The sequence below is a fragment of the Lepus europaeus genome, chromosome 5 (genome assembly GCF_033115175.1).
Source record: "Lepus europaeus isolate LE1 chromosome 5, mLepTim1.pri, whole genome shotgun sequence".
Classification (NCBI taxonomy): domain Eukaryota; kingdom Metazoa; phylum Chordata; class Mammalia; order Lagomorpha; family Leporidae; genus Lepus; species Lepus europaeus.
In genome coordinates, this window is record NC_084831.1 from 84,126,549 (window position 1) to 84,198,637 (window position 72,089).

Here is a 72,089-nt window from a genome sequence, read left to right on the forward strand (position 1 = left end):
TAAAAAAAAAGTCTACTGATCTGACATCTTGCAACCTATTATAACCTGCTAGATTTTTTTGCCTTCTTCTCAAAGATAGGTTTTCTAACTACTCTTCTTTTCTAAGATTTAATTATTTATTTGAAAGAATGAGACAGAGAGAGAGAGAGAGAAAAAAAAATGAGAGATCTTCTATTCGTTGGTTCACATCTAGGACTGGCTCAGGCTGATGCCAAGAGCCAAGAGCTTCATCCAGGTCTCCCACGTGGGTGCTGGGGCCCATACTCCACTGCTTTCCCAGGAACATTAGCAGGGAGCTGGATTGAGAGTAGAGTGGCCAGGACTCCAACACCCACGTGTGATGCCAGTGTGGTGTCCAACCCACCATGCCACAATGCCAGTCCCCTGACTACTCTTTAAAGAAAGTTTTTATTCATTCCCATTCTCTACCACTAAATGTTTTTTTCCTTTATAGCACTCATCAGTTTTAATCATTTATTAACAATTAATAATTTATTTGTGTCTCCTCCACAGTGAAGAGGAGATAAACTCATGATCTGTAAGAATAAGAATTGTAATGTCCCTAATAATGCTTTTGGTAAGTTCTCAATTGAATGAATAAATGCATCCTGAAATGAATTAGTGAATGAATAATTCAAAAAGATACTTGGGCTTTAATCTCTGAGAGAATTTTTTTACTTAGTTTTTTTTGTGTCACTGGTATATGACCTCCAGGTTTATACTTCTTTTTAAAAATTAATTATTTATGTATTTTGATTTATTTGGAAGGAAGAGAGACAGATAAGGGCAGAGAGAGACAGAGAGAGGTCTCATCCACTGGTTCACTTTCCCACATGCCTGCAAGAGCCAGGGCTGGGATAGGCTGAATTCAGGAGTTCAGGACCCAAACCAGGTCTCTCAGGTTGGTGGCAGGGACCCAAATACTTGAGTAATCAAATGATGCCTTCAAGGGTGCACACTAATGAGAAACTAGAATCAGAGACACAGTTGGGACACAAACCCGGGCATTTTGGTATGGGATATAGACATCCAAGCAGCATCTTAACCATACACCAAATGTATAGCCCCAAGATTTACGTTTCTGACCTCAAATTTTCTTACTTATTTAGGCTTTTACTTGGATTGATTTAATTAAGTATACCTTGATGACGTACCGTGTAAGTACTCTGTACCTGTTATTTCAATATACCAAACAAGTTTTTAACATAGCTAAGTTCTTCGTGCCATTAATCTCAAGCCACACAATTAGTGAAGTTTACAATCTTCCATTACATATGACACTTAAAAAATCTCAAAATAAATGAGTTTTTGCCCTAAAACATTTTTTTTCCTGCAATTCATATTTCTATCCAAGTCATTGTCATTCTCACAGATGCAGAAGCAAGACTCTCAAATAATCCTCAGTCCTCCTATGGTGCAGTGGATTAAGCTGCTGACTGCAATGCTGACATCCCATATGGGCACTGGTTTGTGTCCTGGCTGCTCACTTCCAATCCAGCTTCCTGCTAATGTGCCTGGGAAAAGCAGTGGACAATGGCCCAAGTCTTTGGGCCCCTGCACCTGCATGGGAGACCTAAAAGAAGCTCCTGGCTCCTAACTTTGTCCTGGCCCAGCCCTGGCCAGCCATTTGCGGAGTGAACCACTTGATGGAAGATTCAGTCTCTCTCTCTCTCTCTGTAACTCTGACTTTCAAATAAATAAATAAATATTTTTTAAAAATCCTAACTGAGCCACTCATGCACTTGAAGAAGTTAGTATATTCATTAGAAATTTACCTATAAAATGGAGGTATTAAAATCCAATATGCATGGTTAATATAGGAACCCAATAAAATATGACATATATGAGAAAAATATTTTTGCTGAGTATGGCCAGATTAATAATAGCAAATATATTATGTCTCATGCAATTGGGTTAATGTGCAGATATTATTGGCAAACTCACCAGGAAGAGCTTAGTAGAGAAAATTCACAAGAATTTAGCAAGAGACTAGAGGGTTTGTGCTGTAGGGTTTATGCTTCCTTTTATCCTGTTCCTGCTCTGTGCACTTCCATGAGGACAGCCATGTATGCAGATAATTTACTATTGGGGCCTAGGTGCACCCCTGCTATGCTTCATGTCAACATGTCTGGGAACAACCAGCTGCTGATATCTGTCAACCTTGGGGGAAGCTGAATGAGGGCTTCCTGTGGGAAGATGAGTTTTCCCTGGCTTGATCACTTATCAGAGAACTCAAGCCTCCAATATCATTCACCAGACAGACTTGCTATTTGCATAATGCTACCTCCTGACACAATGTGAGACAGAAACCAACTGGATTTTTTAATGGCATCTCCAGCTTTTGTTGTAAATGACAGAACAGGACTCAACTAGTAGTAGGAAGCCAGTAATGAATACCTGTAGAGCCCTCAATAACCATCCAGTTGTGGATCCATTCTGAGCCTTATGAAAAATAAATTCTAAAACTTAAATGAAAATGTAGCCTGGAACCAGATTGTGTCCAGGAAAAAAAAAAAAAAAAAAAGCATGAGAGTATCTTTATCTGTCACTTAGAAAAACAGATCTGGGGATTACAAACATGGTCCTGCTTAGAGTCTATTGAAAGAAGGCCCTCTGCATCTATTTTGCATTGCCATCATCAACGTAAGAGGACAGGAGCTCAACTGTGCAAGACCAGCAAATAGGGATGGTGCCTGTTGCCAGGTGGGGACAACACAGTGTTTTGGAAGAGTACAGAAATGATTGTCTCTCATTCTCTCTAGAATGTATGGATTAAGGCATAACACCTAAAATCCTGCAAAATCTTATATATCAGTGATGTTTTGGGGAAATGAATTAATGGCCTATTTCCTGCCTAAAGGCGGGTGCAGGGTGATTTCAACCTGTCCATTTGGAATCCAGCTGTATCAGGTTTACATATGTAAAACACCTAACATGTTGTCCAGTACGTGGTGAGTGTTTAACTTGTCAGTCAACTAAATTTGTCTGGAGCACATCTAAGATATCTGTACTTTTCTTTTGATTTCCCCTGCCTTGAGGTCCTCTTTGGTCTCATGGACTTATTCTAAGAGTCCTCTGATAGGTCTAGGTTTTCTTTTCCTTCTTCCCTTCTTTTGTTTTTCCTCTCTTTTGGATTGAGATATTTTCTGCTCACTTAATTTTCCATTAGATTAGAAGTTACATATTTTATTGTTATTCTTTTAGTTATTACCCAAAACTTTAATATGCTTAACAAATGACAAACATCAGTCCAAGGCTTATCTTTGTCCAAAAAAGATAAAACATTTAGAACTACAATCATGGGGCTGGTATTGTGGTGTAGTGGGTTAAGCAGTTGCCTGAAGAGGCCAGTATCCCATAGCACAATGCTGGTCAAGTCCTGGCTGTTTTTCTTATGATTCAGCTCATTGATAATGTGCCTGGGAAGGCAGCAGATGATGGTCCAGGCACTGAGGCTCTTAAGACCCATGTGGGAGATCTGCATGGAGTTCCTGGCACCTGGCTCCTGGACGTTTTAGTTATTTGGAGGAGTGAATCACTGAATAGATCTCTTGATCTCTCCATCTCCCTCTCCTTTCTTTCACTCTGCCTTTCAAATAAATAAAATATATCCTTTTAAAAATTAACAAACTCGGGGCTGGCACTGTGATGTAGTGAGTTAAGCCGCTGTTTGCAGTGTTGGCATTGCATATGGGTGCCAATTTGAGTCACAGCTGCTCCACTTTCTGATTGAGCTCTCTGCTTATGTACCTGGGAAAGCAGCAGCAAATGGCCAAAATGTTTGGGCCCCTGCACCCACATAGGAGACCCAGAAGAAGCTCCTGGCTCCTATCTTCAGACTGGCCCAGTTCCAACCATTGTGGCCATTTTGGGAGTGGATAGAAGATCTCTCTCTCTCTCCCTCCCTCACTCTCTCTCCTTCTCTCTCTCTGTAACTGCCTTTCAAATATATGCATATATACATACATACGTACATACATAAATCTTAAGCAAATAAACTCCAATCATTTCTACCCCTATTTATATGGTACTGATTGATGTCTCTGTTTTTGTTCAGTCTCATTTCTGTAACTCCCAGATTAGACATTATTGTTATTATGTTATATATTGCTTACATTTCTAATATTTCCAATATTTTATCTTATATTTCCAACTTTCTCGAATCGGGTTCCTTCTTCCCAAAGCGTAGCTTTTGAACATTCCTGTAGTGAGAGCCTCTTGAGAGCACAGTAAGTTCCTGGTCTCCCACTCCTGAAACATTCATTGGATTCCCCGCACTGGGGAGGGAGTTTGATGAGAGAGGAAACTTGACAGCCCAAAGCCTTCTCCATTGCTACCAGGATGGCTGTTTGGAGAAGCCCTGGCTGGAGGCAGGAGGGCTTTGTTGTCCTCAAAGCAGTGACAAAGTCTTCTAGACAGAAAGATTTTTGTAGGATTGGCCAAAGACCTCTAAGGCAGGGTTTCTCAGCACTGTTAAAGAATAAATTTTGTCAGTATAGTCTGTCCTGAACATTATACGATGTCTAATGGCATCTTTGGTTCCATCCATTAGATACTCATCCTCCATGTGTGATAACCAAAAATGTCTCCAGACATTGGCAGGTGTCCTCTTGGGAGCAAATTTTCCATGGTTGAGAGTGACTTATTAAGAGCTGCATTAGGTGTACATGTTCAGGTAATAGACACTTTCTACTGCTGCTTGTGAAGTGGGCTTTAGGTGAGTTGATGGTCTGCACATTTTCTCTATTATAACACAAAGCCAACACCAACTGTATCAAAGAAGTTAAACCCATACTACACACACACAAAAACATGTGCACACAGAGTCATGTGTCTGTTAATGATGGGGATGCATTCTAAAAATGCGTTGTTAGATGATTTCAACCTTGTGCAAAGATCGAAGAGTTTACTTACCCAGACTAAGGTGGCTATGATGCCACTGTCACATAAGTTATCTGTCATTGACTGAAATGTCATTAGATAGTACATGACTGCCTCCCTTCCTCTCTCTCTCTCTCTCTTTCCATCTCTCTCTCTCTCTCTTTCATATGAATTTGGCTCCCACACTCATGCATATATTTAAATCTCAAAGTCATAAAATAATGGTACTAAGAACATGGCAACAATCCAGTCATAGTATTTAAATGTGGTGCTAGTGGGCGGTCCTTAGGCCGTTGGGGATGTGCCCTTCTCATGAAAGGGTTGCTTATAAAACCATCAGCTGGGCCCAGCTGCTCTCTGCTTCCTGGATTGCTACGTGATCCTTCCTCTGCCATGCTCCGTTCTCCACCATTGCTGCCTGCTACAGAGGCCAGACCAGTGTGGTTATCTGGTCCTGGATTTGAGCCTCCAGAACCATAAACCGAAAGAAATCTCTTGCCCTCACGAATACCTTATCTCAGATATTTCATTGTCACCATGTAAAACTGACTAATGTACTTACACATGCACAGACAACACAAACACACATATGTATGTGTGTAGATAGAAAGAGAGACATATTTTCAAAGGTTTACCAAAGTAAGGTAAATGAGAAACAAGGGGACTATGTGGAGTTTGTACGCACACGTATGTTGACTGCATGGTAAGCACTGAAATGAATCAAGAGCTTATGCCCTTCTAATGAGCGTGCTGCTCTGCTCCAATTTAATGCTGCCGTGGGGCAACATGAGTTCACTGTTGCTGAAAACTCTGTTAATTTTCCAGAGGTCATAAGATCCTTATGTGTGTTTGTGAATGTGTATATTGTATATATGAAATGGTATACTTTAAAATATAGGTATATGGCTTGTTAAAGCACAGTGAGAGCAAAGCAACACTTATGGGCCATCTGTGGGCACTAGGTCACAATGCTGTACGCTGGCTTTCACCAGAGGCATCACTGTTGCTCAGTAAATGCTGGTTCTCCACTCTATCTCCCCTACTCTGGAGGTACAAGGTCACTTTCCCTAGTTATCCTTGTATTCCTTAAGATGCCTAGGTGAATGAAGTCCAGTGTTGCTGGATTCCACCTGCATTACCATGGTCTCCTTTTATGTGGAGAAATAGTTCCTTTCTTGAAGCTCAGTCAGTGTTTAATTGATCTTTGGATCACTCAATACGCATACCCTTTAGGTACTGCCTAAGGAAAGATTAATTTTCAGCCCCAGGAAAGATTTAAAATAGGAAATTCCAGGTCATGCTAATGTAACTAAGGCTTTACCTCAGAAGTAGCAAATCTGAAGATTTAAAAATGAACCCCATTTTGGTAAAAGACACACAGTAGTGCTGTTTCTAAATAGGAGAAATTTTTAACCAAAGGAAGAAATCCAAGTGTATTATGTAAGACTGAACGACACAAATAGTAAGTTAGAGTAGAAAGTTGGGAGATGGTAGTGAAGAAGGATGTGAGCATTACAAAAAGGAACTGGGACTCCGAACAACAAAAGGAAGTCAGAGTTATGCTGGTTGGACTGTGATTAAAACAATGAGGAAGGAAAGGAAACAAAAATGTCTGAGCTTGCGCTCATTGCTGTATGACACATAGGGTGCCTGATGCTTTACTTACATTCACTTGTAATGCCAATGCTCTTAATGGGTTGCAAGTAGATGTCACAAGTATTATTTTTGTGTTTTTAAAGGAAATTAGAAAGGTTAAGCATTTTTTTTATGGTCACACAGCTAGCAGGTGGCAGAGCTGAGCAGATTAAAGAAAAGTATTCATAACAGGCCAAAATGAGACCCTACTGTAGGCCTGGGGGGTGGGTTGCAAGCCTGGAAGCAGCTCCCTGTGCTTCCTCTCACTACCTTGAAATTATAGACAAAATGTTTTCTTTATGACCTCCATGAGTGTTCTGGGGCAGTGTTCACAATGTCAATTGGAGTTTTCAAAAATAACAAAAGAAAAAGAAAACAAAATTGAGAAACTCTTCCCTAGAGATATGTGGAATCCTCATCCAAAACACTGTGTCTACAGTGCTCTATAGGAACAGAAAAAAAAAAACAAAAAAAAACACAGACTTGCCTGGGGATCCAAAAGGTAGTTGTTCACTCACAAGTGCTTTCAAAGTTGAAGTTGGGATAAGTTGATAGCAAATCATTTTTTTCCCACTATCTAGATACATGAAGTGAGAAGCTGCAGAGGCTGAACCCTCAAAAGCCCAAGACAAAATAGTGCAGTAGAATTTTAATGGTGAGTGCCTTTCCAAAGTGTCCGGCCAAAGCCACTTCATTTAAAAGAAGAGGAACAAAACCTAAGGGTCTGATCACTTTCCAGGACCACTGAGAACAAAGCTCAGATTTCCTAACCTGTGTGCAATGTTGTTCCATGGTACCAGGTTGTGTTCTAAGTCAGTATTGGAAAGATGATTAAGTAAAGCATAATCAACTCTCATTCATTCATGCCATCAGCCATTAAGATTCAAAATTTTAGGTGACTGGAGCTCTGGCATCTCAGGTAACTGAATGGAATTTAAGGCACCTACCCCGTGCTGAACTGTTCTAATTCAGATTTAGAAATCAGCTTCATGCCAATTGAGTTATTCAAAGTGAGCCACTACCCTTTAACTAACTCATAAGACATGCCTTTTTTACTTTTTGAGTATTTACCAAAAGCAGAGTGACAATAGGGAGGGGAGAAAGAGTAAAAACAATGAAAGCATAAGTCATTGTCTTTCCCCATATATAAAGTTAACCATGGAAAGAACTGTACACAGGGAAATACATTGTGTAGCTATATAACACAACCTAACCAAAACAGAGAACAGGCCAAACACTGTATTAGATCTTCTACACTGTTAGAAATCATCCTTGAAGTCAGATGCTAAGTTCTAGAAATGATGAACTCTAAAACAATCTTCTTGCATGTCTCGAGATGGAGTTTTAAGTAATTCATCCTTCCATCCCATTCTCCAAGTCCAGAGCACAGTAGAAAACACTGACCTTGTTGCTACCACCAAATTTAAGAACAAGACCCTACTGTGTACTTACTTCTCATGTGGGATCTGTCCTTAATGTGTTGTCCAATGTGAAGTAATGCTATAACTAGTACTGAAACAGTATTTTTACACTTTGTGTTTCTGTGTGGGTACAAACTGATGAAATCTTTACTTAGTATATACTGAATCGATCTTTGGTATATAAAGATAATTGAAAATGAAAAGAAAAAAAATTTGGTTTTAAATTGGACATTGCATAGAAAATTAATCAATTTTTAAAAAATATCATGTAGGATCTCTGTCCTTAATGTGCTGTACATTGTGATTTAACGCTATAACTAGTACTGAAACAGTATTTTTAACTTTGTGTTGCTATGTGGGTGCAAACTGTTGAAATCTTTACTTAATATATACTAAACTGATCTTCTGTATATAAAGAGAATTGAAAATGAATCTTGATGTGAATGGAAGGGGAGAGGGAGTGGGAAAGGGGAGGGTTGTGGGTGGGAGGGAAGTTATGGGAGGGGGGAAGCCATTGTAATCCATAAGTTGTACTTTGGAAATTTATATTCATTAAATAAAAGTTTTTTTTAAAAAAAGAACAAGACGGCCGGCGCCGCGGCTCACTAGGCTAATCCTCCGCCTTGCGGCGCCGGCACACCGGGTTCTAGTCCCGGTCGGGGCACCGATCCTGTCCCGGTTGCCCCTCTTCCAGGCCAGCTCTCTGCTGTGGCTAGGGAGTGCAGTGGAGGATGGCCCAAGTCCTTGGGCCCTGCACCCCATGGGAGACCAGGAGAAGCACCTGGCTCCTGCCATTGGAACAGCGCGGTGCGCCGGCCGCAGCGCGCTACCGCGGCAGCCATTGGAGGGTGAACCAACGGCAAAAGGAAGACCTTTCTCTCTGTCTCTCTCTCTCACTGTCCACTCTGCCTGTCAAAAAAAAAAAGAACAAGACCCTAGACCACAATGATCCAGCAGGATTGCCCATACTCAGCCTACACCCTTCAGACTTTTTCACACCCTTTATCTACTTGGAAGCCAGTCTGCTTCACTAGATTGTAAATTCCCTTGAGCAGGGACTCCATGTCACCCATCTTGGGATCCCTGGCATCTCACACAGGGCTTGGAACGTTGGGAAGTTCCCTACAGTTTTTTATTAGACTCAGCTAAATCATGAACGCTAAGAGAATAAGCAGAGTAAGGAGGGGGAAATCATCCCAAAGAGATAATGGCATTTTTCAAGTAGAGGAACTGAGGCTTAGAAAGATAAAATACTAACCAAAACTTTCTTGGTATCAGAACTGATAAAACATCAAGTATACAAAATGAATTGTGTACACTTGGACTGAAATGTTTCCAATCTACATTGAAAACTACCTGTGTGGTTTTAGGGTAAAAAGTCATATTTTGAATTGCTAAGTAGAAACTATAAATATACAATTCTTGATAAGAAAGAGAATGAGACAAAATAATTGATGTAAACAGCATACTAGAACAATAAACTATGTATCAATTTTAGAGCTTCCGATGACAGCCCAATCAATGGATCTGTCTCGGCAGATAATTACTTGCTGTATCTTTAGTCCATAAAATGATCAATAAAGTCAAATGTCCAGTTTAATATTTTACATTTAATGATTATACAATAATAGGCAGCAGAATATATGTTGAAGGAGATTAATGGAAGGATTAAAAATGGTGCCAATACTTTTCCCTTTAATTAATGAAACCCTAATGCAAAATTCAAACTATGCTGCATTGAAACCTTTCCTTTTTAGCACTTTGATATGCAGCTGAAATTATGTTCTGAGATTTGCTTATTGAATTACTAATTATCTAGCAATTCTAATGCTTCATGAAATGCTCTAAGAGTCTCTCCCATCCCTCTCCTGTGGAAGTGGCTTGGTGGGCCCAAGTGGCTATATTTTTCCAGTGGGAGATATTACATCCCACATTTTGGAAGGAAGTACATGGTGTACAATTTGGCTGTACTGTTAGCCAAGTGGTCATGTTCCTAGGGGAGTTGTGGACTAGCTGTTCTTGTGGTCAAGTTCCTCTGAGCCCTAGTGGCCATTTCTCACTTGCTATGAACTAGACTCCACTAAAACTTCACCACCAATCAATTTTGTCAGCTTCCATTATTTCATTGCTCATCAAGGAGTAGGCTAGGCAGATACTGAAGAACTCATGGTGGTGATCCTATATTCTGGATAAACAGATTTTAAAATTCCAGAAAGCCTCCTTCTGAATCAGTCCTCAGGCACTGGATTGCCAGCTTAGCACAGGCCACTGGGTAGAGTAGGTTCAAATTCCTGTGCTGCTAGGAAACCCACCTTTCCCAGTGGTCTCTGGGTGAGCCATTTGTGTATCAGTAAGTGTCAAAGAGGAGAGTTGCTAGATATCAACTTGATAAAACATGTAGAGACCTAGAAAGGTTAGATTACATGGTTAGAGTGTTAATTGGCATGATCTGAGCAAAATTAGTTTTAGAATCTATGTGTCAGGACGTAAGTGGAAAACAGACAGAAATAAAGAAATCTCTTGGTACATATGACATATGAATGTGAATGTGTTAGGCATAATGTTGGCTGCCAGGCAACCCAAAACAGAAAAGAATTATAACGGTGGCCAGGAATTCACAAATCGTGAATATGCAAGCCATGGACTCTGAGTTATGGTTTCCAAGGCAGACTTCTTTGTTGTCAGGATAAAGAGTGTAGGTTGCAGTGTTCCTCAGAGCCAGTCTTCTATGGTCTTGTCTCAGTTGAAGCTCAAAACCTGGCAGAGAATGACAGCCAGCAAGGCTGGCTGGCTTCAGAGTAAGCATGTGAGGGTGGCAGCGTAGGGGGAAGACACTGTCATCCATCCCAGCACTTGCCTGGTCATCTCAGGGCTCTGGGAGGCAGCACCTGCAAGGCGAGTTCCAGCTGTGCTCACAAGAGGCTGCTTCGTGAACCAGTGTGCCATGGTGTTCCTTTACTGTGAACCCACACGCCCAGTGGACCTGGACCATTCAGGTCTGCAGGCAGAGTCTCCTCCTCTGGGAAACTCACACCAGGGGCCTAGGAAAGTCAGAAAGCAGCTGCGCAGGGAGTGTGGATGGAGAGCAAAGCGGGTGGAAGCTTCTGAGAGGCAGTTCATGAAGGCCCTGGAAAAGGCTGATAAGGTCTCCTTGCTTTAGTTGAATAAATTCAAGTATATTTTTGCTACTATCTCTGGATAGCTCTGGATAAACACTTTAGTCCTCCCCAGACACACCAACTGTTAATTTCAATTTTTAAAAAAATTGTGGTAAAATACAGGTAACAAAGTTTACCCACCTGCCTTACTCAGTTCAGGCTACTGTAATAAAATATCAGAGACAGGATGGCTTACAGACAACTTAAATGTATGTAATCACAGTTCTGACAGCTGGAAATATGAAACCAGGATGCCAGGGTGGTTGGGCCACTCTCTGAGCTGTGCACCCACCCATGTTATGGTGGAAAGAGGGAGAGCACTCTGCAGTCCATTTCATTTTTTTCAAATTTTAATCTATTCATTTACATGAGAGACAGAAAGAGAGAGAGAGAGAGAGAGGCAGATATAGACAGAGAGCTTCTATCCCCTGGTTTCCTCCTCAAATTTCTGCAGCAGCCAGGACATGGGCCAGGTTGAAGCCAAGAGCCCAGAACTCAATCTAGGCCTCCAACAAAGGTAGTAGAGATCACCTGCTGCTTCCCAGTGCATTAGCAGGAAGCTGGAATAAAGAGCAGAGGTGGGATGCCATCCCAGGCACTCTGGTGTGGGCTATAGGCCTCGCAAGCAACGGCTTACCCTCTGTGCCAAATCCCTACCTCTGCAGACCCCTTTATAAGAGCATTAATCTCGTTTATGAGGACCCACCCTCATGATCTACTCACTTCCCAAAGACCCTCCCACCTCCTAGCACTATCTCATTGGTGATTAGATTTCTTTGCCTCTCAGTGGGAACTCTTCCTCATGGTTTGGATAGCACTTTTCTTAGGTCCTCTGATAATGACTCTCCTTTGTTGTAGACCCTGTGTATTTAATCTGCTTGTTGGATTCGTTTTCTCGAGACCTGCAACAGCGAAATTCTGGATGGCCATGCACGTGAAACCTCGGATGCAAGCAGTGTCTGCAAGCTGGTGTTGCATTGCCCTTAAGAGGTCACCTCCTGCTGGAGCCCTGTCTTGACTGCTGTTCCCTACTCTGCCCCTACTCAGCTTGAAGAAGCCAGAGCAGCCATAGTTCCACCCCCTCTTACAGAAGGTAGGGTCTTCTTCTCAGGGAGGGAATGTGAGAAGTCAGAAGGATTAATAGGCAGTCAGTTTGGTCCCAGTGGAAATTTAGGGTGCAAATGCTTGCTTTCCCAGAAAGCTACCTTTAGCAAGGTTAAGAGCCTGCCCTATTTCTTAAGATTTTCCAATTTCACCACGAGAATAGCAAGGGCATGGTGATTCCATCCTTCTGAACTCCCAATTTACTGTAAAACAAATGAGGTATCCCACCCTTCTGATGGCACTTTTGGTTCATCATGAGCAAGCCAGACAGGGTAAAAAGATTACAAGTCAAGTCTTTTGATGGGTTTATCGCCTGCATTGTACTGATGGACAGTTTCTTCCCCAAAATTGTGCTTAAAATCCACACTACCACTGGCCTCTTCAGGTTTTGCCTCTCTTGGAGCCCTGCTCCAGGCTGTGCTGGCTGGAGGTCTCTGATCTAAATAAGTCTTACTTTTAAATACAAAAAAAGAATGATTTCAACATGTGAATTTTGGAGGGATACAAATTCAGTTCTAACACTGCATGAACAATTTAAACATAACAGATTAGAAGTATTGCATACATTCATACTATTGGGAAACCAACACCATAATCCAGCTCCAGAACTCTTCTCATCTTGCAAAAGCATTTTGAGTTAATTTTTGGATAAAGTATGAGACTCAGTTTGAGGGTCTCTTCTTTTTCCTATGGATATTGAGATGATCCAGTACCAATATTTGAAGAGTACCATACCTCCTTTGAATTGTTTTGCATCTTTGTCAAATACCAGTGGGCATATTCTTATGGGTGAGTCTGTTTCAGCCTCCCTCTTCTATCCTTTTAGTCCACATCTATCCAAATCATGGATTTGAAAACTGTAACTACATAAGTCTTGGAGTCAAGTAGACTGATTGCTGTCACTGAATTCTTTTTAAAAAATAGTCTTAAATATCCTAATGTGGGTTTTTTTTTGCATTTTAATGTAAATTTTAGAATAATCTTGTCTGTGACTAGACAAAACTTGCTGGGATCTTGATAGGAATTGTTAAACTTATATGTTATTGGGGAAGAATCAATATCTTTACTATGGTGAATCTTTTATTTAATGAAAACAATACATTTCTGTTTATTTAGATTGCCCTTGCTCTCTTGCATCAGTATTTTATAGTGTTTAATATATAAATTTTGTGCATGCTAGATTCACATATAAGTATTTCAATCCTTTTTAGTAAACATAAACACTATTGTATTTTTAATTTTGTGGTCCACATGCCCATTGCTTCTATACATACAAGTGCAATTGAGTTCCATATGCTTATTTTGTACCCTATGACTTTGTTGAATTTACATATTAATTTTATGAGTTTTCTTTTTCTTTTGTGGGGGGAAGGAGAGAATACCCAAAATTTTCTAAATATTTCTTCTAAAAAAAGGGACAGTTTTATCTCCTCCTTTCTGACACATATGTCTTTCATTTCTTTTTCTTGATTTACTCTACTGGCTAGCTCTCCAGCACTGGATGGAGTGAGAGCAGTGAGGTAGATATTCATCCTGGGTTTTTGATCTTGGGGAGGAAAGTGTTAAGTGTCATGTGAGCTGTAAGTTTTTGGTAGATGTTCCTTGCAAGCTGAAAAGTTTCCATTTATTACTATTTTTCTGAGTGTTCTTTAAAATATGAAGTGTGGATTTTGGTCAAATGTTCTTTCTGCATCAGTTACAATTATGCAAATTACATGATTTTTATCTCTAAGCTATTAATATAGTAGATTACATTAATTGATTTTTAGATATTGAACCAGCCTTGAATCCTTGAAATAAATTCCATGATTTATAAGTATTTCTATACATAATTTTGCTAAATTTTGTTTGGTAATGTTCTTGCTAAGACTTTCTTAGTGTACATTCACAAGGGATGGTCTGTGGTTTTCTTTTCTTTTTCTTTTTGGTACTATTTTTCTCTGATTTTAGTATGAGGGTAATACTAGCTTTATAACATGATTTGGAAGTAGAAACTCTTTTATATTCTAGAAGAAATTATGTAGAATTAGTGTTCATCTTCATTTACATTTGTGGTAGAACTATCCAGTGAAATTATCAGGGCATGGTAATTACCTTTTGGGTTAGGCTTTTTTTTAAAGTATTGATTTATTTATTTGCAAAACAGAGTAACAGACAGAGAGGGCAGAAAGAGAGAGAGATATTAATATTCTGTCCATTGGTTCACTCCTCAGATGGCCACAACAGCTGGGATTAGGACAGGCCAATGCAAGAAGCCGGTAACTCTAATCTCCCATGCAGGTGACACAGACTCAAGAACTTGTGCCATCATCTGCTGCTTCCCAGGCACATTAGCAGGGAGCTGGGTCAGAAGTGGAGCAGCTGGTCCTTAATCCAGTACCCTGATATGGGGTGTGGGTATCCCAAACAGCAGCCTAACCCACTGTACCATGTTGATTGACCCTTATGAGGAGTGTTTAAATTATGAATTCAATTTTTCTTAATAGCTATGGAGTTAAAAGATTTTTCTTTTGAGTGTGTGTGTTTATTTTGGGTTGTTTATTGTACTCCTGTATTATCTTTGTGAAGTCTGCATGGTTTGTGTGATATCCTTTGTTTTCTTTCTGGTCTTGGTAATTTTTGTCTCTTCTCCATGTTTCTTCTTCTTTTTTTTTTTAAGTATTTTTTTTATTTGACAGGCAGAGTTATAGACAGAGAAAGAGAGACAGAGAAAGGTCTTCCTTCCATTGGTTCACCCCACAAGGCCGCCAAGGCTGGTGCTGCACCGATCAGAAGCCAGGAGCCAGGTGCTTCCTCCTGGTCTCCCATGAGGGTGCAGGGGCCCAAGCACTAGGGCCATCCTCCACTGCCCTCCCAGGCTACAACTGAGAGCTGGACTGGAAGAGGAGCAACCAGGACTAGAACCCAGCACCCATATGGGATGCCAGCACCACAGGTGGAGGATTAACCAAGTGAGTCAAGGCACCAGCCCCCTCTTCATGTTTCTTCAACCACCTTGCTTGCAGCTTGTCTATTTTACCAATCTTCAAAGAGCTGCTTCTCAGTTTCATTGACCTTATCATTTGCTTATTTTCACCTTTATTGATTTCTCATTGTATCTCTACTGTGTTGCCCTTTCACCTATTGTTTTTATTTTGTTTTTCTTTTTTTTAGATACATGAGTTTAGAGTGCTAATCTAAGACTTTGTCTTTCCCTAGTTTGTTTCACTGCTATAAATGTGCCTCTCACCACTACTTTACCTGTGTCTGATTTTAAAATGTCCTTTCATTTAATTCAGTTTAATGAATGAATGTTTGGTCTCTTGAGTTTATTTCTCTTGAGAATTTTGTCTTTGACTGATGAACTTTTTAGGAATATATTGTTTCATTTAAGAATGTTTGAAAATTTTCCCATTATCTCTGTTATGAATTTATAGTTTATTTCATTGTGTTGGAGAACATACTGTATGATTTCAATTCTCTCATATTTGTTGAAGGTTTTTTAAAGTCTAGTGTATGATCTATCATGTCATGTTTCTTGGGCACTTAAAAAGGGTATGTGTTCTCCTGTTTTCGGATAGAACATTCTATAAATGCAGATCATGTCTTATTGGTTGATGGTGGTGTTGATTTCTTTTGTAATATTACTGATTTTCTGTCTACTTGCCCTATCAATTGTTGGTAGAGGGGAGTTGAAGTATATTTGTCCATATATTCTTTCAGTTCTATCAATTCTTGCTCTATTTTATGACTCTGGACAGTTAGGATAGCTGTATCTTCTTGATGGATTGGCTCTTTGTGAATTATACATTGACCTTCTCTGTATGTTGTAACCTCCTTTGTTCTGAAGTCTGATTTTTCTGATGTTACTTAGTCACTCAGACTTTCTTTGGATTAATGGTTGCATGATACATTTTTTCCCAACTTCTGATTTTTAAACCTGCCTATAAACAGTTATACTTGAAGAAAGTTACTTATTGGCAGCCTATGTTAGTAAAATTGTGCCATCTTATCTGTGAAGACATCTATTCCCAGGATGCCATCTTAGGCTCTGGCCCCTGTGGCCACCTTGCACAGTAAGCTTCGGTCCTAAGCCCCATGGCCCAACCAAGGATCAGCTCCACTCCCACCCTAATGAGATTCGCTGTTCCTGCAATGGTATAAGACCTGCTTCCAGGAACATGTGCACTCTCTCCTGATTCCTCTCTTTCTTACTCTCTCCCCTCTCCCCCAGGCCCCTCAGGCTTCCCCCACCCGACCATAAACCTGTCCCTTAACGTGGTGTTTGGTGTGTTTTGTGGCAGTCTTGCAGCCTACAGTTCTTAGTTCAATCTGTCACTTGTTGTCTTTTAATTGGTATATTTAGATCATTGCATTTAATATAATTATTGCTATGTTAGGGTTTGAATATGGCATTTTATTTTTTTGTTGACTGTTTGTTTTGTTTTGTTTTTCCAGCTTTTTGTTGATTTTCTTGAATGGTTTTTTTTCCTGAATTCTTTTTGATTCATCAGTCGTGTTTTTGAGTGTATCTATTTGTATAGCTGTGTTAGTAGTTTCTCTAGATATCACATCATGGATACATAACTTATCACAGTCTATTTTTGTCATAGTTTTAATAGTCCAAGTATAGAAAGCTTACCTTCCCCTGTACCTTAACTTCTCCCCACATTAACTATATAATTGTCAAATATTTCTTCTTTAGTCATTTAGAATCACATCAGACATAATTATAATTTTTGCTTTAATTATCAAACATAATTTATAAAAACTCAAGATGAAAGGAAATATTCATGTATTTTTCTCATTTTTGCTTATTATCATCTTTTTTCCTTCCAGATGTCCCCAAATTTCTTCTTTTATCATTTCTCTTTTATTCAGAGAATTTACCCTATCCATTCTTTTTTTTTTTACTGTTTTTTAAAATTTTATTTAAGGTATACAAGTTTCATGTATTTCATATATACAGACTTAGGAACATAGCGATACTTCCTATCCTAAGTATATCTACTGGAAACAAATTCTCTAGTTTTCCTTCATTTCAGAATGTCTTTACTTCTCTCTAACTTCTGAAACATATTTTTCTGAATATTAGTTTCTGATGGTAGACTTTAGCCCTTGGAAAATGTTATGCCCCTTCCTTCTGGCCTCCATGGTTCCAAATGAGAATATATTTTTATTCTTTATTTTTCTCTTGTAGGCAAAGCATCATTTATTAGCACTGTCACAAGTTTTCTGTTTTTACTTTCCAGAAATTTGACTATATTGCTTTTGAAAGATTTCTTTGGGTTTTTCTTGATTTGGATATACCTTCTTGAATCGATAGGTTTACATCTTTTCAGATTTGGGAAATTTCCAGTCATTGGTTATTTGCTGACTTTGTTAGCTCTCTGGTCTTTCTCCTCTGCTTCCAGGATTTCAATGACACAAATGTGAGATCTTATGTTTTCTCACATGGACTGAAACTTGGTTCACTTGTTTTTGGTCTACTCCATCTCTGTTGTACAGACTAGGTTGTTTTCTTTGTTCTAATTTCCGATTCACTAATTCTTTCTATTATTCTATCCACTCTGCTGTTGAGCCCATCTATCTAACTTTTAATTCTATTTCTTACATTTGTTCTTCTCTATATAGTCTACCTCTAAGCTGAGATTCTATTTTTTTCCATTGTTTCAAGAATGTTCATAATTTTTCATTGAGGAATTTTATTATGTCTGCTTTAAAACATTTGTCAGATAATTCTTTTTTTATTATTTTTTTATTTGACAGAGAGAGTTAGACAGTGAGAGAGAGACAGAGAGAAAGGTCTTCCTTCCGTTGGTTCACTCCCCAAATGGCCGCTATGGCCAGAGCTATGCCAATCCAAAGCCAGGAGCCAGGTGCTTCTTCCTGGTCTCCCATGCAGGTGCAGGGCCCAAGCACTTGGGCCATCCTCCACTGCCCTCCCAGGCCACAGCAGAGAGCTGGACTGGAAGAGGAGCAACCAGGACTAGAACCCGGCACCCATATGGAGGATTAACCTAGTGAGCGCAGGCAGAGGATTAACCTGGTGAGCCATGGCGATGGCCCCAGATAATTCTTAACATCTCTTTCATGTTGGTGTTGGCACCTATGGATTGTCTTTTTCATTCAATCTAACGTCTTCCTAGTTCTTGGTATGACAAGTGATTTTTAACTGAAACTTGGACATTTTCTATTATGATATGAGATTCTGGATCTTATTTAAGCTTGTTTTTTCATTTGCTTCTTTTGACACCACTGTGGCAAAGTGAAAGTGTAATAATGCACACCCACCATGTGCCTAAAGTAATTGAAATTTAAAACTTGGCTTCATGGAAACCCAGAAGCTCATTACTGCCAGGGTGAGCCAGGTAGGTGTCTGGTTTCCTCACCTGGTCTCCATTGACACCTGAGGGATGGAGGGATTTCTGGCTGCCACTGGGAAGGAATGAGAGTTCTGGCTTCTCTCTAGGCCATTGCTCATGTCTCCCTATGGCTCCCCTTTGTCTGATCTCAATGCAGGTATTTTTCCTTCTGTTACAATATTTTTGCTTCACATGTATCAATACCATTGATTAAGCAAAATTTTCTATAATTCTTTGTTTTGCTGTTGTTAGACTTTGGGAATCTACAGTGCCTTCTTTAACCCAAAAATATTCTGTCCTCTGCATAGAGCAGTTCCTGACTATAACATTTGAATTATTGGATTTTTCTATTTCCTAACTCTAATAGAGTCATATTAACACTGGACATTCTGAAATGCATGTCAAATAAAGTCTTTTTCTTAGGGTACTATGTTGGTCTCTACTCTAAAAAAATCATTCACTAAAAATAAAATTAGGATCAACTACTCAGTTCCAAGGTGAAGTAACAGTCCTTCCATTCTAAAAGTCTCAGGGTATTCATGAGGTGTGCCTAGGAAAAGTAACAGTACAGATAAAATGTTTAGGGATGCAGTTCTATACCCTAGATATCAATGGAATCACCAAGACACGATCTTCATCTGCAAGAAATACCAAACCTGACTGGGCTGCATGTGGGACAGTCTCCTTCCCGCCACGTGCGCTGACAATCAAGGAGGGCCTACCTTGTCTCTGACTCCCTCATGCACAGCACATGGTCTAGTACACAGGAGCTCACTTAATAGTTGTCTGTGTCAACTGGGAACCACAACCATAAGAGGACACAATGGGGAGAGCAGTAGGGTGGGATGTTGGAGTGTATAATGGTTCTATTTATTAATTTCTTGTTTATTTCATTTATGCATTATTTTAGCAAATATTCATGAAATATTAATCATGTAGTAGAAACCATGCTAAGGTCTGAAGTGTCTGAAGTGGGCACACTTGGAAAATAGGCTTTGCGATGGAGGTTTGTGTTCAGGATCTATCAAGAATGACATCTGTGAGGCAGGGAGGGCAGCAGGGCTGGGAAGGGGTCAAATTCAGCTGTGGTGTTGTTGCAAATGAGGACTAAGCTGATGGCACAGAGATCCAGAGCTGGGATGGCCCCCCAGAGCTGAGGCAATGATGTAAGAACTTTACATCTTCACATTGGCGGATCTCAGGTTGAGGGCCAGTACCTGGGCAGAGCAGCTCCAGCTAGCTGCGTGCAGTGCCAGGAAAGAAACTTGCCTGTGAACTCACAGCAGGCAGCATCCTTGCACCTGGGGAACAGGAGCCTTGTCCTGCAAAGGCTGTGAATGGCACACAAAAGCCCCCACGACGTGGGATTACAAAGAGGATAGGATGGGGTTTCTGTTCTCCTGGATTAGATAGTAGGAATAGGAGAGACGGTCATGCAAACCGATGGTTATGATCAGTTATGATGAGTTTCAGGGAAGAGGTAAGTTAAAAATGCCTGTAGGAAGTCATTTGAGAGAGAAACGAGGCCTCTGGGTGGGTCAGGGAAGATTTCTCTTCAGTATTTGCTTTGCTCTGTTGAGTCTTGGAGAGGGAAAATTCCATGCCATCTTGTCTCACACAGTAGGTAATGAATTACAAAAGCTTGAATTTGCTTTGAAATATGGGGTCTGTGCTTTGCAAAGAGAAGTAAATCATGCATTAATGGAGCCGGTATTTTTAGTGAGTTAGTGCCACAGGCACCCTGAGCACAGATCCAGCAAAGAAATAGGAAAGGTGAGCATGTGGGTTACATGTAATGTGGAAAATAACCTTTTAAACTTTCATGCCCCTCTCTAGGGCAAAAATGCTATTCTTTAAAAGGTTAGTCTACTACCAAAAAAAGAAAAAAAAAAGAGGCTACTTCATGTCTCATTCCAGAATCAATTTTTCTATTAAAAATAAATTGCACTTTAAGTAACCTGTGATATGTTCAGCTAGAGCTAGTGGCTGGATGAAACTTTTATGTCTGCTGTCCTGGTGATTTGGAACGACTGTTGAACTCCTAAGAACAGAATGTGAATGTCTGATCTTATGAAACTTGAACTGCCCCACCTAACCTTAATCCTAGTGGAATTTCACTGTTGTTTGATGGATCTTGGGCTCCCAGTGGGTGCTTTGTACCCAATGTTGTGTGATCATTAGGAAAATCTGGGCTCTTCTCCTTTTCATCTCTATTGACAGAGATTCACAGCCCTTTAGGAGTTTAGAATTCCATTGGAGAGTCACAGAAACATGAAACAACAGGAGAACGACTCATGGGCAATATAAAAGCAAGGGAAGGTATACTACAGAGAATAAGAGAAAACAGGAAGCCTTCTAAGAGAGGCCAGCAGGGAACCAGATTTTGAAGGTGGTGATGGTTTGGTAGGGATAGGACTGTAAGCATTCAATAGGGCATGGGTAGCTGAACACAGATCCAGAGGAGGAAATAACTAAAGAGGTGTGCAGGGTTCCAGGACATACTTCCTTCTAGAGAGCAATTTTCTTTTCTTTTAAAGATGTATTTATTTATTTGAAAGGCAGAGTTACAGAGACGGGAGGGGAGACAGAGAGATCTTCCATCTGCTGCTTCACTCCCCAGATGGCTGCAATGGCCAGGCCAAAGCCAGGAGCCGGGAGCCAGGAGCTTCATCCAGGTCTCCGACATGGGCTCAGGGGCCCAGGGACTTGGGCCATCTTCTGATGCTTTCCCAGGCCATTAGCAGGGAGCTGGATTGGAATGGAGTAGCTGAGTCTCAAACTGGCGCCCATATGGGATGCCAGCATTGCAGGCAGCAGCCTAACCGACCCCAAATGAGAGAGTTAGATCCAGGGAAGCTTGGTACTCAAAATGGCATTACAAAACCCCTACATATTTAGAAGTTATAAAGAGACTAAACATGTGTTCTACTAAGAAGATTCCTGGCTCTATAAGGTGGCCAAATCACTAAAAAAAGATGCTTTGTGGTTGAAAGGGACCATAATGGCATCTGGTCCAAATATCCACCCGAGACTTCAGTCTCCTGAGCAAATGCTGACCGAATGCACACATGCACACCTCAAAATATTCATGCAAAAGTAGAATTAAAAGATAGGTCTATTTGGGTATACAAGTTGAAATCTATTTATAGTTTTTTGATAACACACATTTTTGAAGAGCTCTCATATGCATAGATTTCAAAAACTTTTGCATGAAGATAAGTTTATCTTTTAGCTCCACTTCCCATGAACTTGCTCTGTGCATTGGGCTCAGTGCATTGCAAGAACACTCTTATTTAATTTTCACGACAGTCATCTGAGACGAATATCAATTTTATACCCATTTTATAGATGTGTAAGTAGGAACTTTAAAGGCATTCAGTACCTGTGACCAGTTACTGTGATTGGACTGTGAGTTTCAACTGTACATTGCAAAGCCAGACACTAACTGGATTCCTGGTTTTGCTTATTCTGAGAAAATTCTGTTTCCTCCCCAGTCTAAACCACAAGAGAGTATCAGACACTTCAACCCCAGGACCAGGGTCTGCTGTGTCCCGCTATCCTTCTGCCTGATTTCCGAGGACCCGACCTAGAACAGGACATCTGTATAATTTGCCACAGCTTCCGTGTTTTATTCCTCCGTTCTTGAGAGCATTATTTCTAAAAATATTTGACACATTAAAAATGTATAATTTGCATTTAGGAAATTTGGGTCCTATTTCTGGCTCCTTCGTTAAGGAAGTGTGTGGCCTTAGGCAAATCAATGTCTAACCCTCAGTTTCTCAATTTCAAAACGACAACCGTGCAGGCTCCAGGCTCCCTTTCCAAGATACTTAGATTCTTTGATTTTGCTCTTGCAATCATGAACAGTTAGTTTTAGCATGTGAAATGACATAGAAATTTCTGAACCAAAGTATGCCTTCCAAGGAGCAAATGTAAATGTAGTGCTTTTTGTCTTTATTTACTATTACAAATGACTGTTGCCTTGTCACTGTCATTTTGGACATCATGTACCCTACCTGGGGTGACCATATAATCTGTTATCTATATCAGGACACTTGGGGAGGGAAGGGAAAAGCCACTAATAATTGCACAGAGACAGGAAGCAAAATTAGGACCATCACTTTTCCCACGGCTCCCTTTGTAGCTACTCTTCCTCCTCCTCTCTGTGCCCCTTCTCCTTCCTTGAGGCTCAACAAGAGTGAAAGGCGCCACAGACAGAGGTGTGACTTCCCTCAGCCGCTTAATGGAGTGTTAGGTTCAAAGCCAAGGTGTGACCATTTAAATGCTAACACTTAAGCAAGTTTGTCTGCAACAGAAACACCTTGTGTAAAGCTTTTTTCCTCCCTCTAGTTTTAAAAACCGTTTTGCATTGTTAATTTCCACTCCTTTCAATCAGTAACTTGCTTAGTATTTTCTTTTTTGCATGCTTTATTTTATACACGTCTTTGGTCTTTGGTCTTGTAACTGGCTTAGCGAGAAAACCAGGAGAATCCCAGCTTTGGACCCAAACAGAAGAGCACAGCCTTCAATAATTTCCTGAAGTCCTTTTCCCTATGTACTGCCCAGAGTTCCCCGGATGCTCTGGGAAATGCTGAGAACAGCAGATGGGTCGAAGTCAGTGAGCAAATAAATTTGAAGTGATTCTGTTTACACACATAGTTTATGTGCATATTTTTCCTTTCTTTTTCTCTCTCTCTTCTCTCTCTCCCCTTTTCCTTTCCTTTCCTTCCTCTCCTTCTCCCCTTCCCCACTCCCCCTCCCCTCCCTTCCCCCTTCCCTTCCCTCCCCCTCCCTTTCTTTCCCCTTCTCCTCCCCCCTTCCCTTCCCCTTCCCTCCCCCTTCCCTCCCTCTCCTCTCCCTTGCCTTTCCCTTCTCTTCCCTCCCTTTATCCTTCCACCCCTTCCCCATTCCCTTCCTTTCCTTTCCCTCCTCTCCCATTCCCTTCCCTTCCCCCCTCCCTCCCCTCCCTCCCCTCCCTTCCCTTCCCCTCCTTATCCCCCCCCCCCCCACTTTCTTGGAGGAATTGGTACTGAGCTTAGTGGCCTGTGCAAGCATCCATCTACTGACAATCAAATACTACCCCTTTCTGGGGCTAGCAGAATCCATGGCCCTGATTCTTACTCCAAAACTATTTAAAGAAATAGGTGGAGCCAGTTAAATTATTGGCCTAATAATAAATGCAGTAATTTAAGAAAAAAAAATAAGGAAGACAACATGACACCCCCAAAAGAACACAGCACTTCAATACTAGAATGTGAAGATGAAGAGATTGATGAAATACCAGAAACAGAATTCAAAAAATTGACCATAGGATTACTTAGAAGTGATCAGAAGCAAATTCATGAACTAAAGAAATCTATACATGACATGAATGAAAATTTTTCTCATTAAATTGAGATTTTAAAGAGAAATCAAAACAAAATATTGGAAATGAATAATTCAATAGAATAAAAAATACAATGAAAAGCCTTAAGAACAGACTCGGTGAGGCAGAAGAAAGAATATCCGAATTAGAAGACAAATCTCTGGAAATTTTATAGTCAGACCAAAAAAAGAAGAAGAAATTAGAAAACTGAAAAACATCATTGGAGATGTATGGGATACTCTCAGATGACCTGACAGATGGGTCTTAGGAGTTCCTGGGGTGTGGAAAGAGAGACTGGATTAGAAGGCCTTTTTTGTGAAATAATTACAAAGCTCTTCTCTAGTTTGGAGAGAGAAAGGCATGTCCAAGCAGAAGAAGCACATAGAACTCCTAATAGACATGACCAGAAAAGATCTTCACCACAACACTTAGAGTCAAACTCTCCACAGTAAGACAAAAGAAAGATTCTAAAATGTGCATGAGAGAAACGGCCAGATTACTTTCAGAGGATCTCTAAGTAGACTCATAGCTGACTTCTCATCAGAAACCCTACAGGCTTGGAGAGAATGGTGAGATATATTCCAAGTCTTCAGAGAAAAAAAACCTGTCAACCCAGAATACTGTACCCTGTAAAGCTCTCATTTATGAGTGAAGGTGAAATAAAGACCTTCTATGACAAACAGAAATTGAAAGAATTTGTCATCACTCATCCAGGGTTGCAAAAGATGCTCAAGGATGTGCTACACGCAGAAACACAGAATTGGAGTATCACTACGAGATCTGCGTAAGAGTTATCAGAACCCCCATATTTATTGTAGCTCAATTCACAATAGCTAAGATATAGAATCAACCCAAATGCCTCTCAACTGAAGAATGGATAAAGAAATTGAGGGATATGGTCTGTCTTGACTGTTGAAGAACAGTTTTTTTTTTTCTTCATATAATTTGTTGCACTCTTAGTATAGAGTTAATCATATGTGCATAGGGGCCAGTGCTGTGGCACAGCAGGTTAACACCCTGGCCTGAAGTGCCGGCATCCCATATGGGCACCGGTTCGAGACCTGGCTGCTCCACTTCCAATCTAGCTCTCTGCTATGGCCTGGGAAAGCAGTAGAAAATGGACCAAGTCCTTGGGCCCCTGCACCCACGTGGGAGACCCAGAAGAAGCTCCTGGCTCCTGGCTTCAGATCTGCACAGCTCCGGCCATTGCGGCCAATGGGGAGTGAACCAACAGATGGAAGACCTCTCTCTCTCTGCCTTTCCTCTCTCTGTGTAACTCTGACTTTCAAATAAATAAATCTTTTTTTAAAAAAGTCCTATGTGTATAATGTTAATTGAAAATAGATCTTAGTAAAAAATAAGAAGGAATAGAAAGGGAAGAGGAAGAGGGGTTGGAGTGTGGGTGGGAGGGTGAGTATGGTGGGAAGAATCACTCTATTTCTAAAGTACTTATGAAATGCATGAAGTAGGGCTGGCTCTGTGGCACAGTGGGTTAAAGCCCCAGCCTGAAGCTCCAGTATCCCTCTGAGCGCTGGTTCAAGACGTAGCTGATCCACTTCCAATCCAGCTCCCTGCTAATGTGCCTTGGAAAGCAACAGAGGATGGCCCAAGTCCCTGGGCCCCTGCAGCCACATGGGAGACCTGGAAGATGCTCCTGACTCCTGACTTTGGATCAGCTCAGCTTTGGCCATTGCAGCCATTTTGGGAGTGAACAAGTGGATGGAAGACCTCTCTCTATCTCTTTCTGTAACTCTGTCTTTCAAATAAATAAAATAAATCTTAAAAAAAAAAAAGAAATGCATTAAGTTTGTATTCCTTAAATAAAAGGTTCCTGGGGAAATAAAGAATGGTATTATCATCAAATATTATATCTAAGTGCTTTGTACTATTGTGACACACTTTGGTTGAATTAAATTACTCTTCAACTAATTTTGAATAGAACTTGACCTGTTTTCATTACCTAAAATAAAGTAATGAGAGCTTAAAATTTTGGCAAAGGAACAAAATGTATGACTTTCTCTATTAAAATAATTTAGTGAATTTTCTAAAAGAAAATCCTAAAGAACAATTTGTATTGCCCCAATAAAATCTTCTCATTTGATGAATAGTTCTGTCATTAAAAGCCTCTGTATGTAGTTACCATTTTTAAAAAGCATAAGGGCTCTGAACCTTTGTGCTGCCACATTCGAATCTTGCTACTCGGGCCTCTGGGGCAGGTTCCATCCTTTCATCCTGGGATCGGCACAGAGAAACAAAAATTATACTACATATTTTCTTGTCCTGGACATTTATTGAGATGAGCAAAGCAAACAAACAAGCAAAAAATTAAAATAAATTCTAACTACAAGGGAAATTGTGCACATGCAGGCCGGTCAGTGCAGCAACAAGATCAATGCCAAGTTCTGGGAGCTGATCAGTGATGAACATGGCATCAACCCCACCAGCACCTACTACAGGGGCAGCAACTTAATACTGGAACATATCTCCATGAACTACAATCAAGCCATAGGTGGAAGGTAAGTTCATTGTGCTGCATTAGTAGATCTAGAACCTAGGACCATGTACTCTGCTTGCTCAGGTCCTTTTAGCCAGATCTTCAGACTTGACCACTTTGTTTTTGGTCAGTCTGGGGCAGACAATACTGTGCCAAAGGCCACTCTACAGAGAAGGTCCTACAGTCCCACTCTGTTTGTCTATCAGTTGATAGAGACACTGATGAGACCAACAAAATTGACCATGAGGCCCTTTAGGACATCTGCTTCTGCACCCTCAAGCTGACCATGCCAACATACAGGGACCTGAATCACTTTGTCTCAACCACCCTGACTGGTGTCACCACCTGCCTCCACTTCCCTGGTCAACTCAATGCTGACCTCCACAACCTGGCAGTCAACATGGTGCCCTTCCTATGTCTCCACTTCTTCATGCTTGGCTTTATCCTTCTCACATGCCATGGAACCTAGCAGTGTTGGCCCTAACTGTGCCCAAGTTCTCCCAGCAGGTCTTTGATGCCAAAGATATGATAGCTGACTGTCACCCCAAGTGTGGCTGGTACCTCATGGTGGCTGCTGTCTTCCATAGATGGATATCTGTGAAGGAGGTTGATGAGCAGGTACTCAATGTGCAGAACAAAAGCAGCAGCTACTTCATGGACCAGATCTCCAACAATGTCAAGATGGCTGTCTACGACATCCTGCCTATGGCCTCAAGATGGCAGACACCTTCGTGGACAATAGTACAGCCACCAAGAAGCTGTTGAGTGCAGCTTGGAGCAGTTCATTACCATCTTCTGCCAAAAGAACTTCCTCCACTGGAACACAGGTGAGGGCAGGGATGAGAGCAGCAGGAATGACCTTGTCTCCAAGTATCAGCAGCTCCAAGATGCCACTGCAGAGGAGGAGAAGGATTCTGGTGGGGAGGCTGAAGAGGAAGCCGATGGTGGAACCCTCAACACCTGTGCTACCTCAGACATCCCTGTCCCCCCAGCCGCCTTCCTCAAGTGCCATTTCCTGTCCTGCAGAATGTGTGTTTGCTTCCTTGCTCTCATTTTTTCTTTTGCAGGGAGGGAATCTAAAACAGTGCAAGTGCAAAGTCGGAGCTCAATAAATCTTTCTTGAATGTCACCTTCCTCTTTCTAGACTAGGAAACCTAAATCCTGGTTTACACTCTGGGGTACCATGTATTTCCTTCTGGTGGCTCCTCCTCCCATCTGGCCAGTTAATATTTTCCTTGTTTCCAAAACAATTCTCCAACAAGTTGGGTCTCATCCATCTCCTGTTTAAAATCCATCATATGCTGAGAATCCAGATAAACCCAAGTAGAGGACAAGAGGAAAAGATGAAGTCATTGCAAGGAAGGGGATGGGATGCTCCATTCTAGAAAAGTTGTAGAGAAGAGAATTCAAGCTATTAAAGTCTTTACTTTCTGGTATTTCCATGATCCATCTCAGCTTCAGGGAAGGTGTTAGCAGTGTTATCTCCACTCCCAGTATCCCTCCAAGCTCGGTCCTGAGCGCTCATTTTCCTTTGGAAGGATCTTCGCTCTTCCACTTTCATCTTTCTCACACGTTCCATTCTTTACTTTCCCCTCATCAAAGGAAGGGCAATCAAAAGAAGAAAGAGGCCAGCCTTGCTCTCTAAGCCCCAGAAATGTCCCCCCTGCCTTTCCCCACCCCCCTTCCCTTAACATTCCTGACATGTGGAAAAGCATGTGCTGCCACTTAAGACTGAGTCATTCTCCAGAGCAGAGGGGACAGCACACCATCTATCTTTTTGCAACATCTCATCTCTTCCTTTTGCTATTCTTTTTCCTGTTCCTTTGGTTTTGCTGTATTCTACACATCAGCTTTCTATTTTATGTTGATCTTGGGTTTTTGTTTTTTTGTTTTTTTTTTTTTCATATTGAAAAGATGACATTGCCCCAGAGCCTAAAATAAACAGGAATTGAAAATAAAAATAAAATTAAAATGTGTAAAGATTTATTACCAGTGTTGTACTGAGCCATAAAACTGCCTTTGAGATACTTGATATGTCCATATCCTATTGTGAGTAGGAGATTATTTTCTGTAGTGTATGAGGGATCTTCAAAATGTTCATAGAAAAGACATTATTTTAATCCCATTTTCCATGAACTTCTTGAAGTCCCCTTGTATAAGCTGGTGGGTTTTTGTTTTAAAGTGTTTTCTTCTGCAGTTATGAGGAAATGTCTACTTGTAAAGCTGCAGTTTTGCAGGCCTGTGTTCTGACCTACTGGATAAAGCCACCCACCCCCTGCAACCCTGACATAAATTATGGGCCCTGGTTTGTGTTCTGGTGACTCCAGTTCCCATTCAGCTCCCTATTAACGGAATGGGAAAAGCAGCAGAAGATGGCACAAGTCTTTGGGCTGCTGCCAGCCACACGGGAGACCCAGATGATGCTCTTGACTCCTGACTTCAGCCTGACCCAGCCCTGGCCATTGCGGCTATCAGAGGATAGAAGATCTCTCTGTCTCTGTTTCTCGTGCACTCTCCGTAACTCTGACTTGCAAATAAATAAATCTTTAAAAAATTGCTGTTTTAACCAACTGCCACAGGAAAGATAGCTGATACAGTGAGCAAGTCTTATCATGAGAAAGGCTTGATGCTCTAATCTACCTTCCTCTACGTTAGTTCACACTCACTGTCGTCTCTTGCAGAGTGGTAGTTGGTGAGTGTGGTGGATGTTGTGCCAAGGGAGGATGAGCCTCTTCAGGGCCCACTATTTTTTTTTTTTTTTTGACAGGCAGAGTGGATAGTGAGAGAGAGAGACAGAGAAAAAGGTCTTCCTTTTGCCGTTGGTTCACCCTCCAATGGCCACTGCGGCCAGTGCATCTCGCTGATCCGAAGCCAGGAGCCAGGTGTGCTTCTCCTGGTCTCCCATGCAGGTGCAGGGCCCAAGGACTTGGGCCATCTTCCACTGCCTTCCCGGGCCATAGCAGAGAGCTGGCCTGGAAGAGGGGCAACCGGGATAGAATCCGGTGCCCCAACCGGGACTAGAACCCGGTGTGCCAGCGCCGCAAGGCAGAGGATTAGCCTGTTAAGCCACGGTGCCGGCCAAGGGCCCACTATTCTTAGGGCCTCTCAGTGGGTCAGGAGCCCTTGTCATGGCGCGGGGTGGCCTGACTCACTGCACTTGCTCTCTTCTCCTTGCCTGTTCCCCTGTAGGACATAGGACACTGCTCAGTCTCAGAAGAGACATATTTTGAAAAGTAATATATGGGAAGTTAGAGTTTTTTTTATTTTTATTTTTGACAGGCAGAGTGGATAGTGAGAGAGAGAGAGACAGAGAGAAAGGTCTTCCTTTGCCGTTGGTTCACCCTCCAATGGCCACCGTGGCCGGCGCGTTGCGTCCAGTGCACAGCGCTGATCTGAAGGCAGGAGCCAGGTGCCTCTCCTGGTCTCCCATGGGGTGCAGGGCCCAAGCACTTGGGCCATCCTCCACTGCCTTCCTGGGCCACAGCAGAGAGCTGGCCTGGAAGAGGGGCAACCGGGGCAGAATCCGGTACCCCGACCGGGACTAGAACCTGGGTTGCCGGCGCCACAAGGCGGAAGATTAGCCTGTTGAGCCATGGCGCCGGTCTGGAAGTTAGAGTTCTTAAAAGACTGTAGACTCCATTTTTTTTTTTTCAGCAGTTATGCTGATTTCAGAAGGAAAAGTGAGTGGTTTTCTCCCTGAGGGCTGACATTGGTTGACTGCCCATTCAATGAGAAGTGGCTGGGGTAAACTGACATTGAAAATTGATGTGTAGCATAGGTACAGAAATAACATTTCCTTAGGAGCCTGGGGGGGTTCTTAGGGGTAGGTAACTGGGGAGTGGGTCAGTCATGACCTCTGATCTTTAGCTTTGTGTGTCCAGAAATTCCTAAGCAACATTGTCCTTGGAGGTGAGTGGTTTCTTAGGGCGGCTTCTCACTGACCAGACCCTAGAGGTTGCTGTCCACATCACAATAGAAACTGAGGAGTTTGCACTGAGAATTATAACCTGATGAGTTGATTAATGATTGTGTGGGGAACATGCAAGGAAAGCGAGTGCTTAAGAGTTCCAGGTTGAAATTCTAACTCTGCCTATGCTAAGCAGTGTGACCTTGAGAAATGATTTGACCTCTGAACCCAAGTCCTTCCCTTAATAAAATAGGTAAACTCCTAGAGATAGAGTGAGAATTAAATGGAGATTTTTAAAAGAATGCCTAGACAATGGCTTCAATATAGTAGGTAGTTAATAAACTATCGACTGAAGGATTTGATTCAATAGGAGTCATTCTGGAGTTTTATTCAGGAGAGTGGCTTCAGGGAAAAATTAGTCTCTCCAGTCTGGTGCCATTAAATTTGGCCAATGCCAGTGCAACTCAGTACCATCACAAGAACCCAAGGCACTTACTGTGTACATTGATAAAAACCAAACCCAAGTTTTCTGGCTCTGGCCTCCCAGGCAGTGAGTATTTTGAAAGACAAAGAGCTAATACTTTTGAGAGCCAATGGAGAATTGCCTGATCCTGATGTTTCCTTCCAACCTTTTCTACTTTCCTAGCAGTTAGCCTCACAAATTAGATCCACGTAAGAAAGCCTTGGTTTCTTTTTCATGCTTGATTTCACACATGTTCACAAATATGCCCCAAGAGTGAGACTTTTTATTCATTGACTACAAGATTTCAGTGCTGGGCTCATTACCACGACATGCAAAGCCTGATATCATCCAGTTAGGACCAGGGGGGTTGGGTACAAGCAAAAATCATGGAATGAATGTTCATTGTCTGGGACCACTGATTATTTATACTTAAACCAAATTTGGCATCTGAAGGTCAGGCTTTTGAGAAGTGATTAGATTGGATTGAGGCGTTACATGGAGCCCTCATGATTAAATCATGGTGGCTTTATAGAGAGACACAGACACACACACACAATGCCGTTTGCCACATGTTGCCCTGGGCCACCCCAGGACTCCATCAGCAAGAGTACCATGGCCAGATGCTGAGTCATTAGGGCCTGCCCGATCTTAGAGTATAAACCTCTAAATCTATTGCAAAATAAACCTTTCCTTCACAAGCAGCTTGTCTCAAGCATTTTGTTGAAGCAATGAAAAGCTGGTAATATAACTGCATAAACCAACCAGTTGGTGCTGTTCCTGGGAGGCAAATGGGAGGGGAGAAATACAGTGGGGCTTTCTTAATAGCTCCACAATTACTCAGTGCAACTACAAATCTTGAGTTCTGGTTCATAAGTGCCCAGAGAATTACAGCATCAGGAATTCTCATTGTTAGAAGGGAACTTGTTGCTTCCACTCACTGAAGAAGCCTTTCAATGGAGAGACAGGGAGAGGAAAGCACACAGGCTCTGGAGTTGGACACCCTTTGTCTGTTTTCAGGACCTCCTTGGGCCTCAGTTTCCTCATCTACAAAATGATGATGCTAGTAGTGCCTCCTTCACAGAGGATCAACAGTACCGAGTATGTAGTAAGAATTTATATCTAATAATAATCCTATCAATATAAAGTTTTACCACCTTTATTATTACAGATACAATAGCCCTTGACTGGTGTCCATGTGGCTTCCTAGAGCTGAGACACTCTTAACTTCCCAAGGCTATTCCTTCCCAATGTCCAACAATTTAAAGTCTGTATCCCAGGGACTGCCATTCATGGAGTACAGTTCCCTCAATATCAGTTTAACCTCTTTCTTAATAAATAGCCATTTATACAGGTGAAGACAAAGGCCATGTCTCATTACATCATCTAGCAACACTAAGTACCTACTGGATAAACCAAACCCTGGGTTTCATGGGACCAAATAGTCTGTAGGTTTGCTCATCACTGCAAAACCAGCACATAGTGCACTACCTGCTGCACAGCATGTGCTCAGTTTAAATAATCAAAGTGCAAATGCTTTCTTTTCAAGTCCTGCTTGCAGTGTTCTCCAGTGGGATTATGGAGAAGAAAAGAGTATAGTTGTGGGCAGAGGGATTCCTGGCGGTGCTAATCCTGGGGCTGGACCCCAACTCAGATCCATAATTACAATATTAATACAAACTTCCTCAATATTAAGGCTGTGCCTTGGTATTGAAGGTTTCTGACAAGATAGGACTAAAGCAATGATTTGACTCAATTGAAACTTGTATTAAAAGCCTTCTATATGCTGGTTGTCAGACTGCATGATAAGGATACAAAGAAGAATTGGATATGGTTTCTCTGTTAGTGAACTATTAGCCCTGTTCACAAACAGATCTGCTTCAGGATGTTGTCCAAGGAAATGCCATACCTCAAAGGGGAGAACTTAGTCAAAGTCCAGAAATTGGACCAGAGGGAACTAGAGCTCAGAAATCTGCTCATAATGGAACAAAGCAGGAGAAAAGTGAGGGAGAAACAACTGAAGCTAGAAAGCAGGCAGGCAGGCAAGAGGTGGCTATGTTGAAATTGGGCTCTGCAATGAATTCAGTGAAGCCAGGATATCTATTAGGTTGTTCTTTGCAAATGTGGCTTTGCACTCTTTAATGGGTTATATCATTTAAATGATGATAACCTTGTCAGAGTATGTTTTGCAGATTTGTAGTTATGTGATCTAACCTCACCAGTCTGAAAGTTCAAATGAGGACAATGACACTGTGGAGGCACTTCACTGATTCTAGAGTGCATCTTCATAGTGGCCTGATTTTAACAGTCCAGATATTTTCCTCCCTAAGGAACGTGCCACATAGTGACTAGGAACGGATTCACTCAAGGTCTTCTACCTCTGTCCCCTTTGTAGGAATATTGGAGAAGCCGCTTCCACCATGGCTGCCAGTGTTTGCATAAACCTTGCTTCCCCAACTTTCTGCTGGACGTGGCTAGCCGTACTGCCACATGTCATTGCTCCAAAGTCTTCTCTCAAAATGTGTGAAAGTCCCTCCAATTCTGAGTAACCCTTTGTTATATGGCCTTGGAACCAACACTATGTCCCAAGTCTCACAAAGTCCCTCGGTCTTGGCCTGTTGAATCTCTCTAGGGAATCAAATCAAATTCTTTGGCCTGACAGTAGACACATCATTATGCTGTTCCTAAACCTAGCAAACCACTACACACAGCACACACACACATACACACACTTTTCTATCTCCCAAAAACCAGTGTACCAACACTGTTCTTCTTAGCTTATGCCAAATAACCAAAGGCCTCAGCACATTCCTCTTGGTGGAACTGTAGTCTGCACACGGTGGTCCTGAATGACTGCTGCCGCCTGTTGGTCACAGTATTGTGCATTCCTCTCCCACGTGGTACCAGGGTTGGTCTGTGTGACCAAGCACATACAGCAGAAATGATATGCTCTGCCTGTATTAGGTTATAAAGGACTCTACTCTTTCTGTCTTGGGCTCTCTGCCACTCTCTTTCTCTTAGATCACGTGATCTGGCAGAAGTTAGCTATCATGTCCTGAGCTTTGTGGAAAGTTCCACGTGACGTGCAATGAAGGCTTCCAGCCAACAATCAGTGAAGAACTGTAGACTCCAGTCCACAGCCTTGGAAGTGATCCTCCTTGGTAGCAGGTCCTTGAGTTCTAATCAAACTTTAGGTGATGCAGTCTCTTAAGAGACTAGGGCCAGGACCTCCCAGATAAGCCACTCAGATTCATGACATTCAAAAACTATGAGATAAATTCTTATTGTTTTAAGCTGTTAAGTTTTGGGGAAATTTATTACACAACAAAAGATAACTGATACAGAGCTGGAGGAGAGGCAATAGAGGAATAATTGTAGATCCCATTCACTTATTCCCTGAGTATGATAGAGTGGTATAAAGCATTCACAGTTACTTATTTTGTAGAAGATGGGTAATGTAATGGGGAAAAGCAAGGCGAGAGGGCTGAGATACATTGCTTTCTATAAGAATTCTTTTGCTGCACAACTATGCACATGGAGATAAGGAATCTGAATGGCCTGAGATAGGAGGGGCAACCGACATACATGTCCCACCATTTCTGAAAGTTAGGACAGAAATTCACAGTACGACATGAACGGTTGCCTCAAAGGATGCTGTAGAAATCGAGTGTGCTATTATTTTCCATTTTTAATGTGAATTGACAAGAGCCACTTTAGTCTGTTAGCACTTCCTTTCTGAAGAAAAACCCCGACATCTTTTAGTGCCCTCAGCAGCAAATGACTTATGCCAGAGCCTATTCTTCTTCTTTAGACAGAAACCCAACTGACACCTGTTATGTCATCCGCGGGATGAAGACGAGTTTACAGAATGTGGGTGAGATGGGAACTTGGCCAACCACACCAGTGCCGGCAAGAGCCCTACCACTTGGCAACCGCAGGAAAATTCCCGGTAGTCAGGCAAACGGTTCTGAGTGGCTGCTTTCTCATCAAGAAAAGGGTCTGTGCCAGCTGAGACACCAGCTTATTTGTTTCTTATTTTCAGCCCTGTAGGTACAACTTCATTAGTACTGAGGCCATTTTATGAAGACTTTTTATACCTGCAGGTTGTCATTTTGACTTAGTTACTAATCCTGGTCACACATTAAGGGCTTTGATTAAGCAATTTGCTTTTTTCCTCCTTCTCTTCCATCTCAATGAAAGATTACAGAGTTTGAGCATGAGGTTAAAGGATTACATCTGAATCCTGAGAGTACTGACACTGCTCCAGCTGCCTGTCATTTCCTGGAGTGGTTACTTATCTGTCAATATTTCTTTCCTTTCTTCCCAAGTCCCAGACCTACTTGATCTTGTCCGTTTGGCTCGACTGGTGGAGGAATAACAAGGGTCTTCCCATCATGCAACATTCTGGGATACATCATGACAGAGAAATCTCAAAGCCCAGGTCAATTATAACAGAAGATGTGCACCACCTCTTGCCCCCGAATGTCTTCTGGGGCCGCAGTTGTTTAAAACTAAGTCACCTGAAAAATGCAAGGAAATGTGTGCCTGGCTCCTGCCTGCCTTTCTGGTGGTTTAGCTGGATACAAATAGCAGAAGACCAATACTCTGTGTGTGCGGGTTGCGGCTGGGAAGAGGGAATAAAGTTGGCAGCTACCTCATGGTGCCATAATTACTTTTTAATTAGAATTCATTGAATACAGATGGATTCTTCCTGTTCTTTTGCCCAGTGATGTTGTTAATATTCCCACATCAGATATTATGAGGCAGTCGCCAGCAGTGTTTTACACAAAATAACCCTCTAGCCGGGAGTGACTTACAGAAAGTAACCAACTTAACCATTTGTCTTAGATGAAAAAATGATCTTACACCTTTCTGTGGATTCTATTGCTGGTTTGTTGATATAGTGTTTGTTTACTCTCACTCCTGCAGGAAAAGATATCGTAGTTCTGGTATCAAATTACTGTAACTGACTGGAACATTTTTATTTTAAATAATATACCATCATTATTTTGTTCACAGTGACACTGATAAATGTGCAGGATTTCTTGTTTTTCTTTTTTTTTCTCCCCCTCCTACCAATGAATCACTTGAGCCCAAATGTGAATGGAATATAGAATTTCATGCTGTTATAAAAAATCATTGCTCATCACATTCTAATTGTAACTAAGTTTGAACCTGAATAGCTATTTGCAGCATTTTGATAGAAATAAGAAGTAATTTCCATTTTTTTGCTCCAGGGTCTCTCTACATGAACTGACATATGATGCATTTTTGAAGTCACACTTAATAATTCTCTTTTCATTATAAACAACCGGACCCTGGTTGAACGGTGTATCCAACATTAGGCTTGCACATGCCTATGTAATATACCTAAGAAAGGTGATTTATTCTAATGTAATAATGGCATAGATTTATAAAGCTTGACTACTCCAATGCTCCTCGTTATGGCTGTAAAATATTTGTGGCCGCCGTGGGATTTTCTAGATCATTATTTTAAAAAAGGAAAAACCCATTTTGACAGATGAACTGGGGCCATTCTGAGCAAATCACAGATACTTCATATAACAAGGCCTCCAAAGAGAGGAGCATACACTTATTACTATGGCAACCCAGATCAAAACACTATTTTAGTGGAGAGTTTCCAGTTTTACAATGCAATGATGATTGTTTATAGGACCACTGAAACCAGATCCAGCAAAGGTTTAAGAAATGAGCTGACAAGAGGAAAATCATTAGAGATAAACTGGGGATACCTGAATGGATAGCATGGAATCTGCCATTATTTGATCAAATACTGAAATTTATTGCCCAGGACAATAGAAATAATGGAAGAGGATCCAAGTGATGAGAAACATCCTGAAGTTTCTTGTGTTGCCAAGTTTCGGGCAAAGATTAGTCTTTTTTTGAGTTACAGTTTTGAAGGCAGGGAGTTGTTTGTTTCTTCAGGACACATCTCTCAAATCTTATTTTTCTATCTGCAAAATGCTGGCTTGTAACTATAAAGCTGGGCCCAACGCTTCCTCTCCTAACATATTCCATTTGACAGAGTGTAGCACGGCGCAGCTCGAGAACTATGCCCATCACACAGGGCTTGGGCTTGCACATGTCTACATGAAGTGACAGCTGGTTGCAGCCCTGCTCAGTTATTTTTACACAGATGGAATTTGTACACAGAAAGAGAAAAATTGTCTGGATCATGAGTTGTCTGTTTTGCTGAATCTATCTTGAAGTATCGAAGGATACCACTGGGTGGACAAAGAGCGTAGAAGTGAGAGGTTGAATGATCCTTTATCATTCAGCAGTTGCTTATTGACCATCTGTCATGTGCTAATTGGTGTGTACAATGAGTGTGTACCCTGCTAGGTGTGCAGTGAGCACTTCAGATATGGTACTTGCCTCTGGAGCTTATAGTTGCATGGGGGGTACGATGGTGGAGACCAGAGAGAACTACTGATGAATCAGAAATAGAGAATAATGGGGGAGGGGTTGAGTTTAGGTTCCTCCCAGGGGTCATTAACATTGATGGGGGAGAGGAGAGCTGCATCTCTTGAATGTCCGTCTTGCACAAAATTCAGTAGGAGGAGCCTCACATGCAATGATCTCATTGAAACCCCAGAACAACCTTCAGAAGCTGCTGCTAGTCTGATACTGTGTCTGTGGAGAAGTACGCCGAGCCTCAGAAAGGTTAAGTTGCAAGCCCTCCCGGTGTTGAAGAAGTATGTACACAACACTGCCACTGTCTTCACAGGAGGAACTCACTGACTGCTCAGGGTAACCCCATAAAGCTGCTCGGCTGTGTTGTAATTTTACAGAAGAGGAAACTAAAGCACAGAGAGGTTGTATTTCTTGCTGTAGGTCACACAGCCAGTAAACGGCAGATGCAAGATGTGAGCCCAGGCCAACTGCACTGCTACCGCTAAGCAGTAGAGACTCTTGCAAGTAGTCAAGTCTGTAACCCAGAGCCTGCAAGCTATAAGTATCCAGCAGATGTAAGTGGTCGCTAAGCCCTCTGCATGTCTCCTTTGTTCTAAGCTGCTTTGCCTACATGGGCAGGCCTTTTACAACTACCAACTACCAAACATTTTAAGGATCAAACATGCCAGGGACTTCAAAAAGCTTGTGGAACCAAAATTTCAAAATTCACGTGTAGTTTTTTTGGTAATGCACTTTCCACAAACTTTTTGAAATACCATCGTACATTTATTTTATTTACAAAACAATTGCTCTTTGAAATCAGTTTGGCACATCATTTTATTCTATTTTCAGACATTTCACTTAGACTAACCAATAGTCTGCCAAATTCTATTTTGGTTCTGAGCTTGTAAGTAAATCCACACATAATTTCACAAAGTTGGAAAGTCTGTGGAAGCTTCAGTAGTCTGCTATTGAGTGAGGTACATGGTCTGGCTCTAAATTGTATCAGTTTTCATCAACTGAACATGTGTGTGTTTATAAATTAATCTGTGGTTTCAAAGAGAGAAGCATCTGTCCACACTGCCATGGCCTTATGGGAAACGCGTTGTGAATGACCAATACGTTTTGGCTGCCAGCATCTGCTCCCGTTGGCTTTGATAGGGCTGTCTTGAGTTTCCTGTTGGGGAAAGACGTTCATCTCCTGCCCAGCAACGCTTTTCATGCTGATCTAGGGCTGCGTGGAGTCTCCTGTGCAGAGAACCTGTCTTTGTTTCAGAGCTCATTGATAGGGAAACTACTGATGGTCACCTTGCACTCATGGGGGCCTGATAGGAAGCCCTTGTGGAGAGGAGTGGGGCCAAGAAGTGGGGAAAAGCAGGGTCCTGTGGCATGATTTGAGCCCCTAGATGGAGTAACATGTGAATTTAGATTTACCTCTTGGTTTTGTTGTTGAAAAATAAAATGCTTGTCCTTTGTTGCCTGAACAAATTTAAGTTAGAATTCATATCAGTTGCATCCTAGAGATTCTGATGAATACAGGATAACAAAACTATTCTAATAAAGTTTTTAAAAATCTTTTTTATAAATATTTATTTTTATTTATTTGAAAGGCAGAATTACAGAGTGAAAGAAGGAGAGACAGAGAGAGCTCTTCCATCTGCTGATTCACTCCCCAATTGACTGTAATGGCCAGGGCAGGGGCTATCCGAAGCCAGAAGCCAGGAGCCAGGAGCTTCTTCCGGGTCTTCTACATGGGTTCAGGGGCCCAAACACTTGGGTCATTCTTTGCTGCATTCCCAGGCACATTAGCAGGGAGCCGGATGGGAAGTGAAGTAGCTGGGACTCGAACCAGTGTCCATTTAGGATTCTGGTGCTTCAGGCTGCAGCTTAACCCACTGCACCACAATGCTGGCCCCAAGTTTGTTTCAATCTTTTATCCTAACCACTTGTTTCTCTCTCACAAAGTGTAATGCATCCTGATGCCTTACCTATTTTGTATGTCTTAAAATAGTTCTCAGATCCTTCCACTTCTCTCCATTGGCACCATCAAATAGATCCAAAAAGCCACCATCTCTTACCTAGACCATTTGAGGTCTAGGTCTCCATGCATCTAACCAACCTTCTTCTAACCCATTCCCTTCATTCCAGCCAGATCATTCAGATTGCAAATCGGACTGTGGCCCCTGCATCTCCCCAGCCCTACGTTCCCCTAAGATCACTGGGAACTTTTTCCTGATCACTCAAACACTTTGAAATCCTGAACACCACAGTACTCTCCTGCATGTCACTTTTTTTTGGAGTGGGGGCAGTTTTTGTCCATAGGAGCTTCCTCTTCAGAATTTCATACCCAAGAAGGTTTGGTTTCAATTCTCAGCTCTAAAAAAAATCCCCCTTCAGTTGCTAATTGCTTCCTCATATTTACATCATTTCTCTTATGCTTCTAGCTTTATTTTCTTGGATACCACACTCCATTTCCCCCTCCTCTTTTATTGATTTATTCACAACTTCTTATACAGCTCATATGCTAAGTTTTTGGCAGATTCTTTATCAACTTTGTAGAGTCATGGGAATGTACTTAGAAGTGTAATTATTATTTTTTTTTTTTGACAGGCAGAGTGGATAGTGAGAGAGAGAGATAGAGAGAAAGGTCTTCCTTTTTGCCATTGGTTCACCCTCCAATGACTGCTGCGGCTGGCGCATCTCGCTGATCCGAAGCCAGGAGCCAGGTGCTTCTCCTGGTCTCCCATGTGGGTACAGGGCCCAAGGACTTGGGCCATCCTCCACTGCCTTCCCGGGCCATAGCAGAGAGCTGGCCTGGAAGAGGGGCAACCAGGATAGAATCCGGCACCCTGACCGGGACTAGAACCCGGTGTGCCGGCGCCACAAGGCAGAGGATTAACCTGTTGAGCCACGGCGCAGGCCAAGAAGTGTAATTATTTCTTAAACTTTTCTTTATTTTCCTTTTTCTTTATTTGAAAGGCAGGGAAAGGTAAAGAGAGAGAGAGGAGACGAGAGGAGAAGAGAGGAGAGGAGAGGAGAGGAGAGGAGAGGAGAGGAGAGGAGAGGAGAGGAGAGGAGAGGAGAGGAGAGGAGAGGAGGAGGGAAAGATATCTTCCATCTGCTGGTTTAATCCCTAAATACCCACAATAGCCAGGGTGGGCCAGGCCAGAGTAAGGAGACAGGAAGTCCATCTAGGGTTCCCACATTGATGGGAGGGAGCCAAGTACTTGAGCCATCATCAGCTGCCTCCCAGGGTGTGCATTTGCAGGAAGCTGTATTGGAAGTGGAGAAGCCAGGTGCTGTGCCAACTGCAGAATTGCATCTGCAATTCTGAAAAGCACGTACTACCTTACACTTCCACCTGCTGATGTGTAATGGGAAATTAAACAGAGCTCTCAAGCACACTTGGAGTATCTATCAGCCTTCCCATAATCCTCTTTTCCACAGGGAAATTGCATTTCAAGGCAGCACAGCAATGGAATGATTTGGCATTGTCTTTTCTTTAGGGCTTCTATCTCTGGTGGTGAGTACCAAGTCCTGATGCCACTTTTCACCACTTTCATCTGCTCAGTTTTCCCCTTCCTTTTAGAACGTTCTTTGCCTTTGTTCAGCTCCTCCCTTGTTCCAGGATGTCCACATGTCACACTCATCTCCTTTGCTTATTTTGCTTACTGCTTGGATACTCTGTATTCAGTTGTAGTCTGTTGCTCTCCAAAAGAGAGGTTTATGTAGCTCACAAAGATCAGGCAGTGCCATCCGTTGGGCCTCCAGTGACAGCTTTATGCAAGACAGCATCTCAATAGCAGGAGTATGTTTGGGATGGACAGATCACATAGCGGGACTGGAAGCCAGAGCAATTCAACTTGCCCTTTTTGTAATGACCCACTCTCATGGTAACTAACTGGGCCCCACTAGAGCTGCATCAACCCTCTCCAACGATATCACCCAATTACCTTCCACTAGGCCCCACCTTTTAAAGGTCCCACTACCTCTTCAGATAGCCACATTAGGGAACACACTTTCAGAGTAAGAACCTTAGGGGACAAACTGCATCCAAACTATACCACCCTCTTCTGGCCATTTCTCCTCACATGGTTATGCTTGCCACATTCATCTGTCTTTTCCATTGGAGTTCTATTCCCCAACCTGCCCTTCTTGCTGGTTCTTCACAGCAAAACATTTTCTCAGGGAACATGTGGTCTCTCAGCATCTCTGCTGAAAATGTGGCCAAAGTAGAAAACTGAGCTTTTTGTGATGTTAAATTTTTATTATATTTGGCAGGATGTGGGAACGGTGAGTTTAGTTTCTATTTCAGAATTAACACCTTTGCAGCCAGCTCCTTACTCAAGAATATGAAATGTAGTCATGTTAATCAGGAGAATATTTGAACAGTTGAGGACTGATGACAGAAGATCAAAGTGTACTTTTGTACTATAAAAAATAATGAGGGCTGCATAATACATTTTTACACATAGGTAAATAATGAGGGTCCTTCTAGGCTTTTGCCTCAAGGGCTTGATGTAGCAGCATCATGTAGTAGGAAGAGGACTTGAGCAACACTTCAGCTTTGTGGCTTTGTTGCTTATTAAACGGGAGCTGTCAGAAATTTTAATATAGGGAGAGATCATGGGCTTGGGAGCCAGGCAGGTTTGGGTTCAAATCCCAGCTCTGCCAACATTAGCTACATAAATTAAGGAAAATGATATCTTCTTATAAGAAAGCACACTTTGCTTGGAAGATAGTAAGTGTTCATCAAGTGAAACGTCCATTTCCTTCTTTCTAAATTGCATAATTCATTTAATTTCTCTGAGCCTCGGTAGTTACATCTGTACAGTTTCAGTCATTTCTAAGACTTAATTATTCCAAGATTTTTCTCACAGTTCGGTAGCATAAGACAATGCATTCTCCTATCTTCCTAGGCTGTTTAAAGTTGAGTTTCCGTCGCAGTCAAATGAGAGATGCCCTTCAGGACATTGTTTGCCTTTGCTTCCCTCGCTGTGTGGGCTTTCTTCTCTCCAAGTGGAGTTTCCTGTAAGATGAGACATATGGCCACTGGCAGATCCTGTGCTATCTCTTCCAACTCTGGCACCAGGTAGAAAATGGCTCTTTTTCCTTACTTCTCTTGGATACCACCCTGGTGAAGAGCTCTGATTAGCCCATCTCTGGTCATGTGCACTTCGGTGGCCAGGGGATGCGTCTGTGTTGGACACCCCTAGAAACTTAAGATTGGCTGCAGGGAAAATTCCATAGCATATAAGAGAAAGACCATTTCCCCAAAGCATGTCAAGGCGTGCTGGGTAGACAACAGGATTGGTGTTGGCCATACCTCTACCTGTGTGTCCACTTTTGAGAGTCATTCCAAAATGCTGCCTGTATAGTTCTTGGCAAAATACAGAATTTTAACATCTTATTATAATTTAATTTGTTAGAAATTTAGGCCATATAAATTATAGGTACCCAAATATATCAATATAACATTTTTTCCTAAAAATATTTTTCAGACTAGAATATTGGCCCAAAAATTAAAAAAAAAAAAAATTCTTACTTCATTGTATCCAAAGGAAAGCTTTCTATTGAGCAGATGACTAGGAATTACTCCAAGACTTTTATCAACCAGGGAGCAATTCTTTTGCTAGCCACACATTGACTCTTCCTTTCCCATTTATTTCACTTTCTCCTGTCTCACCCATAAGGATACCAAGGTGATTCCAAGGATCCTGTTTCCCAGGCCAACAAGTAGTGTCCTTGACAACTCAAGAAGCACGGATGTCTCACTCTGGGTTGCGCAAAACACCCTGAACCCCATTCTGTTCAGCTGGAAGAAGGAGGCAGAGCTCACCTTCATTCGTTCAACAAATGCCCATGGAACATTCTTTCACTTAGATAAATACGGTAGTGCTCATAAAGAAAATATATAGTCCTTCACAGCTGGAGGATATTATTTTGAGTGAAATAAGCTGGATCCAGAAAGACAAATACTGCATATTCTCCCTTATATGTGAGAACTAATTTTTTTTTTAAAAAAGATGTATTTATTTATTTGAAAGTTAAAGTTACACAGAGAGAGGAAGAGACAGAGAGACAGAGATATCTTCCATCCCTGGTACATTCCCCAAATGGCTGCAATGATTGGGGCTGGACCAAGCTGAAGCCAGGAGCCAGGAGCTTCTTCCAGGTCTCCCAAGTGGGCGCAGGAGCCCAAGGATTGCGCCCATCTTATACTGCTTTCCTAGGCACATTAGCAGGGAGCTGAATAGAAAGTGGAGCAGCCAGGTTTCAAACCAGTGCTCATATGAAATGCCAGCATTGCAGGTAGTGGCTTTACTCACTACCAGCCCCAGTAGCTAAAATTTAAAAAATAAACAAAAAAGAAAAAAATGTCTGTATGTACCAGTATTACTGAAAAGCTTTGTTTTATGTCTTGGTCAAACCAATGGTTAAGAATCATATTACTGCCTGTGCAGTGGCGTAGCAGGTAAAGCTGCTGCCTGCAGTGCCAGCATCCCATATGGACACCAGTTTGGGTCCCTGGCTGCTCCACTTCCAATCCAGCTCCCTGCTATGAACTGGAAAAGCAGTAGAAAATGGCCAAAGTCCTTGGGCCCCTGCACCCATGTGGAACACCCAAAAGAAGCTCCTGGCTCCTGGCCTCAGATCGGCCCAGCTCCAGCCATTGCAGCCATCTGGGGAGTGAACCAGCAGATGGAAGACCTCTCTCTATCTATGCCTCTGTCTCTCTGTAACTCTGCCTTTCAAATAAATAACTCTTTTAAAAAAAAGAATGATATTACTATAGTTTTAATTATCTGAAAGTACTTTAAAATTTACTGTATATGGATGAAATAGTAATTTTTCCATTCAATTATTGTTTATATCCATTGTCTAGATTCCCACTAAATTAGAGTCTTTTTGCTTTTTTACTTATTAAGCTTCTTATTTGGTGAAGTATTAAGCCTTTTTACTGTAATATAATTTTAAAATATGTTATCTCAAAAACTAAATAAAAAAAAAAGAATGGGAAAGAGAGGGTGGAAGGGAGGGAATGAAGAAAGGAATAGGATTATATTCTTAGAATTGTATCTACAAATCACATTGAATCTGGTAAAAATTAATTAAAATTAAAATTTAAAAATTTTAGATATTTAAAAAAGAAAATATATCATCCTTGCCTCTTAAGTGGGTCAGTGTTTGGTGGGGAACATTGCCAAATAAGGACAAATTCTAATCCAATATACTGGGTTGCTAGCCTGGAGCAGTATGGCTACTGAGGAAGCTTCCAGAAGGGCATTATATTAATCTGCTCAGACTGGGCCGGCACCGTGGATCTCTTGGTTAATCCTTCTACTGCAGCATCAGCATCCCATATGGGTGCAGGGTTCTAGTCCCGGCTACTCCTCTTCCAGTCCAGCTCTCTGCTGTGGAGGGCAGTGGAGGATGGCCCAAGTGCTTGGGCCCCTGCACCCACGTGGAAGACCAGGAAGAAGCACCTGGTGTGGATTGGCACAGCACCAGCTGTATCGGCCATTTGGAGAGTGAACCAATGGAAGGAAGATCTTTCTCTGTCTCTCTCTCTCTCATACTGTCTATAACTCTACTTGTCAAATAAATTTAAAAAAAAAATCTGCTCAGACTGTCACAAAAACATAGACTGGATGGCATAAATAAAATTTCCACACAATTCTGAAGCTGAGCAGTCTACAATAAAGGTACAGGTTGACTTGGTTCCTGTGGAGGACTCTTCCTGGATTGCAGATGGTTGCATAGTGGTTTTATTCTCATATGGCAGGGAGAGGGAGAGGAAGAGCTAGGGAGAGGGAGAGAAGGAGAGAGATGCAGAGAGTAAGGGAGAGGGGGAAGAAGTTGGAATTAGGAAGAGAGAAATCTCCCAGTTCTCTTCTCGTAAGGCCACTAACCCCATCAGAGCACCCCACCTGAGGACCTGATACATCATAAAGGCCCCAGCCCCAGATGCTGTCATGTTAGGGGCTAGGACTTCAGTATACAAGGCAGAGTTCACAGTTCAGTCCCCAGCAGGCAGCAATTCCTGTTAAACATGTCTGCAGAAGATGCTTTAAGAGAGCAGCTAACAAGCATAATACAATAGAATCATAGGCCTACAAAGAATAACAGTGACTGTCAAGTGTCTATTGAGTGCTTACTATGTGCCACATGTTGTTAGAATTCTTTTACACACACATTACATCACTTAATCTTTACAAGAATTCAGAGAGGTGGATTATATTAACAACTCCATGCTAAAGAAAGAGAAGCTAAAATATACTATCTCAGAGGCTTATGTCTCATCTTAAAAGTCTACTATGTGGGGCTGGCATTGTAGTGTAGCGCGTATGCCTGCAGTGCCGGCATCCCATATGGGTGCCAGTTCGAGTCCTGGCTGCTCCACTTCCAGTCCAGCTCACTGTTATGGCCTGGGAAAGCAGTAGAAGATGGCTCAAGTCCTTGGGCCCCTGAACTCACATGGGAGATCTGGAAGAAGCTCCTGACTCCTGGTTCCAGGCTCCTGGGTCCTGGCTTCGGATCGGTGCAGCTCCAGCGTTTTTTGGCCATCTGGGGAGTGAACCAGAGGATGGAAGATCTTTCTCTCTTTCTCTTTCCTTCTCTCTCTCTCTCTATCTCCCTCTGCCTCTCTATAACTCTGCCTTTTAAATGAATAAATAAATCTTTAAAAAAAAGTCTACTATGGCTGGCGCCGTGGCTTAACAGGCTAATCCTCCGCCTTGCGGCGCCGGCACACTGGGTTCTAGTCCCGGTTGGGGCGCCGGATTCGATCCCGGTTGCCCCTCTTCCAGGCCAGCTCCCTGGTATGGCCCGGGAAGGCAGTGGAGGATGGCCCAAGTGCTTGGGCCCTGCACCCCATGGGAGACCAGGAGAGGCACCTGGCTCCTGCCTTCGGATCAGCACGGTGCGCTGGCCGCAGCACGCCTACCGCGGCGGCCATTGGAGGGTGAACCAATGGCAAAGGAAGACGTTTCTCTCTGTCTCTCTCTCTCTCTCTCTCTCTCTCACTATCCACTCTGCCTGTCAAAAAAAAAAAGTCTACTATGCATCTAGGTGACTCTTGGGGCAACTGTTTTCCACGTGGTGACTTAACCATCAATATCTTGAAGTGATACCATTGGGATCCAAGAATCTGGTTGCTTGTTGCATCAGGGAAAGGGAGAAAGTGAGGGTTCTCTCCTCAACAATAAATATTTTAGCCCAGAAGAGACATGTTGGTTTGCTCCTGAATCCAAGTCCATAACTGTACCCATGGCCTTGATCAGATGCAAGGGGGCTAGAAAGCACCATTCTCATGGTGCTCAAGACAGAAACAGCTCTGGGGACACACTAATAACGTGTCTACATCACCAAAGGCATTCACTTCCTAAGTGTTGGAGCCAGGAGTCACACATGGCAGCCTCTTCCCAGAGACCAAGGTCCTAGAGTTCATTGATTCTGGTCTTCTCATGTTACAGATAGGGTACTCAGCTGGCTTGCCCAAGGCTGGAAAGCCAGGTCCAAGCCTTCTCAAGTTCTGGTAGTATCATCGCCAGACCTCTTCCCAAACTCCCTGGTTGCTTGGAGAAAATAGTGTAACGCCACTTTCCAGAGACAGACAGTGAGCAGGGCAGTCCCTCAGCCAATCCGAGATTGCTAACACCAAAGGGAGTCAGACCCAGCCCACTCCTGACTCACTCCTCATCCTAGGCCTTGAGCCTTTGGGGAATGAGTATGAGCCCAGGGGAACAACCAAGAAGGATATTTCTGCGACTGGGACTAATGAGAGGATGACCCTGGTGCCGTCAGATGCTGCTGCACTCTGAAGTTTCCCCACTGGTCACGTGGATGATCTTTCTTTTCCATGTATGCATCTGTCCTGTCCATATTGGGGTTCAGGTTATCTTGTGGGACTGCTTCAAGGTTGCCCAAGGTCCTCACTGTAGCCCCATTTCCTGTAGTTAACAGTGTCAGGACGGGCAATAGATAGGAGAGGAGTGGAAAAAGAGACTTCACATGATTTGTCTCAATCTAGTTCCCTTTCCCTTTACCAAAAGAAACACCTTACGTATCCAAGCAGGTATCCTAGAACCATAAGTTTTACCTAATCGTTTCTTTCTAGCCACAGAGAGTGTGCAATAGGGCAATCTCTGTAGTCACCACGTGAATGAGCTGGCTAAAACACTAAGAATTAACATTAGGAATGAGAATGGTGCACAGTGGGCTTATTTGCCGGGAGACATTCCACCGAGGTGCTTCAAATAAATTAACTAATTAACAAATCTAAATAAAACATCTTTTGGATCTTCAGTGTCTAAGGCATTGAAATGAGTAAGAAATGAGGCACAACCATTGCTAAAAATCTGTTCCAGTTTGCACCTCCCAGGTGTGTGGACTCTGTTCCTCCTCACTCCCTGGCAGGGGTAGGGAATCTCTCTTCTGCCGAGGGCCATTTGGAGATTCATAATGTCGTTTGCAGGCCATACAAAATCATCAACTTACAAATTAGCCTGCTATACATTTATTGAATTTTGAGTGCCACCTGTGGTTGCCTTAGCTAGGCCAGAACAAATTATTTTGAGGACCTTTTTTTTTTTTTTTAAAGATTTGTTTACTTGAAAGTCAGAGTTACACAGAAAGAGGAGAGGCAGAGAGAGAGGTCTTCCATCTGTTGGTTCAGACTCCAGTTGGCCACAACGACTGGAGCTGTGCCGATCCAAAGCCAGGAGCTTCTTCCAGGTCTCCCATGTGAGTGCAGGGGCCCAAGGACTTGGGCCATCTTCTGCTGCTTTCCCAGGCCATAGCAGAGAGCTGGATTGGAAGTGGAGCAGCCGGGACTCAAACTGGTACCCATATGGGGTGCCGGCGCTGCAGTCAATGGCTTTACCCACTATGCCACAGTGTTGGCCCCAATCTAGGGATCTTATACAGCCTGTGGGCTGGACGTTCCCCATCCCTGCTCCGTGTGGTGCTGTGAAGGTTGATTGTGACTGTAGACTTGCATATTTATCCCTGTCCCTCTAACTTCCCATCCACCCCCTCCACACCGAGGCAGCAAAGTGTTTTGAGTATTAAGTACATTTTCAATTTGCACGTTTGGCAGGCTACAGGACTAAGCATATTTATATTCAGGGCTCTTAGTAATTTCACTACTAATCCTTGCCAGCATTTGTCATGCGTTACTGTGTGCTGGGGCCTATGTGGGATGTTTTCCATACTTCATTGCATTTGTCACACAATATGGGAGCAGTATATCCCCATTCTACAGCTAAAGAAACTGGGGTTTACAGGAGTCAGATACACAGCTAGTATCTGACTGTGGGGTGAATAAAAATTTGCATATAAAAAGGGTCTCCCTCAGAGGTGCAGTTCTCAGCCACTCTGCACTACTGCTAGTGCTTCCCTCACCCGCTGACAAACTTCTACCATTCGTGAACTGGACCTTGAGTCAGAAACACAGGCAGGGGTCTCTTTCTCCTTTTCTACTCCAGATGGTGCATCCCTGGCCAGGTGCTTGGGACCAGGCAGAAGAAAAGTCACCACTGCCTACTGTCCTTTTGCGGGTTCCAGGGAGCTGTCAGCATGCCAAGAAACACTTAGCAGTAGGGGGAGGAAGGTAGGGGGATGGTACAGTGCGTGTGTATTGCCAGTTACTCACACTGGGCAGCTTCCTTAGACTGCAAAGACATAGTCAAGTTTAAGAACCTATGAATTGCCATAACGAATTTGCTAACAGATCCCTCTCAGCACTGCCTCCCTCTGTGCTACACGGAGTGCAGCTCATGTGGGAAGCCTGCGCTTGACTGACTGTGGGGTGCATTATTTGCAGCCATCTCTCACCCATTATTAATAAATTCCAGAAACAGACAGAAAGTAGCTAAGTCTGTGCAACCCAGATGATGCTGTGACAGACTGAAAATAAGTCTCCTAATTCCCCGGCCCTCTTTTCTGCATGTGTTGGGGTGGTACTTTTATTCATGGGATGGGTTTGGCCCTGCGTGACCTATAGGAGTTCTGGAGATACAGAGGGGAGAGGATCACAGTCCACGGGGGCGGCAATGTCACAGGTCAGGAGAATGGCCTGACACCAGGCTGTGGGAACACTCAGACAACTAAGAGCCACAGAAGCACATGGAAAAGACCTCACAGAGGTCAAGGAGAGGGTGACAAAGCCACAGAAAACAGTTCCTCTTCTGCTGTAACCAGAAGGGAGTCAGGGAGGAGGAAGGAAAACTTAAAAACAGTTGTGCTGTGTTCATTCTAGAGCAATTATTCTATTTGGGGGTTAATTGCTGTGGTGTGAACCCAGCCACTATCTAATTAGGAATAAGCTTATATTGAGGAACAATTACCCGGCTAATTGGCCTAGTGCACACATAGCTCTCAACACTGGGTGGGAAGAAGCAGTGTTGAGAGAGAGAGAGTGCTTCCATGTCTGGACTGTCTCAAGGAAAGGGCATAGAATGTCAGAATTAGAAAAGACCTCTGGGGCTGGTGCTGTGGCACAGTAGATTAATTCTCCGCCTGCAGCGCCAGCATCCCATGTGGGCACCAGTTCTAGTCCTGGATGCTCCTCTTCCAATCTAGCTCTCTGCTGTGGTCTGGGAAAGCAGTGGAAGATGGCCCAAGCATTTGGGCCCCTGAACCCTCCATGGGAGACCCAGAAGAAGCTCTTGGCTTCTGGCTTCAGATCAGCTCATCTCCAGCCATTGTGGCCATTTAGAGAGTGAACCCGTGGATGGAAGACCTATCTGTCTCTCCCGCTCTCTGTCTGTAATTCTACCTCTCAAATAAATAAATCAATTATTTAAAAAAAGGAAAAAAAAAGAAAGACAGACAAGACCTCAGGGATCACCTGGGCCATGGCTCATTTTGCAAACGAGGTCCTGGATGTGAAGGGACTTACCCCAGGCTCTCATAACACAGGGCCACCAGTAGAATGTGGCTCTTTCCTGTCTCTCAGCCCTCTCTAGCTTGATGCTTATACGTTTGGACCAAAGGATCTAAGTGACTGGAGAGGGCAGCACCAGCTGGAAGTCGGCATGCGGTGCTGACGGAGAGGAGGGTTCTGGGGAGGAAAGTGGGCTGCGTGTTGGTGAACCGTCCTCCCAGTTCTCCATGTTCTCTCAGAGATGCAAATGAGTAGGCACCCCAAGCCTTCCTCCCACTTCGGGTTTTCTCACTTATTTCCATGAAACCATTCATGCTCTGAACATTTACTGAGCCTCTATTCTGTGCCAGGAAATTGGTATAGGTGCTCGGGACACAAATATAAATGAGACATACCCCTACTCTCATCTGTAGAGATGAGGGCTACAGTGGAAGCCTCTGCTACAACCAGCTCCCTTGCTGTATGGTGTGAGGTATGGATCACCGAGACTGTTTTCAAGGGAGGACAGCATTCTATTGTCCTTCCTCTACTCCTCAGGGTCTTTAACAAAATCCTTACAGGGGAGGAAAAGTGCCTGTGTGTCCACCGAAAGAAGTAGAAATAGTCTCCACATAGAAAAAGAGCTCCTGCCTTTGAGAAAGCCTGTGTGTTTCCTTGTATTTTCAAAATATGTTCACTTATGTCGTCCCGCAATATGTGTATTTTATTTCCACTTGAGAGAGCACACAGCCTCACAGCTGTTAACAGGTTCTTTTAAGTCCCTTGATCATTTGGGGACAAGCTTTTCTTTATTGGAAAGAAGATATTTAAGAGGTTTTTTTTGTTGTTGTTGCTTTTTCTATGGAAACTAAATAGTTGTAAAGTGACTTTTCTCCTAGGAATTAAAGCTTGCATAGCAACCGCATACATATTCAAAGCAATGTCAAAGTTAGGCGTGTGCTGGGAATTGGAACGAGTCGGGGGTGTGGAGGGTGTCTGGGGGCAGTGCACAGCCGAGTGGGAGGGGAGAGCTGATTAGCTTTGTGAGGAGCTAATCACTCAGCATGAGAAACGAATCACGCCAAACGGCAGCCCTCGAATGCTGGCCTCTGTGTCTATTCATTACACACTTATTCACTCTACAAATATTTATTGAGTGCTGGGTGCAGAATAAAGAGCAGAGAATTCAACCGAAGCAGTCCCTGACTTCAGAAATGTGGTGCGCAGTCTAGTAGGGAAATATATCCAGGAAGCCCATGGATCCTTCGACCCCAACCCAGCTATATTGCAGTAACAAATGACTACATATTCTAGAGATTTCTAATGCTCACGTTAGGGCTATAGAGGCTCTGCCTCTAAATCTCCCCTTTTCAGCCCAAGATTGAAGGAGCAACCTCTGCCTACAGAGGACAAAAGTGACTACAGTGCTGTGCTTGTTAGCATTTCTGCCCAGCACATTTGCTGGCCCCAAGCAAGTCACCTGAGCAAATCAGATGTCAATGGGGTGAAGTTTAATCCTCTCCCCAACAAAGGTTCTAGTAGGAAAGGACAGTTAATTTTTTAAATTTGTTTGTTTGAAACTTGGGGTAACAGGGGCCCAGCACCATGGCTCACTTGGCTAATCCTCCACCTGCGGCACCGGCATCCCATATGGGCGCCGGGTTCTTGTCCCGGTTGCTCCTTTTCCAGTCCAGCTCTCTGCTGTGGAGGATGACCCAAGTCCTTGGGTCCTGCACCCGCATGGGAGACCAGGGGAAGCACCTGGCTCCTGGCTTCGGGTCGGTGCAGCGCCGGCCGTAGCGGCCATTTGGGGAGTGAACCAATGGAAGGAAGACCTTTCTCTCTGTCTCTCTCTCTCACTGTCTATAACTCTACCTGTCAAATAAAAAAAAAAGAAGTTGGGGTAACAGAAAGAGAGAGAGAGAGAGACACAGAGAGAGAGAGAGATCTTGCATCTGCTGGTTCACTCCCCATATGGCTACAACAGTTGGGTTGGTCTAGGCAAAAGCCAGGAACCAGGAGCTTCTTCCAGGTCTCCCACATGGGTTTCAGGGCCCAAGCACTTTCACCATCTTCTGCTGCTTTTTCCAGGTCATTAGCAGGGAACTAGATCCAAAGCGGAGAACCTGGGACTTCAACCGGAGCCCATTTGGTATGCTGGCATTGTAGGTGGTAGCTTTACCTGCTACGCCAAAATGCCAGCTCCAGGACAGCTAATATTTTGAACAAGTAATATAGATGTAAAACCTACAAATAAGAATTCATCTTAATAAGTTATTTAAAAAAGTTTTGGGGAAAAGAAGAGGGGCTACATCCTAGAATAATGAGGGAGAGTGAATTTAGGTGGCTGCTGCTGCGGGTGGCAGTTCTGGGTAGGTTTTGCTGAGGAAGGAACATTCCCCCAAAGGACAAAGAGCTCTTATCTGGTAGAATGCGACGGGAAAAGAGTAGAGCAGAGGAACCTCATGTGCAAGAGCCCTGAGGAAGGGGAGGCCTGGCATGCTGGAAGTGCTGGGGACAGACAGCACACAGTCAGCAAGAGGAGAGCTCTTCCTGCTAAACAGCCTGGATTTTTAAATCCCCGTTTGCCCCTTGCTAGCCACTTGTTACTTACCTTCTCTGTGCCTCAGTTTCCCCATGAGTAAAACACGGCTAACTCTTGACCTCTTAGGGCAGTTGTGAGGAGAACGTGAGCTCTGCTTATCAACATGACTGGCATGTGGTGTGCTAGACACAGCGTGCAAGAGACCAGGCTGGAGGGGAGGGTAGTCATGTCTGTAAAGACTTCTGATTTCAATCTGGAATTTGATGGGTTTTAAACAGGGGTGTGGCAGTTCGATTGATATTTTTCTAAAAGTCTTTCTTCGTATCTGTAAAATTCTCCATCTAGACAATTATCCATTTGAAATCCTAGAGAGACCGTGAGAAAGGAAGGAAGGTGGGAAAGATGGTGGGAGCAGGAGAGACCACTGGGTGAGACAGACCACTGTCTCCTCTACAGTTTGTCCAGGACTAGAAAAAGGCGTACGGGTTCGGCTACCTGCACTGGGGGGTCCTGTGGGTCTCCGTCCAGCAGCTCAGAACTGCAGCCACACCTGAGCACCTGGGAGAAGGGTCCCTGCCAGGGATCCCTGGCTGACCTCCCCTTACTGCCCCAGGATGCAGCTCCCCCACCACACCCCGTACCACTCCTGAGGGAGAGACCCCAACACCTCTCTCTGGGAGCCCCCTGCGGTCTCTCCCAGATGCAGACATCCTCAGAGCTGAAAGATGTGGTCGCATCCTGGATGCCACCCCTGCACACTGCTGGAGCTGACAGCCAGGTACTGGGGTTAACTCTGTGTCTCCATGTGCCCACATCTCCTGCCCTGGCCATCATGCCAGACTCCAGCCTCAAGCCCGGTGGGGCTGCTGGGGCCCAGTGCAGAAGTGCTGCCCGCTCCACTGCCTTGCCTCCATGCCCTTCTCAGGGCTCAGGAACCCAGTTCACAGCTGCCCTGAAAGGGGGTGAGATTTGGCCAGGCTGAGCTGTGTGCCTTCCACTAACGGCCTTGCTTGATTTCCAACCAGGAATCCGGCTACGGCGTGAGTGTTCTCCTTGTTTGCTACTTAGGGATTTGTTTCCCCAAGCTTTCCTTTAGTCATAGGTCCTTTTTGCCAAGTGATGTCTTTGATGGAAGCAGTAACTGAAACCCAGCGGGTATCCTCCCTGGTTGGAGTGAGGGCGAGGGCTGCACCTTCCCCTGCTCAGCAGCCCCAGAATTCCATGTGCTGTGCAGAGCCCTGTCTGAGCTGCTTGACCTCCAAGGAGGCTGGACTGGGCCTGCTGTGGGAGTGGGTCTAGGGGCAGATCCCGTGCTCTGCTGCTTTTGTTTAATTCACTTATTTGAGAAACAGACAAACAGGCAGAACCCCCACCCACTGGTATGCTCTCCAAATACCTTCCAGAGCTGTGCCAGACGAAAGCCAGGAGCTGGGAATGCAACCCTGGTTGTTCATGTGGGTGGCAGGAAATCGAGCCCTGAGCCATCACCTGCTGCCTCCCGGTGTGCATTAGCAGGAAGCTGGAGTCAGGGGTGGAGCCGTAACTCACACTCAGGCACTTGGACAGAGGATGCAGGTGTCCCAGGTGGCATCTTAATCTTTGTGCCAAAAGCCTGTCCCCCACGCTTTGCTTTTTGGTTACAGTTTGTCAGAAACATATATGTTGGAGAGTCTGTACTCTTAAACACACACACACCAACAACAACCAAGAAGGCGTTCATGTGAATCCGCCTGGGGAGAAGGCAGATCTCAGCAGCCAAGCAGTACAATGCAAGGCAGGTGGCTGAGGGGCGGAGCTGCAGCCCGGCTCGGAGAGGGGTCTGCCGCCCTCCACAGCGGTTGGTGGGGAGAGCGTGTCGGGGCTTTGATGACATCAATGTGGAAATGGTTTTTCCATGGAAGGAGAGCCTGGTCCCTCATCTTCCTCTAAGCCAGTGCATCGTCACAAGTCTGCCTCTGGTCCTCCTCTGCCTCCCCGACTTGGGAGCCAAGGGCAAAGCTAGGTCCAGGGGTGAAGGGCTGCACGAGGCTCCAGGCAGTCTTGCGGTGCGACGCCTTTGAAGAGATGGCACAGCTTCATCAGCTGGACGACAAAATGCTGTTAATGGCACCAATAAAGAAGTGTGAATGTAATTTTCTCCTCCTCGATGTTGCCTCAGTGTTTGGCATATTACTTAACAGATCAACTGGCCAGTCATGATCCCTTCGGAAGCCAAGCTTCTCTTTTGGTGCTGGAAGATTCCTAAGATGCGGCGTAGCTGAGATATAAACTCATCAGTTGGAAATAGGCCATATACATGTGGAGCGCATGAAGCTGCCACATGAGAAGTGAGTGTGTTCACTCCAAGTTCTGGAAGCTTTCGGGAAGGGTGGCTGAGGCTCTGGAGGAAAGAGCAGCTCAGGAAGCGATGCATCAGCTGACTTCCTCTGCCACATTAAAACGGACGTGGGTGCTGAGCTGGAGCAGACGTGAACCTGAGAACACAGGTGTGTGATCGGATGAAGCCAGTTCTAGGAGCTTTAGAACAACCAGATGTGGCTATGAGAATAGCTCTTTGATTGAAGGTTTCCTCTGAGTCAGGCACTGGGTAGATTCGTGGCTGTATTCACTCACTTACTCCTCACCGACAGCCCATAAGGTGGCTGTGTCACGATTCTGCTAACTAGGTGATGATACAGAGGTTCTGTGGTTTTACCCAGAGTCACCAGGAAGGTATACACGGACAGTCTCCCATAGGGATGGACGTTCTCAGGCAAGAAAGACAAAATACTCCAATCTCTGCCAAGTGGTACTGCATGGTGATTGTGGAGATGGGCATTCACCTGACATTTTTGTGCTTGACCATGGCTATGATGATGAAAGCATTTTTTGTTTTGTTTTGAGACAGATAAGACTGTTTTTTCCTTATACATTTACTAAGCCATAAATAACTGCAGGGTTATTGGCTAATTTTCAACAGAAAAATAAAGTCTTGATAAGCTATGCTGGGGCATCATTTCCATGAGTGCTCATTTTTGACAACCAAGCAGGGTTGCCTGTTCATTAATGTCTCAGGGAGCAGGAGAAAGAATGCTCAGCATCACTTCTAGGTTTTAGGCCATCATTCCCCACTGCTGTTCTCTGTCTCCAAACCTCTGGTTCCAGTCTTACCTGGTACAATGTTTATGTTTTTAAACACTTCAAAATATTGGAAGTTTATTTTTGGATTAGACTTAATGAAGTGAATTGTGTTTGACAACTTTATGAGTAATATTAAAAATAATGATGCATGTGTCATCAAATACCCTGAAAAATAATTCTATCCAGAACAACTTTGCAAAAATACCAGGAAAAGCAATATAAAAATGGACTTTGTGAACACATACTGCTATCCAGGTTGCCAAGCATAATTCATCAGGGCACTACTGGGGCTCTTGTTTATGTCTTCCTTTTACCTTAGAGATCTGTTTCCTCCTCCCAACCTGTGGTGGACTAGCTGGAGACCAGAACAATTAGCCAGCTTAATTTGACAGTTATTTCAAAAACTGGCTCTTGAATGGCGAGATGGTGTTCTGACCAGCACGTGGGGACTTCCCAGGGGAATTTCCCCCAAGTGTTTACTTGTCCATGTGAGCTCCTGCTGCGAAGTTAGTCGTTGCAGTGTGGAGTTGTGCCAGGTTTGTTTTGAGTGAAGAAAATCGCTGCTAGACTTGGATCATCCTAAGCCGATCGGTGAGTTAAATGCACAAATTACTACTCAATTGTTCCAATATGAATAAAACTGTCAAATTCTCTCCCTTGTTCCCAATTAGGAAGCCAGATCCATGCACGGCATCAACTGTTACAATTAATTCTTAAAATTAAACAGATTTTGAAATGTCCATCCATAATCTGTAATATTCATTCATAGACACAAATGAGTATAGAGCTCCTGCAATGTAGCAGACACAGCGGCAGACTCTGGGCATTCAGGTATACATAAGACATGAAACTGCCCTTAAGCGTCTCCACATACGTGTACTCTATAGAATCACAGGCCTGCAACACCCAGGAGAAGGGAACTAACAAGGAGTGCTCCCCTTCTTCATGCCCGGGGCTCTGCTTGGAGACTTTCTCATTTCATCCTCCCCATGATTCCGCCAAATAGTTATTGCCTCCCCATTTCATACAGACTCAAGTTCAATAACTTGCCCATGAACACATAACTGGAGCCAGAATTTGAACTCAGTACTGCCTGACTCTGACCCAGCCCACTAGCTGGTGTTGTGGAGAGGCCAGGCACCAGCCCCAAAGCCCTGAGGCTGGTCAGGAGCAGAGCTGGAGCTGCAATGAAGACCTCCAGCCTCGTCATGCCAGGCTTCCCTCAGACAAAGATCTGGATACTGGGCTGAGCTGAGCGTGGATTTGTGTTCTCAGAAAGCAAATAAATAAATAAATAATAAAAAACACACAACCTCGAATTGAGAAATACCCATAGGGAGAGAGAGTTAACAGCACTCTTTTTAGCTAAAAGCCAGTGTTGAGAAGTGATACACCCAATTGCAGGGGCATTTCTAGTGTGCATTACACATTTATTCAGCTGAAAAGGAGGTGAGGTGGTGGCCGATCAGAGGTCAGGGAGAAGGATTAAGAGCCAAAAAAGCACTGGGCCGAGTGCTTTATGCCCCCTGAGTAAATGACTTGACTTCCCTGTCCCTGTGTGTGACCTTGAACAAGTCCCTTAACTTCCTCATTCTTCCCAGCTAGGAAATGTGTTTGCAGGGCGTGTGTGTGTGTGTTTGCACATGCGTGCACCAGAGTGTAGGTGAGATGTCAGCACACATCAAACGCAGCGCCTGAAGCGAGCTCCACCGGGAAAACGCATCGCAGTCTCCTTGCCCCCACCAGAAAGATTTTCTCACCGTGTGGCTCAAGGTGCCACTTTTTAATAACATCATTGGAATATCAGCTTCTTGCAAGATGCAGTGGGACAGACTGCGGTGTGCCATCTCGTGACATGATAAAAGAAGAGGCTCCTGTGTGAGCTCCTGGGCAAAACCCTTTCAGGAAAGAGGGTCTGGCCCTCTGGGGGTCACGTGAGCAGGCAGGCTGGGGAAGGAGCCCAGACAGGATGCAATGGCTGCACGCTCCATACCTTGGGGTGCGTTTTTCCTCTTTCTCTTTGAATTATCCAAGTGGTCATCAGAGAGGTGGGGGAGCAGGCCTGAAAGCTGCTGGAGCCAGCTGCCCCCTTGGCTGGCTCAGGGCACTGCCAGGCGGAGCAGCCCCACTCGGAGGCGGGCAGGGGCGTTGTTGACCTCTCCTCCTGCCCTTGGGGTGGCAGGGGTGTCTGACATCTGGGCTGTGAGGTCTGTGTTGTTTCCCGGGCCGTCCTGCACAGGTGCAGCCCCCATGCCAGCCTCCCATACAGACCCAGGCTGCAGGCACCAGAGCTGGGCGGGAGCATGGAGGGGCAGTAGGCTCTCAGGTGCATCAGAGCTGTATGCTCGCCAAGGAAAATCCCCCTATTCGGTGGGCATTAAGGGACAGGAGGTAAATAGTGTGGCTGTGGGGTGGCTTGGTTTTAAGCTCTAACCTGGAGAGGGAGGACCAAAGGATTGTGCTATTGTGTCCTCCTCTAGGACTGTCAGGGAAGGTGACTGGCTTCCTGGGGAGGCAGACTGGGTGTGGGAGGAGGACTTTGCTAATTGAGGAAGACCTTCTGACAGCCAGGAGCCTGGACCTCCTGCCAAGCTCTTATGCTCAAATGACAGAATTCTGGTTCTGCCACTATGGGGCCTTGGATGAGTCACTTAAATTCTCTGATCCTCAGCTTCTTCATTGTAGGATAAGGATAAGGACACTTGACTTATCCAGTTATAGTGAAAGGATCATTCCAGATGATGTTTGTGACAATGCCTGGCCAACTCTAAAACAGTGTGCAAAGGGGAGAGATTTGTATTATGTTTTTGATGTGCAGCATCAGAAGGGAATACAGACTCCTGTAAACCATTTACTATTCCTGTCCCTGCCTGCGATCCCAGGAGGCATTTTCTGGCCTGTGCCAGAGTCCTTGGAGCACTGTCCAGGTCCCAGCACATTCCCAGAGCTTCTACGTCTATGTTTATTGGATGGTGAGTAAGTGCCTTAGACTCCCAGACAATCCAGCTTGCAAGGGAATTTAAAGGTCATCTGGAACAAGTCCTCTTTGGAGTGTCAGTCCCCTCTCTAGTCAGAAACCAAGCACATCCCTTACTCCCACAGATGTGCAGGTTGCAGTGTGCTTTCCATTCAATAACCACTCCTTAAATGAACGAGTGAAAAATAATGCTATAATGCTACGCAGGGGTTGGTGCTGTGGCATAGCTAGTTAAGCTGCCACTACAGGGCCGGCATTCCATATGGGCACCCATTCCAATCCTGGCTGCATTTCGATCCAGCTCCCTGCTAATGCACCTGGGAAAGCAACAGAAGATGGTCCATGTGTTTGGGCCCCTGCACCCACTTGGGAGACCCAGATGAATCTCCCAGCTCCTGGCTTCAGTCTGAGCCAGTCTCAGCTGTTGTGGCCACTTGGGGAGTGAACCAGTAGATGGAAGATCCCTCTCTCTCTAACTCAGCCTTTCAAATAAATAAATAAATCTTTTTTTTAAAAAAAAAAGGAATAATGCTAGCTAGACAGCCTTTACACTCACTCATAAGCATGTTACTAAACAGAAAGACAGCTGTGTCAACAAACAAAATTGTTAACAATAATAATGTAATCATTTTGAATGCTGACTACCTGCCATGCCTTCCAAAGAGATCTCACTGAATTCCTAGCAGGTCCCACTGGGATAGGCACTATTGTCTGTCCTCCACAGCTAAGGAAACTGAGGCATATTGAAGTTAAGTGATTAGTTCAGAATTAGCTCCCAGCTGAGCAGTGTTGAAGGCTGTCCCCTCCACTCTTTCCCGGGGTCTTTGGTCACGACAACCTGCCTCTTGTAGAGTTCCTCCAGGAGTCAGAATTGCTCTTTTAATTTGCAGCCCTGGTTCGTGTGGATAATATACAGCCTGTTGTTTGTTGCTGGAGGAGCAAAGCACGAGAGGAGGGGACCCTTCTTGACCAGCCTACAGTTCAGTTCCTGAACGATTCAGCTAAACTAGTCCTTGACTGTGGAGTCAATTATGAATTTCATAGAAATGTCCAAATCGATACAGCTTTGATTGTTCAAAGAAATGTGTGCCAATTTAGCAAAAGCCTGTGATAGGAAGGAATGGGAATAAGAACTTGAAGGGATCCATTCTCTTCAATGCTACCCATTCAGAGACTTCCCCCAGTCCCCTGTGTAAAACAGCACACTGCCCCCTCCACTCCACTTCCACTCTTCAGAGCACTTGTCTCAAGGATACATCCTTTGGCGGGTGTGCTATCCTATCTGTTGTTCCCCTCGAGAAGACAGGCTCTGCGAGGGGAGGGTCTCTGTTGTGTTCACTGCCATGTCCATCAAATCTAGCACACAGCTCTGCTGTATCCAGCACACAGGAGACACTCTGGTTGGGGAAATGCCCTGAGTTGTTTCAAAGAAATAGATTAACACCCACATTAGTGTCTCTGCTCTTTATGGGCTGGATCATGAAATGATGGTGACACTGTTCTTTGGGCTCTTTGCATTTACTGGAGGCTTGATGATGGGGGTTTCTTTTTGCACAACCCTCAAAACAAGCTTTGCTGTAAGTTCCTCACACTCTGCTTTGTTTTGTCTCAACATGTGCAGTGCCCCATGATACCCACAACTTGACATTTAGATTATTTCTTGCAAATAGTTTGGAGCAGCATCACACACCATGGGGTGACATGACTTCCCCCAGAGAGCTGGGATATAGGAGATGGAGTCAGCAAATGTGCTTTTGATCAATTACACATTCTCTGCTCCTTGAAATGGACCACCGCACACCCTAGAATCGGTCAGACAAAGGTTAACTTTCCACTAGCAGGCACAAGGCCAGCCAGAGACAGGACAAGTGTTCACACATGCCTCTGCCAGAAGACACTGTTTTAGGTTAAGTTGGGGTTACACAAGCTTTGTCTGTGGGGCTGGAAACGAGGGTTTTACTGTCCTTGGTGACATGTCCACAGAAATGAATTGGTAGTGTTCATCTGAAGGCTCATTAATGAGATACAAATCTAAAATACTGTAGCTTCTCCACCAGTAACTGTCTCACACCACTTGTACCTAATTATAAAGAGTCTTGTTCTAACAACTTGAAAACCACAGAAAACTAAATAGTCAGATAGTCAATTAAATAGATTAGTGCAAGACACAATGGAAAATGTAATGTATTTCTTTCTCAAATTGAATTCAACCCATGTTCTTCTGCTTTGGTCACTACTGACAACACCTCTTCCAACAACCAGTGCATGCCTCTTCCCCTTGACTCAGTGGCATACAGAATAGGGAAGTTTTTCTCCAACATAAAACAATAAAATCTCCCACTGTTAAAGCATTGTTTTCTATATTTCTCCCATCATTACCTTCCCTTTTCTCTTCCAGTATTGAGTGACAATGCATTGGCTTGTTAATTGAAATGAATAGTGAAGTGGAAGCATTTGCAGAAATTGACTAACCTTGGGGATTAACTTTCTTTCTTTTATCACCTATGCCTTAAATCTCAACTTCTCAACTCTGCAAGCAACAGAGTGCTATAGAAGAAAAAAGCTCATGTCTTGGGTCCAAATCAAAAATGCTTTCCTAAGAAAATAATCTATTTTCTTCTAAATCAATCAGTTGGTCAACAAGTAGTTTTGGCGTGCCTAAGCTAGTTGCTGCTGAAATACAGAGGAAGATAGGAAGCGTGGCCCCTGCCTTCTGCTTATTCAGGTGACTATTAGTTACCCTTCTGGAGCTAAGCTGTGTGGGACTAACAATGCCATTAGTTAAAAGCTTGCGCAGTTGCAGAACTGTGACCCAGACAGATTCAGAATAATAAGGACACTTTAAAAATAAAGAAGTTCTTGCAAATTGCAGTTTGCAGTCACCTAGTGCTGACTTAAAAACACCTATAGGCAGAAATCCTTAAAACCTCAGTAAGACTGTGTGGTTTCCAGCTTCCCCATCAGCTCAGATATCCAGGGATCCCGCAGAGGGTTGCGGGAGGAGCAGTCACAGAAATAAACAGAAGCCTCTGCTATCACATGGCAAGTAAGTGTCGCATCTCCTGAGCAACCCGGGGATCTGGGGCAGCCCCCTGACAATGGATGAAACGGTATCACATCCAGCCAGAAAACAACCTGGCAGAAACAGCGGGATGACACATAAACCCAAAGCTCAGCTTATAATGTGGAGCAAAGATACATGGGCGCTCTGCACCACAGCAGCGACTCCAGAGAAAGGAAGAGTAAAATGTGCGAGAAAGCCACAGCCAAATTACTCACTATTAGCCCCTACAGTGTGCTTCCACACACACACATACACTCACACACAGAGACATGCAGGGATAGAGAGTGTCACAGTTAAATTTCTTACTAGTATAATGAGAAAAGGGGCCGACAGAAGCAGCTCCCTGGGCTAATTTTCTAGCCAGCAGCTACTGCAATGCTCCCTCTAGGAGAGTGAGAAGGAGTGAGAGTAAAGTATGATAAATAATGACTGGCTCTGCAGGTCAAGAGAAATCATCACTACACTTGCGGGATCTAAGCATATGGTCAGCCAGGATCAGGATGGGGGTGGAGGCTGAAGGTGGGGGAAAGAAAACCCACAATGGCTTGGACTCGTATCTGGGACTTATTGGTTGAAATGAAAAGAAAATCTAAAATAATAATAATAACATAGTCAAAGTTACATACTGCTAAACAGAAAAGTGGCCACGAATATCTTAGATCCCCCAAATACAAATGACTGTATAACTTGGGGCTTTCTAAGGCTTTGTGAAAAGGAAGCCGAGCTATTTTACATTTCTTATAGACACGTGTATTTATTTTGTATTTTAGCACAACAAAAGTCTCAGAATTCTTATTCCATGCTCACCTACAGAGATCTGTTTTGTGTGGTTGGAAAATAGCACCTAGAAAATTCTGGGATAAGCCAAGGGAAAACATTACCCTGCTCAGGAAGTCAGTTTTGCCCATGTTTTAAGGCTAAAATTCACTTTGATGTGTCATGAGCTAGTAAGTCAGTATCAAACCTGGGTGGGCTCGAATGCTTACAGGATAAAGGGAAAGGCTAGGCATTATTCATTTTTTATGGCTTTCCTAGAAATTGAAGGAAACAAAATCTATAGGTTGAAAGTTTTTTACCTAATTGATAGTCTGTGCCTGGTGCGTGACCATGTATCTTGCATATGAAGAGACTCAGACAGACTGGCAATGTATTCCTCAATAACCAGAGGAGTAGAAGGGTCTGGGTTTACCTTCCTGCCTGAAATGACTTAAAAAAAAAAAAGGAACAAAAAGCAAATAGCAACAGCGACCCAAACAAAAAGACATTGGACATCAAAGAATGAACAGTAGTGAGCCCTGGGATTTGGGAAACAAATGAGGTGTGCCCTATGATTAATCCAGATTAAAATCTGGACTGGGTTTTTGGGCTACACTGCATGGAGAGAAAGAGATTCTCGGGTAGAAGCTGACAGTCTGTCTGAGTTGAGAACACAGGGCTGAGTAGTGCAGAGACCAAGGCAGTAGCAGGGCAAAATACTAGAGAGAAGGCAGCTGCACAGAAAGAAAGCCAGACCTTCAGAGTCTCTCTCTTGAGTCATCAGCTGAGTAATGACCAATGCTGCATGTTAAGGAACTATCCACTGCTACCACCTGCAGTGCCGGCATCCCATATGGGTGCCAGTTCAAGTCCCAGTTCAAGTCCTGGCTGCTCCACTTCCCACCCAGCTCCCTGCTAATGCACCTGGGAAAGTAGTGGAAGATGGCCCAAGTGCTTGGGCACCTGCACCCACATGGAAGACCTGGATAACACTCCTGGCTCCTGGCTCCGGATTGGCTCAGCTCCAGCCATTGCAGCCACTTGGAGTGTGAACCAGCAGATGGAAGACCCCTCTCTCTGTCTCTAGCTCTCTTTGTAACTCTTTCAAATAAATAAAATAAATCTTTAGGAAAAAAAAGAAACTATCCAAGACTTGAGAAAGAGCCACTGAAGAAAGTAAGAAATAATGTCTGAAGTCCATATAGGAGCAGGAACAGTGCCTACTACCAATAGCCAATAGTTTTATAAAAGTGATCAGAAAAAAAATTAGTCATATCATCCCACCCAATAGAACTTAAGACATGAAAGAATCATTCTGTCTCCAAACAGCTTATTCACATCAGAAAAAAGAAAAGGTTCAAGGGGTAGGTAGGCATTTGGCTTAGCAGTTAAGATACTGCATGAATGCCTGCATAACATATCAGAGTGCCTGGGTTTGAGTCCCAGTTTCACTTTGCATTCTACCTTTCTGATAATACATACCATGGAAGGCAACAGGTTATGGCTCAAGTACTTTGGTTCCTGCCACCCATATAGGAGACCTGGGTCTAGTTCCTGATTCCTGTCCCTGGACTGGCCTAGCCCCAGAGGTTGAGGGAGTCTGGGGAGCGAATTAGTAGATGGAAAATTTCTCCCTTGTGTGTTTCTCTCTCTCTTATTCAAATAAACTAAATACATCAACATATTTTTTAAAGTTTAAGAAGATTTATATGGGCACCAATTTGAGTCCCAGCTGCTCCATTTCCGATCTACTCCCTGCTAATGGCCTGGAAAAAAGCACTGAAAAATGACCTATGTCCTTGGGCCCCCGCCACCCACATGGGAGACCCAGATGAAGCTCCTGGCTCCTGGATTTTGCCTGGCACAACCCCAGCCATTGCAGCCATCTGAGGAATAAACCAGCAAATGAAAGATCTCTCTCTGTAACTCTGACTTTCAAATCAATAAATAAACCTTTTAAAAGGAAATTTATAGAAAAAATGAATATGTCCAGCACCCAATAAGATAAAATTTAAAATGTCTGGCATCCAATCAAAAATTACCAGACATGCAAAAAAAAAAGGAGAAAACAAGAGATATAATAAGACGCAAAAGTAGTGAATCAAACTGACCAAGAAATGACACAGATGAACAAATTAATAGGACATTAAATTGGTAGCTACAAATGTATTCCATTTGCTGAAGATACTACAGGAACAGTTGGCTATTGTAAGTATAGATGTGGAAGATACAAAAAACTTCTAGAGTTAAAACTACCACATTTGAGATGAAAAATATACTGCATAAGATTAACACTGTATTAGATGTTGCAGATGATTAAGAAACTTGAATGCATAGGAACAGAAACAATTCAAAATAAAACACAGAAATTAGATTAAAAATATATGAGAAGCTGGATATCAGTGAACAGTAGCACAGCTTCAGAGTAATATTTTATTAAGATCTCTAAAGGATAGGAGAGAGAAGAGGCACAGAACAAGCAATTGAAATAAAATGGACAAGAGTCTTCCAAATCTGATGAAACTATAAACCCACAGTCCCAAAAAGCTAAAAGAATCCTGAGCACAAGAAACATGAAGAAACTACTCGAGGGCACCTCATAACCAAATTGTTTAATCATAAAGAGAAAATAGTATAAGTGTACAGAGAAAAAAGATATTATGTATGATGGGACCCTGATCACAACACAGAACATTTCTCATCAGAAACAATTCAGAATAGAAGACAGTGGAGGAACATTTTTGAAGTGATAAAAGAAAATCTTCTCAACCTAGAAGGCTTTGCTCACTAAAAGTGAAAAATGAACATGGAAAGAAAATGTTTTGAAACATATGAAAGGGAAAAGAATTTATTACCTTTAGTAGACCTGCACTACAATAAATGCTAAAGAATAAGAACAAAAATGATGCTAGAGCATCAGAAAAAGTTAATTATATGGGCAAATATGGCATTTTATAATTTAAATTTCTTTCAAATAAACACTCTTCAGGAAAAAAAATAATAATCTATTGCATGGTGTATTGCTATGATTGGGACAATTGTACTCTCCAGAGTTCACATTGACATTTAATTGCCATTGTAACAGTATTTAGAGGTGGGACTATTAATAGCTGATTAGGCTGGGAGCTCTTCATCCTCATGAGTGGATTAATGTCATTTTCATAAAAGTGGGTTCATTATAAAAGGGCAAATTCAGCTTCTTTTGAGCCCTCCCATTTACTCTCTATCTCCTCTATGTGATGACTCAGTTAGAAGGCCCTCATCCACTGCCAGCACCATGACATTGGACTTCCTACACTCTAGAACTCTAAGGCAGTATGTATCTTATCATCATAAACTACTCAATCTTAGATAGTCCATTATAGCAGCAAAATTGGACTAAGAAACTATAGGGAAATGAAATGTGTAACAATGAACATAAAATCCTGGGGCAGGGGAGATGGGAGCATATTGCTGTACAGTTTTTAACTGTATGTTAAGTGTTATAATAGCATTGAAAATAATCTCGGAAAAGTAAAAAATTAATACTATGTACATGAAGGCATTCACATAATCCTACAAGAGCTATTATCTAATTTCCAACAAAGGGAATAAAATGGAATCATAAAAATTTAATTAATTGAACAAAAAGTAGATAAAGTAAAAAAAAGAACAAAGTACAAATGAGCAAATAGAAAATAAATAGCAAAATGGTAGTTTTAACCCAATCATATAAAATTATATTGTTATATAATCTAAACTGTTCTCTTAATGTATAGGTTTCATCATATTTAGTAAAAGGAACAAGACTCAACTGTATATTGTCTTTAAGAAACTCATTTTATAAAGACACAGTTCAAAGTAAATGTATACAGAAAAAATTCTATAATAGCATTAATAAAAAAAAGCTGGAGTGTCTACATTCAAATAAAGTAGATTTCTTAGATGACAAGGATCTTGTTATAGTAGAAAGGGGATCAATTCATCAAGAGTTTATATAATAATCCTAAAAGTTTATGCACATAAAAAGATGAAGTAAAAATTTAGAAAGGAGAAATAGATAAATTCACAATTAGAGTTGGATATTTCAACATCTTTCTTTCAATAATTGTTAGGACAAGTAGACAGAAAATTATCAGGATACCAAAAATTTGAAGAGTAATTTCAGTTTCATCTGGAATTTATAATGTAATGCATATGAATAAAATTGACATTTCAAAATTTGATTATTGTTAACAGCCCTTGTCTTTATTGTTGAGGAACAGTTTTTTTTCCTTACTATTTGTTGAATTCTTTACTTAGTGGAAGTTTAAGCTTATGATTATAAAATAAACTGAAAGTATGTCATTGTAAAAATTTATAAGAAAGGAAGGAGGAGGGTGGGTGAGAGTGTAGGTGGGAGGGAGACTAGGATGAGAAGTATCACTATGCTCCTGAATCTGTATATATGAAATACATGAAATTTGTTCACCTTATGTAAATAAAAAATATTTAAAAAAATAACATCCCACCAAAAATAGTAAATACAAATTCAAAAGCACATATACTACTAACCAAGACAGATCAGATTCTGAGCTATAAAATAAGTCTTAATGAGATTATGTTCAAGTACTTCTGAGTATATCCCCTAACTAAAATGAAATCAGTAATCTATAACTGAAAAATATCAGAAAACAATCTCCCAAAATATTCAGAAACTAAATAACACATTCTAAATATATCAAGAAAAAAAAAGGAAATTAGGAAGTATTATGAATGAAATAAAAACACGAAATATCAAAATTTGTGAAATGCAACCAAGGAAGTCACTAGGGGAAATTTATAGCAGTAAAATATCCTTAGTATAAAACAGGAAAACGATCAAATCAATGACCTTGTGTTTTACCTTAAGAAAACTGAAAAATTAGATTAAAAAACCACCCAAAGCAAGCAGAAAATGAAAATACTAAAGATCACAGTAGACAATCAAATCTTATTCCTTGAGAAGTTTAATAAAATTAGTAAATCTCTAGTCAGATGTGAGAAAAAAAGAGGAAAGACACAAATCACCAGCAACCAAAGCAAGGGAGCAACACCAGTACAAATACTGCAGATATGAAAATGATAATATTATGGGTAATATTTGGCCAATAACCTCAACAACTTAGAAGAATAGGACAAAGTCCTGGAAAGATGCAAATTACCAAACATTACCTGGTTATTCCTATATCTAAGAGTTACAAACAATCTCACAAAGGAAACATTAACTCCAGTTGTTTCACTACTGAACTCTAAACAACCAGGATGGGAGCTGGCATTGTATGTGGCACAGCTGGTTAAGCTGCTGCTTGGGATGCTGGCCTCCAACATCAAAGTGCTGGTTCAAGTCCCAGCCACTCCATACCTCTGAACCAGCTTCCTGCTAATGGACCTGGAAGGCAGTGGATGATGATTCAAGTCCTTGGGCTCCTGCCACTCATGTGGGAGACTTTGACGTAGTTCCTGGCTCCTGACTTTGGCCTGACCCGGAATTGGCTGTGGTGGTCATTTGGAGATTGAACCAGTGGATGGACAATCTCTGTCTCTGTCTCTTACTCTCTCTCTCTGAAATTTTGCCTTTTGAATGAATGAATGAATGAATGAGCTTTTAATTTAAAAAACAACTAAGATAGAAGTCATATGATTTCTGGGTAAGCTCTTACAGCAAATCAAAGAGTCAGGACTACAAGGCAACATACTCTAGGAGGTCAGCCCTTCTCTGACACCAAAAACCAGACAAAGATAGACCCTACATGAATAAAAATGTAAACATTAGCAAAATGTTAGCAAATTTAATCCAATTACATGCACCAGGGGCTTTCAAAAGCTTCATGGAGGATGTGCTTTATCTTTCCATTGCATTCTCACATGAACTCTTTGAATTTCCCTTGGATATATAAATTTCACTTTATCACATGTATGATACATCCTAACCAAGTTGGTGATTTATTCCAGAAATACAAAGTTGGTTCACCCTCCAATACGCTGATCCGAAGCCAGGAGCCAGGTGCTTCTCCTGGTGTCCCATGGGGTGCAGGGCCCAAGCACTTGGGCCATCCTCTACTGCACTCCCGGCCATAGCAGAGAGCTGGCCTGGAAGAGGGCCAACCGGGACAGAATCTGGCAGCCCGACCGGGACTAGAACCCGGTGTGCCAGCGAGTTGATTTAACATTAGAAAGTTAGTCAATGGATTTTACCATATTAACAAATTAATCCAATACATGCAAAAAACCTGACAAAAATTCAGCATACATCATGACAAACTATTTTTTAAAGATTTATTTATTTATTTGAGAGGCAGAGTTATAGAAAGAGAGAGGGAGAGACAGAGGGAAAGGTCCTCTATCCAATGGTTCACTCCCCAAATGGCCGCAACAGCTGGAGATAGGCCAGTCCAAAGCCAGGAGCCAGGAGCTTCCTCTGGGTCTCCCACATGGGTGCAGGGGCCCAAGCGCTTGGGCCATCTTCCATTGCTTTCCCAGGCCATAGCAGAGAGCCAAATCAGAAGTGGGGCAGCCAGGACTTAAACTGGCACCCATATGGGATGCTAACGCCTTGGGCCGAGGCCCAGCCCACCACACCACAGTGTTGGCCCCCTGATTAACTTTTATACACCAGGAATGGAAAGAAAATTCCTCAACAGCACAAGAGACACATACAGAAAATCTACATCTATTGTGAAAGACTAAATGAAAGCTTTTCTCCTAAAGTGAGGAATAAAACAAGGTTGGCCACTGTCATTGTTTGCAGTGAACAGTATCTGGGGGGCTGGGGTACCAAGGAACATGAGGAAAGCTTGGGAGTGACAGAGGTTTTCAATATCTCGATTCTGGTGATGGTTTCATGGGTGTGCCTGCATACAGCAGATTCAGCAAATTGTATGTGTCACATGTGTGCAGGTTATTGAATATCACTTTCATCTCAATAAATACACAGAGGTGGGGAGAATTAGGTACCAGAACGACCACCATATTGTTCCCCATAGATTGAAATGATTTGCCTTTGGAAGTCAATTAAACAGAGTATGTTCACACAAACACACACACACACACATTCTATGGGCAATCATAAAATTATTTGCTTTAGACAAATAATTTTGGAAATACTGGATTGTACAGTTAAATATGTCTCTCTATGACAAGTTGTCTCAGCGTCCTTAATATATTTATGTAATAAAATTTAATAAAAGTTCATCACATTTATAAAATATGTTTGACCATATGAGAAGTCCTAAAAAAATTCCTGGATAATACATCTGATGAAAAAAACTGCAGGATTTGCAATTTTTTGGAAAATAAGCCTATCTTTTGATTCCATTTCCCATAAATTTCTGAAGTTCTCTCACACAATTCTTTTTTCAAGAAGTATTCAAAATAACTAGGAATCTACAGATCATACTGTGGGAAATATTTAGACAGACTGATGAGTTACCATTAAGTACAAAAGATGCAGTTGTGGACAAGTTACATCTGAGTTGTTTGTAACGTCAAGATAATTTTATTTTAACATTTCAACACCAAGTTCAGCCTTCATATACAAATTGCTATCTTGGAAACAGCCACCTAATTTAAAAAAAATTTTAAACAAAGCTCTGGTTATCCTATTTATTACTCATGGAAAATTCTATAGACTTGGATAAAAATCAGTCCAGCAATACCACAGCCCCTTTCTTTATACTTTCTAAAGTTCAAGAGGAAATTAAATCTCTCAATAAAAATGGGTATAAAGACGGTTAGAAGAATGCTACAAGTGGTTTCTCCATCTCATATTTTAAAATGAAGGTTGAAGACAAGCTCTTGTAATTATTCACACACCAAACCTCTGCAACAGAACAGTGGGAAAGCACCTGACAATCATCGTCATCATTTATCAGCAGCAGCAGCAGCAGCAATAGCAGCATCCTCACCCTTACCCTCATCATCAAACTGCTGTAGCACCTGTGTTTAAAAATCCTTTTCGAACTTAACAAAATTTGCTTACTCTTTTTTTTAAGATTTATTTATTTATTTGAAAGTCAGAGGTTCACAGAGAAAGGAGAGGCAGAGAGAGAGTCTTCCGTCCGCTGATTCACTCCCCAATTGGCCGCAACGGCCGGAGCTGCGCACATCCGAAGCCAGGAGCTAGGAGCTTCTTCCAGGTCTCCCATATGGGTGCAGAGGCCCAAGGATTTGGACCATCTTCTACTGCTTTCCCAAGTTATAGCAGAGAGCCGGATCAGAAGAAGAGCAGCCAGGACCACAACCGGCGCCCACATGGGGTGCCTGCGTTTCAGGCCAGGGCGTTAACCCGCTGCACCACAGCGCCAGCCCTAGTTTGCTTACTCTTTATCAAAATACCTTATCTATGTTTAAGTGAGAACACCTAAGCATTGTTTTTATTAATTGCACAATTTGTCAGCACAGCCAAAAAGAACTTAGGACACAATACTGGAATGGAATTGGTTTAACCATAATCAATAGCAGCCTAATGGAGGATTTAAGTTCCACACTTCCCTCTAATTTAGGAGAAACCCTGGTATGAAATAAAACCCTTTGAAGAGCTATTTTGCATGGCATAAAGAATTCCTGCCAACAACCTTATCTGAATGTGTTAGTTAATTTTGTACTTCTAATATTGATTTCTGCTTAAATTTGTATGAATTTATAATAAAAATACCTCTAGGCCTAAGTCTTTGTGTTTGTGAGTGCATGGCTTGGACCCTGTGAGCGCCAGGTTCCAGGGTCACACGCACGATGTTCTAAGGATTAGGACTTACCGCTTTCCAGTGGTTTAGTGACTGGTGCTCCTCTCTCCCTGATGCACCACCAAGATGCGGAGAGACCAGGCAGTTCTTCAGAACATAGACATAACCTCCCTGCCAACAGAAGCAAAAGATGACAAAGCCAGGACTAGCAGAGTGCAGATTTATCATCTAGGGAAAAGGTCAACACAGTAAAAGTGACTGGGTAGCTTTTCAGTAACATGGAATGGCCTTATTTAAAGTACTGACTTTGGGCCATATGCTTCAAGTTCTTTGGGGTGAGCTCAAAGTGAGGCACACAGGAAGGCAGAGGAACTTTCCACACGAAAGCCCATGTCCTACGAATTAGGATGCCGTGATTGGAGAGCAATCACAGCAGCCACCTCGAAAAACCAAAGGGAAGGTAATTCAAGGAGAAGGTTAACTTGTGATGCACTGGATTTTTCACATGGGTACATCTATATGAAGATGCTGCAGGGTTCTTACTATCCATGATCTATGTATACAACAAGGACCGGGGAGTCTCCAGAACAATGTGTGTGGCGGGGGTGGAGGGGAGGGGTGAGGAGGGGAACAGATTCTACCTGGATTCATGCTGTTCACTCCTCTGTGGTGTTTCAGAAATCCATTTTTATAAATTTTTATCAAGTATCCATAACATGGCATAAATGAGGGGAGGGTAGAAGAGTGATTCAAGGGTAAGGACCTAAATCCTTTCTCTTGTAGTTCTTTTTTTTTTTTTTTTTTTTTTTTTAATCTAAGGAGTGGAGGAGACAGAGCAGTAAACAATGTCACTGAAGAACAATGATTTTGGCCAAATGGCATTGATATTAGACTC

General features: G+C 42.8%; 1 pseudogene; it reads left to right on the plus strand.

Moving 5' to 3' along the window:
- Positions 1–6,368: 6,368 nt before the first annotated feature.
- On the plus strand, positions 6,369–33,296 carry LOC133759139 (tubulin beta-3 chain-like; annotated as a pseudogene).
- Positions 33,297–72,089: the final 38,793 nt, after the last annotated feature.